Source organism: Thalassophryne amazonica, chromosome 15 (assembly GCF_902500255.1).
Source record: "Thalassophryne amazonica chromosome 15, fThaAma1.1, whole genome shotgun sequence".
Classification (NCBI taxonomy): domain Eukaryota; kingdom Metazoa; phylum Chordata; class Actinopteri; order Batrachoidiformes; family Batrachoididae; genus Thalassophryne; species Thalassophryne amazonica.
In genome coordinates, this window is record NC_047117.1 from 69,141,343 (window position 1) to 69,213,431 (window position 72,089).

General features: G+C 42.6%; 2 protein-coding genes across 2 annotated transcripts in view; one reads left to right on the forward strand and one right to left on the reverse strand.

Annotated features, from left to right (window-relative positions):
- Nucleotides 1–731: 731 nt before the first annotated feature.
- On the forward strand, nt 732–35,544 carry tyrp1b (tyrosinase-related protein 1b). The gene is made up of 9 exons (XM_034189141.1): nt 732–783; nt 2,591–2,949; nt 5,281–5,389; nt 22,820–23,033; nt 27,255–27,459; nt 31,285–31,452; nt 32,584–32,763; nt 35,032–35,178; nt 35,260–35,544. The coding sequence occupies exons 1-9, from the start codon at nt 761–763 to the stop codon at nt 35,463–35,465; spliced, it is 1,611 nt and encodes a 536-aa protein (XP_034045032.1). The 5' UTR covers nt 732–760; the 3' UTR covers nt 35,466–35,544.
- Nucleotides 35,545–51,400: 15,856 nt separating this feature from the next.
- The window catches only part of si:dkey-92j12.5 (multiple PDZ domain protein), a 103,892-nt gene continuing 83,203 nt past the window's right edge, over nt 51,401–72,089 (reverse strand). Inside the window, exons 33-45 of the mRNA XM_034188677.1 lie at nt 65,712–65,786; nt 65,295–65,630; nt 65,120–65,203; nt 63,205–63,398; nt 62,263–62,410; nt 62,098–62,169; nt 61,873–61,966; nt 61,680–61,726; nt 60,681–60,803; nt 60,373–60,474; nt 58,896–58,999; nt 53,707–53,830; nt 51,401–51,623 (exon numbers count right to left, since the gene is read on the reverse strand). Of these exons, the coding sequence (XP_034044568.1) occupies nt 51,477–51,623; nt 53,707–53,830; nt 58,896–58,999; nt 60,373–60,474; nt 60,681–60,803; nt 61,680–61,726; nt 61,873–61,966; nt 62,098–62,169; nt 62,263–62,410; nt 63,205–63,398; nt 65,120–65,203; nt 65,295–65,630; nt 65,712–65,786 (1,650 nt within the window). The 3' untranslated portion in view covers nt 51,401–51,476. The remainder of the gene's footprint in view (nt 51,624–53,706; nt 53,831–58,895; nt 59,000–60,372; nt 60,475–60,680; nt 60,804–61,679; nt 61,727–61,872; nt 61,967–62,097; nt 62,170–62,262; nt 62,411–63,204; nt 63,399–65,119; nt 65,204–65,294; nt 65,631–65,711; nt 65,787–72,089) is intronic.

Sequence of the window (72,089 nt, forward strand, 5' to 3'; positions counted from 1 at the left end):
TTTATGTACGCGTTTGCTGGGTGTTGTGCGTTTTGAAATGACATTAAATATTGTTAATGTGATTCCACGTGTTGTGTATCTCAGTAAGTGATAATAATGCAAATAACATGCAGTTGTCGTGCGGTATGCATTTTCTGAGTCCCTCCGTCCATGCCCACTCAGCCAAAATGACCGAGTGCATACCGCCCTCCAAAAGTATGTTATTGTATTATTACACAGCTGGTTTTTAGGCGCTACCCAACTCGTGCCATACTGAGGTTCAGTTGTATGGTTGAAACCCGCATTTGCTTTTGTACCAGGCTGTAAACATGTTTATTTCTGCTGTAACATGGGGATTTTAACATGGCAGTCTATGAGGATTGACACTCTTTTGGAGCCAAATGCAAGATTTGCCACTTACAAAATGGCTTCATTTGTCAGGAGTCCGAACCAAAGGTTGATGCTTGGATAACATTAGTTATCTAAAAATGACCAGAAGTAACTTTAATGTGACCTAAAATGCACAATCCACAACCGATTCTTTTATTTGGTAAGAGATCATGCTGATAGTCATCATTTGGAGTTTGATCACAAGGAGCATGAAAAAAAATATTCCGTAACACGAATGACGCTCATGTGTGTCTGTTAAACAGTGTGTGTCCTGTGATGGTGTTCTTTTGCTGCACACGGGCCTGGTCATGTGCTCCGTAGCTACAATACTTACACCAGCAGTATAACAGGCCTACCCCTGCTGGGGGGAATTTAGTTCTGCAGAGGAGAGATGACCAGCATGCATGGCCAGAGGTAGGACTGAAACAATATGTTCACACTTTAAAAAATAAAATGCAGTAATTTCCTCCATCACGGTTTGTAGTGTTACTGATTGCTGCATTATTTGTTAGTACTCTGCAGTATCAATGCACCAGTGCAACATAATTGAACTGGAAAACTCTTCTTGGATATTCATGTGCCTGTTTTGTTGCAAAATAGTTGCTTTTCACATATAATTAGTCATTCCTTTCATTCCTGATCAACAAGGTCTTTTTTTTTTTAAAAAAAACAAGCAAAACACAAAGGTTGAAGCAAATCAGACTCTTCTTGTAGAAAGCATTTCTGAACTTGAAAGCTAATGGCTCGGTAAATTATGAATAAGGACTCTTACTGTCTGCAGGGGCGTGTAAGACTGGAAATTTCAGAACAATGTTAACACGATTGGCTTTAACAAAAGACGAGCTGAGCAACTTGTTCTATTTAATGAAAATGTACTTTCAGTGCTTGAAATTTCTCTTCTTTCTGCAAATATGCTCCAGCACACACCCTGAACACAATCAGTGATGTTGAAAAAATACATGGACATAAAACTTTAATTCCAAATAGTTAAAGGAGTTGCACTTTTTTTTTAATCTACTTTACTATACTGAATGTGTATATGGATTTAGTTTATCTATCTTCAGACCAAACATCTGAAAGTGCTGTGAACTGTGTGGAGCATTTTGAATGTACATCCAGTCAAAACTGGGGTTTAACAAAAACAATAATAAACAGAGTCATTGTTAATGGAAATAAAGTCTCAAATTTAAAGGGGTCTTCATGTGCCAAATCAGTTTTTAATAGAGATATTACAGTGAAGTATAGTTTGGATTTCATATTAGCCATCTTCAAATTTTCCTTATTCTGAGTGTTCAGGTAGAAATTACCCCGCTAAAAGCAACATTTCTAAGTGAAACAGCTCATTTTACACTACTGTGACATATGTCACAAAAGCCCCTAAAGGGACTCCAGCTTTTATGGCAAAGCACGGAGGGACAGTGGGTGTGCCTAGCAGACATTTCCTTCAATTTAAAGATGCTGTATATGCAAAAAAAAAAAAAAAAAAAAAAAAAAGAATAAAAAAAATAAATAAATAAAGTGTTATCTTACAGACTTGGTCATCAATGTTTTTTGTTTGTTTTTAAGAATAGGTGGTACACCAGCATCCATGTTGCCGTTTGGCCTTGAATTTGATTGGTTCCTGTGTGGCAACATGGTGGCTTAGTGGTTAGCACTGTTGCCTCACAGCAAGAAGATCATAGGATCGAGTCCGACCTGTGTTTGCATTTGTGTTTGGAGTTTGCATGTTCTCCCTGTGTTTGTGTGGGTTTCCTCTGGGTGCTCTGGCTTCCTCCCACATACAAAAACATGAAGATTAGGTAGATTGTTTGTCAGTATGTGGCCCTGCGACAGATTGGCATCCTGTCCAGGGTGTATCCCGCCTCACGCCCTACGACTGCTGGGATAAGCTCCAGATCCCCCCCCCCACCCCACCCCCACCCCAATGACCCTAAGAAAAATGACATGCTAACAAGCTAAACTAGGATGGAAAAACATAGCTAGCTAATCTAGGAGAGCCCTTCGCCAAACAATGGCGTTTGAGACATTAGAGTGACAGAGTGAATATGGGAAACCTTTCAGCATCTCAGATTTTATAAAAGCATTCCTGAAAATGTACATAACCACATCAAACTGAGTGTTCTTATCCTTTGTTCTCTTTATCACACCTACAACTGTTACCCTCTTCAACCCTAAATTCTCTCTTTTCTTGCTTTGCTTTTCTTCCCTCTGGACTATTTAGAATTTTGAGTGTTGGCCTCCTGGTGGTGACCTTATGTGCCGCCCTGACATTGGCCCAGTTTCCTCGAGAATGCGTCACCACTGAGGTTCTGCGCAGTGGCCAGTGCTGCCCTTCTCCTACCAGCACTGTGGGAGATGAATGTGGCGCCAGCACAGGGCGAGGACGGTGTGTGGCCATTGTTGCTGACAACCGACGTCACGGACCCCAGTACCCATACGCCGGCCGTGATGACAGAGAGAGGTGGCCGCTAAGATTTTTCAATCGCACATGTCAATGCAACGGGAATTTCAGCGGTTACAACTGTGGCCGATGCCGACACGGGCTGATGGGAGTAAACTGTGATCAGAGGATCTCTGTGGGTGAGGATGTTGTCTGAACAGAGTATTTTTATGCCAACCTAAACACTGAGGGCCTGATTTACAAAGATTCCAGATAACGAGTGCTAAATTGCATGACCAGTCCAAACTTTTGCCTGTTGGGGTGGAGACAGATTTGTGGGTAAGACAGCAGTTTTTAAATGAGGATTTTACATGTGTTAATGGCCATAAGCGTAAACTGAAATGAAATCAGCCACTTAAGTCACTGGATGTAGGTGCAAGACACCTCTTTATCCAGTTCTAATATTCATGCAAGACAGCTCAGTACTTGAATAGTCTCATATTTTATTGATTTTATGACACGCAGCGTGCACAGATATGTGTGAATTGTCCCACATAGACAGCTGTGCGTGCTGCTCGGAGGAAAGCACAGACAGCTCGCTGTGTGCCAGCGGAATGCACAACTGTGTGCGCTCTGTGCGTACAGTTGTGTTTTTCAGTCAAGCGCAATCGGTTAAACTACAACCCCTGGCAAAAAATTATGGAATCAACAGCCTCGGAGGATGTTCATTCAGTTGTTTAATTTTGTAGAAAAAAAGCAGATGACAGACATGACACAAAACTAAAGTCATTTCAAATGGCAACTTTCTGGCTTTAAGAAACACTATAAGAAATCAAGAAAAAAAGATTGTGGCAGTCAGTAACGGTTACTTTTTTAGACCAAGCAGAGGGAAAAAAATATGGACTCACTCAATTCTGAGGAATAAATTATGGAATCACCCTGTAAATTTTCATCCCCAAAACTAACACCTGCATCAAATCAGATCTGCTCATTAGTCTGCATCTAAAAGGAGTGATCACACCTTGGAGAGCTGTTGCACCAAGTGGACTGACATGAATCATGGCTCCAACATGAGAGATGTCAGTTGAAACAAAGGAGAGGATTATCAAACTCTTAAAAGAGGGTAAATCATCACGCAATGTTGCAAAAGATGTTGGTTGTTCACAGTCAGCTGTGTCTAAACTCTGGACCAAATACAAACAACATGGGAAGGTTGTTAAAGGCAAACATACTGGTAGACCAAGGAAGACATCAAAGCGTCAAAACACAAAACTTAAAGCAATATGTCTCAAAAATCGAAAATGCACAACAAAACAAATGAGGAACGAATGGGAGGAAACTGGAGTCAATGTCTGTGACCGAACTGTAAGAAACCGCCTAAAGGCAATGGGATTTACATACAGAAAAGCTAAACGAAAGCCATCATTAACAACTAAACAGAAAAAAACAAGGTTACAATGGGCTAAGGAAAAGCAACTGTGGATGACTGGATGAAAGTCATATTCAGTGATGAATCTCGAATCTGCATTGGGCAAGGTGATGATGCTGGAACTTTTGTTTGGTGCCGTTCCAATGAGATTTATAAAGATGACTGCCTGAAGAGAACATGTAAATTTCCACAGTCATTGATGATATGGGGTTGCATGTCAGGTAAAGACACTGGGGAAATGGCTGTCATTACATCATCATTAAATGCACAAGTTTACGTTGATATTTTGGACAATTGAAAGGATGTTTGGGGATGATGAAATCATTTTTCAAGATGATAATGCATCTTGCCATAGAGCAAAAACTGCAAAAACATTCCTTGCAAAAAGACACATAGGGTCAATGTCATGACATAGGGTCAATGTCAACGAGCAGATCTGATTTGATGCAGGTGTTAGTTTGGGGGATGAAAATTTACAGGGTGATTCCATAATTTTTTTCCTCAGAATTGAGTGATTCCATATTTTTTTCCTCTGCTTGGTCTAAAAAAAGTAACCGTTACTGACTGCCACAATCTTTTTTTCTTGATTTCTTATAGTGTTTCTTAAAGCCAGAAAGTTGCCATTTGAAATTACTTTAGTTTTGTGTCATGTCTGTGATCTGCTTTTTTTTCTACAAAATTAAACAACTGAATGAACATCCTCCGAGGCCAGTGATTCCATAATTTTTGCCAGGGGTTGTACAGAACCAAAATTTCCTTTTGAACTGCATATGCAAGCATCACCTATTTCCATGCTTTTGTGCTCTCGGGTGGACAAACCCCAAATTGCATATTTATGAATGCATATTTATGGACTGAACTAATAATCCACGCTATTTTGTGCATTTGACAGATGCAATCCTCATTGCACACCATTATTACCTCAGCATGCAGGTGTATTTGCAAGTGCAGTTCCGCTTTATGCACGTTTTTATAGACAAACTTTTAATAAATCAGGCCCTGAGTTTCCACCTCCTCTTCAAGTTTTCAGATTTCATTCCTCCTACGCTTCATTTTCTCTCTGCCTACCCTCCTGTCTACCTCCATTCAATTCTCTCTACAGTAAGAAGGAACATAATACAGATGAGCACCGCTCAGAAGCAAGCATTTGTAAATGCTTTGGACCAAGCTAAGAGGACGATCCATCCTGACCTGGTCATCTGCACAAGACGGTACATGAGCATGTCATATTATTCCGAGTACTGGGGCAACAGCAAATATCATTCAGACTGTTACACAAGCATCTGGCGTGCGCATAAGTTATTGGTCATCCATGTTTAGAATGAAAACCGTGCTACAACCCCAGTTCCAATGAAGTCGGGACATTGTGTGAAATGTAAATAAAAACAGAATACAATGATTTGCAAATCCCCTTCAACCTATATTCAGCTGAATACACCACATAGACAAGATATTTAATGTTCAAACTGATAGACTTTTTTGTTTTTGTGCAAATATTTGCTCATTTAGAAATGGATGCCTGCAACACATTTCAAAAAAGCTGGGACAGGGGCAACAAAAGACTGGGAAAGTTGAAGAATGCTCAAAGAACACCTGTTTGGAGCATTCCACAGGTAATCAGGTTAATTGGAAACAGGTTAGTGTCATGATTGGGTATAAAAGGAGCATCCCCAAAAGTCTCAGCTGTTCACAAGCAAAGGTGGGGAGAGGATCACCACTTTGTGAACAACTGCATGAAAAAAATAGTCCAACAGTTTAAGTACAATGTTTCTCAATGTTCACATTGCAAGGAATTTAGGGATTCCATCATCTACAGTCCCTAATATAATCAGAAGATTCAGAGAATCTGGAGAACTTTCTACATGTAAACGGCAAGGCCAAAAAACAACATTAAATGCCCGTGACCTTTGATCCCTCAGGTGGCACTGCATTAAAAACTGACATTGTGTAAAGGATCTTACCACTTGGGCTCAAGAACACTTCAAAAAACCATTGTCAGTTAACACAGTTCGTCGCTACATCTACAAGTGCAAGTTAAAACTCTACCATGCAAAGTGAAAGCCATACATCGACAACATCCAGAAACACCGCCGTCTTCTCTGGGCCCGAGCTCATTTGAAATGGACAGACGCAAAGTGGAGAAGTGTGTTGTGGTCTGAGGAGTCCACATTTCAAATTGTTCAAATCATGGACGTCGTGTTCTCCGGACAAACAAGGAAAAGGACCATCCAGATTGTTACCAGCAACTTCAAAAGCCAGCATCTGTGATGGTATGGGGGTGTGTTAGTGTCCATGGCATGGACAACTTACACATCTGTGATGGCACCATCAATGCTGAAAGGTACATCCAGATTTTGGAGCAACGCATGTTGCCATCCAAGCAATGTCTTTTTCGGAGATGTCCCTGCTTATTTCAGCAAGACAATGCCAAGCCACATTCTGCACGTGTTACAACAGCGTGGCTTCGTAGTAAAAGAGTGCGGGTACTAGACTGGCCTGCCTGTAGTCCAGACCTGTCGCCCATTGAAAATGTGTGGCGCATTATGAAGCGCAAAATACGACAACGGAGACCCCGGACTGTTGAACAACTGAAGTTGTACGTTAAGCAAGAATGGGAAAGAATTCCACCTTCAAAGCTTCAACAATTAGTGTCCTCAGTTCCCAAATGCTTATTGAGTGTTGTTAGAAGGAAAGGTGATGTAACACAGTGGTAACCATACCACTGTCCCAGCTTTTTTGAAACGTGTTGCAGGCGTCCATGTCAAAATGAGCAAATATTTGCACAAAAACAATAAAGTTTATCAGTTTGAACATTAAGTATATTGTCTTTGTGGTGTATTCAATTAAATATAGGTTGAAGAGGATTTTCAAATCATTGTATTCTGTTTTTAATTTACATTTTACACAACGTCCCTACTTCATTGAAATTGGGGTTGGAGAATTCAAAAGCCATCTGCAGAATAGGTGGTTTTGTGGTAGGAGATGGAGTTCCAGTGTATAGATCTGGGGTTGATTCCAGTGTGTGTGTGTGTGTGTGTGTGTGTGTGTCTCCTTGGTCAAGACCCTTCATTAGCATTGTCCCAGCCCACCCAGCTGTGAATAGGTACCTGCATTGACTGGGGGAGTAACCTGCAATGATGGATTGGTGTTGCTTCCAGGGAGAGCTGGAGACTCCCGTTCACTTCACACTATATTTTTATGGGAAATGAATTTCATCTATTTTGGAATAAGGCTGTAACATAACAAAATGTGGAAAAGTGAAGTCAATCAATCAATAAATTTTATTCATATAGCGCCAAATCACAACAAACAGTTGCCCCAAGGCACTTTATATTGTAAGGCAAGGCCATACAATAATTACGTAAAAACCCCAACGGTCAAAACGACCCCCTGTGAGCAAGCACTTGGCGACAGTGGTAAGGAAAAACTCCCTTTTAACAGGAAGAAACCTCCAGCAGAACCAGGCTCAGGAAGGGGCAGTCTTCTGCTGGGACTGGTTGGGGCTGAGGGAGAGAACCAGGAAAAAGACCTGCTGTGGAGGGGAGCAGAGATCAATCACTAATGATTAAATGCAGAGTGGTGCATACAGAGCAAAAAGAGAAAGAAACACTCAGTGCATCATGGGAACCCCCCAGCAGTCTAAGTCTATAGCAGCATAACTAAGGGATGGCTCAGGGTCACCTGATCCAGCCCTAACTATAAGCTTTAGCAAAAAGGAAAGTTTTAAGCCTAATCTTAAAAGTAGAGAGGGTGTCTGTCTCCCTAATCCGAACTGGGAGCTGGTTCCACAGGAGAGGAGCCTGAAAGCTGAAGGCTCTGCCTCCCATTCTACTCTTACAAAACCCTAGGAACTACAAGTAAGCCTGCAGTCTGAGAGCGAAGCGCTCTATTGGGGTGATATGGTACTATGAGGTCCCTAAGATAAGATGTGACCTGATTATTCAAAACCTTATAAGTAAGAAGAAGAATTTTAAATTCTATTCTAGAATTAACAGGAAGCCAATGAAGAGAGGCCAATATGGGTGAGATATGCTCTCTCCTTCTAGTCCCTGTCAGTACTCTAGCTGCAGCATTTTGAATTAACTGAAGGCTTTTCAGGGAACTTTTAGGACAACCTGATAATAATGAATTACAATAGTCCAGCCTAGAGGAAATAAATGCATGAATTAGTTTTCAGCATCACTCTGAGACAAGACCTTTCTAATTTTAGAGATATTGCATAAATGCAAAAAAGCAGTCCTACATATTTGTTTAATATGCGCATTGAATGACATATCCTGATCAAAAATGACTCCAAGATTTCTCACAGTATTACTAGAGGTCAGGGTAATGCCATCCAGAGTAAGGATCTGGTTAGACACCATGTTCTAAGATTTGTGGGGCCAAGTACAATAACTTTTTTTTAACAGTTTTATCTGAATTTAAAAGCAGGAAATTAGAGGTCATCCATGTCTTTATGTCTGTAAGACAATCCTGCAGTTTAGCTAATTGGTGTGTGTCCTCTGGCTTCATGGATAGATAAAGCTGGGTATCATCTGCATAACAATGAAAATTTAAGCAATGCCGTCTAATAATACTGCCTAAGTGTTAGTGTTGTGAATACTTTCCGTGTGCACTCTACAAATATCTGTCCCAATATAACATATGACCTGAACTGAGAACTTGGTTTTAACTAACCTTAATATGGTTTAGCGCTGTTTCTAACCAGGATTAGATGGTGTATATTATTTGTATGCTAGCTTTTCAACAGCACAACAGTAAACACAATAACACTATATTGTACATTGTCAAATGATCTTTTTGGAACTATCACCCCCCTGGTCTTGTGCCAACAGAAGGCAAAGGTCTGCCCAACATAATCCAAATTACAACGGCAGATAATGAGAGTGAGTCCAAGATGTAGTTTTGCATTATCATAAAACAGAAAAAAAAAAACCCACAAAATTAAATCTTAAAAATCAGTACAAATGGGTTATGCTGTGCCTGGGGTGACTTTCAGTTTCAGATGCTGCTGCTATAAGACTCAATTATCTTTGGCTGGAGTGAAGGGAATTAAAATATTCCAACTAACAGTACGTAAATATGTAATTAACAATCTTCCATGTCAACTGAGGACTACAGTAGATTAACTTTTGAAGTAATTCTCATCCGCAGGTGATAAAGCCTTTGTGTAGTCTTCACCAAACATGTGATGTTAAAACTAATAATAATAATAAGTTATACTCACCCTTTCCTTTTCACATTTTGAACACAAGCCCCATAGAAACATAAGCTTCTTAAAGGGGCCTTCTTGTAAAAAAATCTTTCTCTTTTTTTTCCCACGGTTGAATGTGACTGTTAAACAACATTAAAGTCTCACAATTCTCCATATTTGCATGTAGAAACTCAATTTAGGTCTCAAATGTTTTATTTTGGGATTCTGTACATGTTACAAAAGTTGAACTCAAAATGTTGCGATCTGGTTACTGCAACATACCAACACACAGGAGATTTGTCTTCAGCCATTATATTTTACCTCCCTTTTGGGGGCGAGCAGCAACTCCTTTCCACTTAAAGCAATAGGCACAGTCTTTTTTTAAGATGCATTATCTCAATAACTACAGGCTATTTTTGCAAAACATTCTGTATCTGTTTCGAAACACAATAGTTACTGATTAGTTCATTAATTAATGCTTCGATCTTAAATATGATCAATCTATCTTTATTAGTTGGCTATGTACCACAGGCTTTTAAGGTGGCAGTAATTAACACTGGGAGGTCCAAGCTTTTCTCTTCTACCTGTAAAGTCCACAAAGAGTGAAATGACCCCAAGATCCCCAGTGGAGAGCTACTTCTGTTATGTAAACAAGGAAGTCTCAGAACACCTCAGGGGAGGGGCTGACTTGGCTAGCCACATTCTTGTGTTTGCATGAGATGCGCAGTCGGAATGACAGACTCATTCAAGGTGGAGGTGGGATTACATCAAGGATCAGCTCTGAGTCCTTTCTTGTTTGCAGTGGTGATTGACAGGTTGACGGATGAGATCAGACAGGAGTCCCCATGGACTATGATGTTTGCAGATGACATTGTGATCTGTAGTGAGAGTAGAGAGCAAGTTGAGTCTAGTCTGGAGAAGTGGAGATATGCTTTGGAGAGAAGGGGAATGAAACTCAGTAGAAGCAAGACCAAGTACATGTGTGTGAATGAGAGGGAGCCCAGTGGAATAGTGCAGTTACAAGGAGTAGAAGTGGTGAAAGTAGATGAGTTTAAATATTTGGGGTCAACTGTTCAAAGTAATGGAGAGTGTGGTAGAGAGGTGAAGAAGAGAGTGCAGGCAGGGTGGAGTGGGTGGAGAAAGGTGGCAGGAGTGATTTGTGACTGAAGAATATCAGCAAGAGTGAAGGCGAAAGTTTACAAAACAGTAGTGAGACCAGCTATGTTGTACGGTTTAGAGACGGTGGCACTAACAAAAAGACAGGAGGCAGAGCTTGAGGTGGCAGAGCTGAAGATGTTGAGATTCTCTTTGGGAGTGACAAGAATGGACAAGATTAGGAATGAACATATCAGAGGGACAGCTCAGGTGGGACGGTTTGGAGACAAAGTCAGAGAGGCGAGATTGAGATGGTTTGGACATGTGCAGAGGAGGGACCCAGGGTATATAGGGAGAAGGATGCTGATGATGGATCCACCAGGCAGGAGGAGAAGAGGGAGGACAAAGAGGAGGTTTATGGATGTGCTGAGGGAGGACATGCAGGTGGTTGGTGTGACAGAGGAAGATACAGAGGACAGGGTGAAATGGAAATGATTGATCTGCTGTGGCGACCCCTAACGGGAATCCAGAAAACAAAGTTTTCTTTTGGTGTGTTTTTTAGTACATTTCAATACAATTCAGAAAACAAAAGTTTTCTTTTGGTGTGTTTTTTGGTACATTTCAATACAATTCAGAAAACAAAGTTTTCTTTTGGTGTAATTTTTGGTACATTTTGGTACATTTCAATAAAATCCAGAAAACAAAGTTTTATTTTGGTGTGCATTTTGGTACGTTTCAATACAATTCAGAAAACAAAATTTCATCTCTCCCCCTGGGTAAAGTTATTTATCCACATAAGCACAAATCAGCAGCCCTTTCAGACATTAAATATGCAAACACAAGAATGTGGCTAGCCAAGTCAGCCCCTCCCCTGAGGTGTTCTGAGACTTCCTTGTTTACATACAGAAGTAGCTCTCCACAGGGGATCTTGGTCATTGACCATCCTGTGGGCCTTTAGAGGTAGATTGGTCATTTGACCAGTCCTTGGTCTTCCAAGTGTTAAACCATTACTTAAAAAGCCATCACTGTGACCCAGCTATCTTAGCTAATTATAGGCCAATCTCCAACCTTCCTTTCTCTCAAAAATCCTTGAAAGGGTAGTTGTAAAACTGCAGAGGAATGGTCTATGTGAAGAGTTTCAGTCAGGTTTTAGAATTCATTATAGTACAGAAACAGCATTAGTGAAGGTTACAAATGATCTTCTTATGGCCTCAGACAGTGGACTCATCTCTGTGCTTGTCCTGTTAGACCTCAGTGCTGCTTTTGATACTGTTGACCATAACATTTTATTACAGAGATTAGAGCATGCCATAGGTATTAACGGCACTGCACTGCGGTGGTTTTGAATCATATTTATCTAATAGATTTACAATTTATTGATAGTAAATGGGGAGTCTTCTTCACAGACTAAGGTTAATTATGGAGTTCCACAAGGTTCTGTGCTAGGACCAATTTTAATCACTTTATACATGCTTCCCTTAGGCAGTATTATTAGAAAGCAGAATTAGAAACAATTTTCATTGTTACACAGATGATACCCAGCTTTATCTATCCATGAGGACACACACCAATTAGTTAAACTGCAGGAATGTCTTACAGACATAAAGACATGGATGACCTCTAATTTCCTGCTTTTAAATTAAGATAAAACTGTTAAAAAAAAGTTATTGTACTTGGCCCCACAAATCTTAGAAACATGGTGTCTAACCAGATCCTTACTCTGGATGGCATTACCCTGACCTCTAGTAATACTGTGATAAATCTTGGAGTCATTTTTGATCAGGATATGTCCGTCAATGCGCATATTAAGCAAATATGTAGGACTGCTTTTTTGCATTTGCGCAATATCTCAGAGTTATGCTGAAAAACTAATTCATGCATTTATTTCCTCTAGGCTGGACTATTGTAATTCATTATTATCAGGTTGTCCTAAAAGTTCCCTGAAAAGCCTTCAGTTAATTCAAATGCTGCAGCTAGAGTACTGATGGGGACTAGAAGGAGAGAGCATATCTCACCCATATTGGCCTCTCTTCATTGGCTTCCTGTTAATTCTAGAATAGAATTTAAAATTCTTCTTCTTACTTATAAGGTTTTGAATAATCAGGTCCCATCTTATCTTAGGGACCTCATAGTACCATATCACCCCAATAAAGCGCTTCGCTCTCAGACTGCAGGCTTACTTGTAGTTCCTAGGGTTTGTAAGAGTAGAATGGGAGGCAGAGCCTTCAGCTTTCAGGCTCCTCTCCTGTGGAACCAGCTCCAAATTCGGATCAGGGAGACAGACACCCTCTCTACTTTTAAGATTAGGCTTAAAACTTTCCTTTTTGCTAAAGCTTATAGTTAGGGCTGGATCAGGTGACCCTGAACCATCTCTTAGTTATGCTGCTATAAACTTAGACTGCTGGGGGGTTCCCATGATGCACTGAGTGTTTCTTTCTCTTTTTGCTCTGTATGCACCACTCTGCATTTAATCATTAGTGATTAATCTCTGCTATCTTCCACAGCATGTCTTTTTCCTGATTCTCTCCCCTCAGCCCCAACCAGTCCCAGCAGAAGACTGCCCCTCCCTGAGCCTGGTTCTGCTAGAGGTTTCTTCCTGTTAAAAGGGAGTTTTTCCTTCCCACTGTCGCCAAGTGCTTGCTCACAGGGGGTCGTTTTGACATGGGGTTTTCTGTAATTATTGTATGGCTTTTTCCTTACAATATAAAGCGCCTTGGGGCAACTGTTTATTGTGATTTGGCACTATATAAATAAAATTGATTTGATTTGATTTGATTTCATTGAAAAACCTGGAAAATATGTACCTTTCGTGGAATATACTGTTCCTGCAACAGCTACTAATTTATTTCAAAACAGTATTACATTCTTTCACTCACTTCAAAGTTGAGTTTTTAGACTGATTCTGCATTGAAATTCACCAGACATGCACAGTTGGGAACAACGTATTTTGACTGACATAAATTTTGCCATATTTGCCTCTGTGCACCACCATAAAGGAAATGAATGACAGCAGTCAAGATATGAGTCTACTTTCAGCAAGGATTCAAAGGGTTTAACACAAATATTTTTATAAAGTTTTAGAATTACAGGTGTTTTTACAGTTGTCCCCAAACCCTACATTTCCTACGTTTGACATGCTTTACCAGGCCTTTACTTCAGTTGGTATTTATTTATTTATTTATTTTTTGGGATTGTGCTGCCCCCTGTTTTGTCTTCAGAAAGTTAGAAGTTCTAATGGGCTGAGGTCAGATGACGAACTTGGCTATTGAAGAGTATTCCGTTTTTTTGCCTTGAGAAGCTCTTGGGTTGCTTTGTCAGGATGTTTTGTCTGCACTGTGAAGCTCCTTACTATCACTATGGCAGTATTTGGCTGAACCTGAGTAAGTAGTACAGCCTGATATTGTCCCGAATTCATTGTGCTGCTTCCATCAGTAGTCACATCAATAAACGTCATTGATCCCCTGGTCCAATGGCAGTCATGCATGCGCACATCATAACAATGCCTCCACTGTGCTTGACACAGTGTGGTGTAATTCAGATCATGAACTGTTCCTCACCTTCTTTAGATTCTTGTCTTCCCATCTTTATTCTACAAACTCATCATGGTCAACATATGGACATTTTTTTTTTTTTTTTTTACAAACTTTTTGCTTATGTCTAATTTGGTTTTTCCTCTTATTGAGTGTTATCAGTGGGTTTGCACCTTATGGTAAAGTGTTTGCATTTTGTCAGTGATTTCACGAAAAAAAAAAAAAAAAAAAAAAAAACGGTAACCACACCGTTGGAATCAGCACACCAAGGTGGTGGTTTTAGGCTGTTAATTCTAGAATAGAATTTAAAATTCTTCTTCTTACTTATAAGGTTTTGAATAATCAGGTCCCATCTTATCTTAGGGACCTCATAGTACCATATCACCCCAATAGAGCGCTTCGCTCTCAGACTGCAGGCTTACTTGTAGTTCCTAGGGTTTGTAAGAGTAGAAATGGGAGGCAGAGCCTTCAGCTTTCAGGCTCCTCTCCTGTGGAACCAGCTCCCAATTCAGATCAGGGAGACAGACACCCTCTCTACTTTAAGATTAGGCTTAAAACTTTCCTTTTTGCTAAAGCTTATAGTTAGGGCTGGATCAGGTGACCCTGAACCATCCCTTAGTTATGCTGCTATAGACTTAGACTGCTGGGGGGTTCCATGATGCACTGAGTGTTTCTTTCTCTTTTTGCTCTTATGCACCACTCTGCATTTAATCATTAGTGATTGATCTCCTGCTCCCCTCCACAGCATGTCTTTTTCCTGGTTCTCTCCCCTCAGCCCCAACCAGTCCCAGCAGAAGACTGCCCCTCCCTGAGCCTGGTTCTGCTGGAGGTTTCTTCCTGTAAAAAGGGAGTTTTTCCTTCCCACTGTTGCCAGTGCTTGCTCACAGGGGGTCGTTTTGACCGTTGGGGTTTTTCCGTAATTATTGTATGGCCTTGCCTTACAATATAAGGCACCTTGGCGGCAACTGTTTGTTGGGATTTGGCGCTATATAATAAAATTGATTTGATTTGATTTATAAATAATCTACAGCACTCAAAGATTACTCTTGTCAGTCTCATTCTAAGTCTTTTAAAAGTGCACTATCATTGTGCTCAAACTAAATTTTATTTTTCATATTCTGTATTGTATTGACATGAAATTTGTTGTGGTTAGAGGTCCGGATGGGATCGGTCCAGTTCAGGCGATGGACTCAAATGCTGGGAGCAAGGACGAGACAGAAGTGAACAAAAGGAGATTTATTTACAATAATGGATGAACAAAGGCTTTACGTAATAGTGTTGAAGCTGGAGCATGCAGAGTCGAAACAGGGCCTGCTTATAGCGGTGGAAAGCCGGGAGCTGCAGTGCACACACAGCCAGGCTTGAGAGTTAGTGAGTGGGAATGAATCTCAGGAGTGTGGTACAGAAACTGGAGCCAGGTGGGATGCTCAGAGCCAAGAAGGGAGGAAAGTTCTGAGAAACAAGGAGAACAAAGGTGAGTGATTGCAGCCTTTAACAACAGAATCTTCACAGGAAGGCTTAATGCAGGAATGTTAACAGTTCAGGAAAAAACAATTAAAACAATTTCTTTATTAAGTTGGTCTGACATTCTATTTTTTTTCATTGTATGTAACTGTGCTCTTGGTCTCCGGTGAGGGCGGTCGCATCTCCTCCTCTCTTCTCTTTCTTCCTCTATCTCTGCTCCAACCTTCAAAGTCCCTACTTCACTGGACTGTGAATTCTTCAAACTATATTGGATTAACAATGGAATTGATCAGCTGGTCTCTGAACGCTATTGACACCATTTTTTTCAACAAGGAAATCAGGGCTGGGGGACCCTGCATGCCCAGATAGAACCTACCCTGCTGGCTATGTTCTCGATGCCTGGGAGAAATGGCGTGTTGCATGCTTGGTACCACTCTCTGTGGAGGACGTCAAAGATTTATTTATATTTGGTTTTATCATGGAATGGCTGGCACTTATTGGTTTATGTGCTGCCCTGACCTACCAGAGAATTGGCAAAACGGCTGCTACCAGAACCACAACCCCTCCCCTGTCCATCATGAGTAATGAGTTGGGCAAAGTGATACATTCTCAGACTGCGTGAACCCTTGAACTCAGACGTAAGTTGGATAACATCTTGGAGCAAATGTATGCCTTGCAAAGGAAGATGACGGAGATCAGGGAATACTCATAATGTTGTGTGGGCCGCTGAAGAGGAGGTACTGCTGGCCCACCACCACCAGTCGGCGCCCTGCTGGAGTGCGGGCTTCAAGCATGAAGGGCGCCGAGACAGAGAGTGACAGCTGTCACTCGTTTACACCAGCTGTCACCAATCACCACCATCTCTACAAAAGCCGGATCATTACTCCACCTCCTCGCCGAGAAATCAACTACCGTCGAAGGTAATTCTCTGCATTTCATACTTTCTGAAGACTAATTATTGTTCTGTGTGCAGCCGTATTCCTGAAGTCTGTAATTGGATTGGCGTGCAGTGAGAGTCTGCGACGTCTTCGCCTCTCACTCCATCCAAGGAGCAACTGTCAGGAGCTGCACAGGTGATTCTGTATTGGAGGTGGAGGTTTCCCTCCGCGAAGACCTGTAGAAGAAGGATTACTGGTGTGTGGATACACACTCACCATAACTGTTTTGTCATCTTCTGCCAGCAGTACCAGGGTGTGCAACAGAAGACGGTGACCACCTGGGGACTCAGGACTTGGCGGCTCCGGTGTTCTTCAGGCCGTTGGGTGGTGGAAGCTGTGTGGGTCCCGGCTCTCCGATCGCCAGAGGTCTCCTATCTTCGAGCCTGCCCGCACGTCACCTTGTGTACAATTGGCATTATCTGTGTCTGTATTTAGTTGTGCGTTTCACAACATTAAATTGTTACTCTTTGTCTTATCCATTGTCCGTCATTTGCGCCCCCTGTTGCGGGTCGTGTTACGACCCTTTCCCAACAGGATTTCTCGGCCATTCGTCATGGATCCCGAGGGGCGTCAACCACAGCTTGAACAGCCAATGGGAGACAAGGAGCGCAGGCGTCAGCAGGAGGCGTGGTAAGTGATCTGCAGCAAATCCTTACCGCTTTCACCGCTCAGTTAAATCTGGTAACCGAGCAGAATGCAGTCCTCAATCGAGGGTGGAGGCTCTCACCGCCAGAGTGGAAGCGCGTGACTCGAGTGCTGCTGGCAGTGACTCCTCCTGCTGGCTCTGGGCCACAGATAGACGTTCCACTGGCCATTCAACAAACCCCCCACCGTCCCCTGAAGCTTACATAAGCCCTCCAGAAACCGTACGGAGGCTGTGTCGAAATGTGCGCAGACTTCTAATGCAGTGTTCGCTCGTTTTTTCACAGCGCCAGTTATGTACGCATCAGATGCCAGCCGGGTGGCTTATGTGATTATTTGCTTGAGGTGAGGCACGCGCTTGGGCTACAGCGCTTGGGAACAGAATTCGTGGCTCCTGACGTCATACGCTGGTTTGTACAGGAATTCAAACAGGTGTTTGATCATCCCAACAGAGGCGAGACCGCCTCGAGCGTGCTGCTGTCAATGAGACAGGGGCGCCGAGCGCAGCTGATTAGTGCAGTCGACTTCTGCAATCGCGGCTGCGAGGTCCGCTGGAATAATGGTTGCGCTCCCACGCCGCCTTCATAAACGGACTGTCTCCAGTTTCTGAAGGGCATTTACTGGCTAAGGACGAACCGCAAGACTTCGATGGGCTTGTCAGTGTGGTTATACGTTTAGACAACCGGTTGAATGAACACCGTCGGGGCGCAGCCCGGGGGCGTGGTCGGGCACAAGCCGGTCCCTCCTCCTCCGGGTCCGAAAGGGTGTCGTCTTCCCCCACGTTCCACTGCCAGAGTGGCTCCGTGTGGCAACAGCTCCCCCTGCTGACGAAGCTATGGACACGAGCAGAGCCCAATTAAAATCAAATATCAGACAAGGAGGCTGGCCCGCGGGGAGTGTTTTTTCGTGGCTCTTGTGAGCACATGTTAAAAGACTGCCCAACGATCAAACTCCAACGCCCATCCTTAGGAACTGGGTTAAGGGTGGGCCATAATATGTACACAGGGAAAACCCATAAATCAGCACGAATCCCAGTAACAATCCTAAGTGGGGATTTAACCCTTCACGCCCCAGCACTGGTAGACACGGGGTCAGAAGGGAATCTGGTGGACAGCAGATGGGCCAGGGAAGTAGGGCTTCCTCTGGTAGCCCTGCCTTCACCATTGAAGGTACGAGCACTAGATGGCACTTTACTCCCGTTAATTACACATCAGAGACAGCAAGTAACCTTGGTTGTGTCTGGGAATCACAGGGAGGAGATCGTGTTTTTTGTGACACCTTCTACCTCCCGAGTGATTCTGGGATTTCCATGGATGGTGAAGCACAATCCCCGGATTGATTGGCCGTCTAGGGTGGTGACACAGTGGAGCGAAACCTGCCACCGGGAGTGTCTTGGATCCTCGGTTCCACCGGAATTACAGCTAAAGAGGAGGTCATAGTCCCCCCCAATCTGACGGCGGTGCCCGAGGTGTACCACGATCTTGCTGACAGTCTTCAGCAAAGATCTGGCACTCACTCTTCCCCCGCACCGACCATACGATTGTGCCATCGATTTGATTCCGGGCGCTGAGTACCCGTCCAGTAGATTGTACAACCTCTCACGTCCGGAACGCGAATCGATGGAGACCTACATCCGGGACTCCTTAGCCGCCGGGGTTGATTCAGAACTCCACCTCCCCGATGGGTGCGGTGTTTTCTTTTTTGTGGGTAAAAAAGACGGCGGACTCCGTCCATGCATTGACTACAGAGGGCTGAACGAGATTACGGTTCGCAATCGATACCCGTTGCCCCTGTTAGATTCGGTGTTCACGCCCCTGCATGGAGCCAAAATGTTCACCAAAGTTGATCTTAGGAATGCGTACCACCTGGTTCGGATCCGGAAGGGAGACGAATGGAAGACGGCATTTAACACCCCGGTTAGGTCATTTTGGAGTACCTGGTCATGCCGTTCGGCCCTCACTAATGCCCCCGTGACGTTCCAAGCATTGGTTAATGACGTCTTGCGGGACATCCTGCACCGGTTTGTCTTCGTACATCTGGATGATATACTCATCTTTTCTCCGGACCCTGAGTCTCATGTCCAGCATGTACGTCAGGTCCTGCAGCGGTTACTAGAAAACCGGTTGTTGTGAAGGGCAAGAAGTGTGAGTTCCACTGCACCTCTTTGTCCTTCCTGGGGTTCATCATCTCCTCCAACTCTGTCGCCCCGGATCCGGCCAAGGTTGCGGCGGTGAGAGATTGGCCCAACCAACAAGCCGTAGGAAGCTGCAAACAGTTCCTCGGCTTTGCAAATTTCTAACGGAGGTTCATTAAAGGTTACAGTCAGGTTGTTAGCCCCCTGACTGCCCTGACCTCCACTAAAGTCCCCTTCACTTGGTCGGATCGGTGCGAAGCCGCGTTTAGGGAGTTGAAACGCCGGTTTTCGTCTGCACCAGTTTGGTGCAGCCTGATCCTACTCGCAGTTCATAGTGGAGGTGGACGCCTCTGACTCAGGGATAGGAGCAGTTCTGTCCCAGAGCGGGGAGTCCAACAAGGTTCTCCATCCATGTGCCTACTTTTCCCGCAGGTTGACCCCCCGCTGAACGCAACTATGACGTGGGCAATCGGAACTCCTCGCGGTTAAGGATGCTCTTGAAGAGTGGAGACACTGTTGGAGGGAGCTACGGTGCCTTTCACGGTTTTCACGGACCATCGGAACCTGGAGTACATCCGGACCGCCAAGCGGCTGAACCCCAGGCAAGCCCGCTGGTCCCTGTTCTTCGGACGCTTTGACTTCCGGATCACCTACCGTCCCAGGACTAGGAACCAACGATCCGACGCACTGTCCCGGGTGCACGAAGAGGAAGCCAAGGCCGAGTTGTCAGACCCCATCGAGACCATCGTTCCCGAGTCCACTGTCGTGGCCACCCTCACATGGGATGTGGAGAAGACCATCCGGGAGGCCCTGACCAGGAACCTGGACCCGGGGAACGGTCCGAAGAACAGACTTTACATCCCACCAGAGGCCAGAGCTGCCGTCTTGGACTTCTGCCACGGATCCAAGCTCTCCTGTCATCCCAGAGTGCGTAGGACCGTGGCAGTAGTCCAGCAGCGCTTCTGGTGGGCATCACTGGAAGCTGACGTCCGGGACTATGTCCAGGCCTGCACCACCTGTGCCAGGGGCAAGGCGGATCATCACAAGATCAGGGACCTCCTCCAGCCCCTGCCTGTGCCTCATCGCCCCTGGTCTCACATCGGCCTGGACTTCATCACGGGCCTCCCGCCGTCCCAGGGTAACACCGTCATCCTCACGATAGTGGACCGGTTCTCCAAGGCGGCCCACTTCGTGGCCCTCCCGAAGCTCCCGACGGCCCAGGAGACAGCAGACCTCCTGGTCCACCTCGTCGTGCGTTTGCATGGGATACCATCGGACATTGTTTCGGATCGTGGTCCCCAGTTCTCCTCACAGGTCTGGAGGAGTTTTTGTAAGGAACTGGGGGCCACCGTGAGTTTCTCGTCCGGGTATCACCCACAGACGAATGGCCAGGCAGAGCGGGCGAACCAGGAGTTGGAACAGGCTCTCCGCTGCATAACCTCCGCGCATCCGGCGGCTTGGAGTGACCATCTGGCCTGGATCGAGTATGCCCACAATAGCCAGGTCTCATCTGCTACCGGCCTCTCCCCTTTCGAGGCGTGTTTGGGGTATCAGCCCCCATTGTTTCCACTTGTGGAGGGAGAGGTCGGGGTCCCCTCGGTCCAGGCCCACCTGCGGAGGTGCCGCCGGGTGTGGCGGACCGCCCGTTCTGCCCTGTTGCAGGCCCGGACGAGGGCTAAGGCCCATGCAGATTGCCGGCGTTCCCCGGCCCCTGCATACCAGCCTGGGCAGGAGGTGTGGTTATCAACCAAGGACATCCCACTGCAGGTTGAATTGCAAAAGCTCAAAGACCGGTTCATTGGACCATTCTCAATACTCAAGATCCTCAGTCCGGCCGCAGTGAAGCTGAAACTCCCAGCTTCACTGCGGATTCACCCAGTGTTGTCATGGTCTCAAGGATAAACCATACCACGCCTCACCACTCTGCACTCCTGGACCCCGTACCACCTCCTGCCCGTATCATCGACGGGGAGCCGGCATGGACTGTTCGTCGGCTCCGGACGTCCGTCGGAAGGCCGGGGTTTTCAATATCTGGTGGACTGGGAGGGGTACGGACCCGAAGAACGCTCCTGGGTGAAGAGGAGCTTCATCCTGGACCCGGCCCTCCTGGCCGATTTCTACCGCCGACACCCGGACAAGCCTGGTCGGGCGCCAGGAGGCGCCCGTTGAGGGGGGGTCCTGTTGTGTGGGCTGCTGAAGAGGAGGTACTGCTGGCCCACCACCACCAGTCTGCGCCCGCTTGGAGTGCGGGCTTCAAGCATGAGAGGGCGCCGAGACAGAGAGTGACAGCTGTCACGCGTTTACACACAGCTGTCACCAATCACCACCATCTCTACAAAAGCCGGATCAATACTCCACCTCCTCGCCGAGAATCAACTACCGTCGAAAGGTAATTCTCTGCATTTCATACTTTCTGAAGACTAATTATTGTTCTGTGTGCAGCCGTATTCCTGAAGTCTGTAATTGGATTGGCGTGCAGTGAGAGTCTGCGACGTCTTCGCCTCTCACTCCATCCAAGGAGCACCTGTCAGGAGCTGCACGGGTGATTCTGTATCGGAGGTGGAGGTTTTCCCTCCGCGAAGACCTGTAGAAGAAGGATTACTGGGTGTGTGGATACACACTCACCATAACTGTTTTGTCATCTTCTGCCAGCAGTACCAGGGTCTGCAACAGAAGACGGTGACCACCTGGGGACTCAGGACTTGGCGGCTCTGGTGTTCTTCAGGCCGTTGGTGGTGGAAGCTGTGTGGGTCCCGGCTCTCCGATCGCCAGAGGTCTCCTATCTTCGAGCCTGCCCGCACGTCACCTTGTGTACAATTGGCATTATCTGTGTCTGTATTTAGTTGTGCGTTTCACAACATTAAATTGTTACTCTTTGTCTTATCCATTGTCCGTTCATTTGCGCCCCCTGTTGCGGGTCCGTATTACGACCCTTTCCCAACACATAAATTGGATTTGGTTGGTTAGAGGAGCTGCAAATGTGCTTTCTCTGCTCAACTCTAAACATGGTAGGCTATCAGCCTATGAAGGTCAAAACGCCCTGCTGTTTTCCTCCAGAAGAATTTCTACGGCATTGGTGCACCATTCGGCTGCCCTCTTATCTTCTGCCCTCCCCGACAGTCAGTCTGATGTTCTTAAGGCAACTCCAGACATTATGTACACACTGACAGAAACTGATACAAACTCATTTGACTGATAAGAACTCATCTCATCTGCACTCATGACACATGCCCCATCTCCCCTCCTCACCTCTACCATCACCCCCCCCCCCCCCGCCTCCACCCTCCTGCTCCCCCCGAGCTTGCGGCTGCGTGGGACACTGCTGCAACCCCATCCCCCCACATTCACATTGCCTCAATTTGTATGACGGACTGTCTTAAAGTTTAGCGTACATAAACAATCAAATGTATATGCATAGGTGTTCTAATTCTGGTGTGTGCCATTATTACATTCAACTTGTAATAACTGTGGATTAATTGTATTTTTGTCTGAGGTGATGGGTGGGAAGAAATTTCGTTGCACTTGTTGCAATGACAGTAAATGTATCTATCTATCTGATATTAGCCGGTGCCATGAAATGTTTAGAAACTTCAAAAAACTGAAACCACACTGATGTACACTCACACTGCTTTCTCCCATGTTAGATACCAGGAGGTGTTTGGACCTGATGACAACACCACCCAGTTTGAGAACATCACTATTTACAACTACTTTGTTTGGAGCCACTACTACTCAGTCAGTAAGACCTATCTGGGGCCCGGGCAGAGCAGCTTTGGAGGGGTGGATTTCTCCCATGAGGGCCCCGGATTTGTCACCTGGCACCGATTTCATCTGCTGCAACTAGAAAGAGACATGCAGGTGAGTTGAGGGTAGGATATTCCAACATTTGACTTATAAAACAAAAAACACTAGTACTGGACATGGGCCAAGAAAGAACCTATCAAAGCTTGTTGCAGATCCTGATCAAATGGTAGATCCTAATACTCTGATACAAATTTGGTATTGTTGCTTTGATCCTGTAATTAGGAACAAATATCATTAGTGGGGATCAAAGTGAACTTTGAGTACAACTGTCTTAAATGAGATTCCTCCCATCGAGTGTCCGGGTTTACACTCAGGGACAGAGTGAAAATCTCAACTGTCCAGGAGGGACTTGGAGCTTGTAGTTAAGACTCTACTTCTTCACACTGAAAGGAGCCAGTTAAGGTGGTTCAGGCACCGATGCCCCCTGGTCCTCATCCTAGAGAGGTCTTCAAGCTACGTCCAACTGGGATGAGGCCCTGTGGAAGACCCAGGACAGGCTGGAGGGATTAGATTGCCCAGGTGTTTTGGGAGTTGTTGGGGATCCCCCAGGAAGGATTACGGCTTGAACACACTGCACATATTGGACATGCACATCATGTGCAACAATCACGCTTGTGTGCAATTACACCAGGCAATGTTTTCAGCTGTGTTCATGGTGCATCAATGCTCAGTCTGCCCACATTATTTGTCTTAAAAATGAATCCATTTCAGTTTTACAGTGCACATTCACTTTGGACTTGTGTACATGTGTTTGCACAGTTTTGTTTTTTAATTATTATGAAAAAAACACCAATGTTTCAACTCAAGTGTGGGATTAGCTGTTTGGCCTGTTGGCACTGTGAACTGCACCCATCAGAGTGACAGAAAATGAATGAATGAATGAATGAATGAATGAATGAATGAACAATCCAACTACTTGAAGCAGTGGGCAGCCACAGTCTGATGACGAAGACAATGATTGGTCAAGATCAGTAAAAGAAGCAAGAGTGTAATGAGTGTTGTTTTTTTTTTTCTTGTTGGTGGATTGGAACTTGGAGAAATGAATCCCGGACCTTGTTACTGTGAGGCAAGAGTGCTAACCTCTATTCCACCCTGCTGCCCAGTGATCTCGATCAAATTCAGGATTGTGCCCCAAAGATCAAAAATAATCATGAGGATAATGCCTTTCTAGAGGAGTGGAGATTAATCAATACGAATCGGTATCTAGATACAAACGTGTGCGATCCGAGTGCATCGATTCATTCAGTGTGCATCGATTCATTTGACAGGTTGAATTGTGTTGCATCGCTCGCTGCCCGCTTGCTTCGATTTCTTTTTTTCCGATGCACATTGAATGCACCATGGATGGAAGTCACAAAGCTTAACAATTTCCTTATCGGCCCTTCATTTCGGGGCACCGGAGCAGCCGTGTTTTTGAGGGTGTTTATCAGGAAAATGAATATTTCTCTACATTAATTGCAGACTGTGGCGGGTCTGCTTAAAGCTTGAAGCAATGAAGCAGCACTTCAACCCACTGTTCTCTGCTTCCCTTCCAGTGGCAGGTCTGCAATGTCTTCATTAACCCCTCTCAAAGCCATTTAAAATGTCTTCCATTTTTTATGAATTACATCCTGACGTGCAGCGCAGCTGGCTGAAGAGCTCAGCTCAGAGTCTATGGAGTCTATGGTTACATTTGTGTCATTAATATCTGAAAGGAAATGCTTTTGACAAAAACTACAGCTTTTGTTTATTTCTATTTCTGTCCAGAGATCAAGGATTCATCATGTACATCAAAGATCCAGTCACCATGTACAGATTTGATTGATTTTTATTTACGAGGTCTGTCAATAAAGTATCGGACCTTTTTATTTTTTTCAAAAACTATATGGATTTGAATCACGTGTGATTACATCAGACAAGCTTGAACCCTCGTGGGCATGCATGCGTTTTTTCACGCCTGTCGGTTACGTCATTCGCCTGTGGGCTGGCTTTGAGTGAAGAGTGGTCCACCCCTCCCATCACAATCTCTTTGTCTGAGAACTTCCTGAGAGACTGGCGCTTTGCTTGATCAAATTTTTTTCAAAAACTGTGAGGCACATCGAAGTGGACACCATTCGAGAAATTCAACTGGTTTTCGGTCAAAATTTTAACGGTTGATGACAGATTATGGCGTGATGCTGTCGCTTTAAGGACTGCCCACGGAGCGGGACGTGCGGACGGGTCCACGCGTCGGCACCCAGCTGGCGCAGCGCGGCGGCACAGGAAAAAACCTCCGTTGGAAGACTTAAGGACAAGTTTGAACATGCCCAGCTGTTAAATAGTTTCTCGGATACTCACTCGACTAAAAACCATCGAAAGCCGCCTGAATTTTACGAATGGTTATCAACACGGAGGTGCCTGCCGATGCGCAAATCCGTCCGCACGTCTTTCATTACAAAATCTCCTTTAACAGTGGAATGTCCGGATAAACTGCTGATCCCAACCTCTCCTGAAAGTTGTCTGTTCTCTCACAACATCCTGGGTCAACAGAGGCTTAAATTTGGAAGTTTTCAGCTCGAAACAGGCTGACGACGGCGGCTCAGAGCGCGTCGCGACGTCCCGCTCCGTGGGCACTCCTTAAAGCGACAGCATCACGCCATAATCTCTCATCAGCCGTTAAAATTTTCAGCGAAAACCAGTTGAATTTCTCAAATGGTGTCCACTTCGATGTGCCTCTCAGTTTTTGAAAAAAGTTTGATCAAGCAAAGTGCCAGTCTCTCAAGAAGTTCTCAGACAAAGAGATTGCGATGGGAGGGGTGGACCACTCCTCACTCAAAGCCAGCCCACAGGCAAATGACGTAACCGACAGGCGTGAAAAAACTCACGCATGCGCATGAGGGTTCAAGGTTGGCTGATGTAATCGCACGTGATTCAAATCCATATGGTTTTTGAAAAAAATAAAAAGGTACGTTACTTTATTGACAGACCTTGTATGTCCAGAGATCAAGGATCCAGTGACCAATTTCATATTTATTTACTTTAAGACTCCATAAAATGTTAACATAAAAAAAAACTTGTAAAGCCTACTTTTATTACACAGAAAATTCACAAGAGATATTGATAAGGGAATCGATAATGAATCGGATTGGTAAGCGGAATCGATAATGGCTTTGATATCGATAAAATCTTATCAATACCCATCATTAATCATATTGCATCATATCACATTGTGAGGAATTGAATCACCATCAAATACATATCAAATTGCATCGCATCATATCATTAGTATTGTCATGTATTGCTATATGTTTCGTATCCCTGGTAGTGTATCGAGATGCGTATTGAATCAATGTCAGTGATGAGATTTGCACTCACCCACATGGCAATCATACATGGTGTCATCCAACTATACATGGTGTCATCCAACTATGCAGCTGCAAACGGACAAGCACATCCTACCTTTGATTCAACATTCTTTTTGTGTGTGAAGCATCTGCAGCCACATTGTCCTACAGATCTGCAGGAACTAGAAGGGCAATCTATCACAGAAGTGCTGTAATTGTACAAGCAGTGCTCAGAAGATGGTACTGAGCTAAAACAATAATAAAATGAGAAAGGCAGAAAGTTTGGCAGTCATAATGCAGCTCTACAGTAACAGATCCATCATCTCATCTTCAACTACTCATCCGGGATCGGGTTGCGGGGGCAACAGCTCCAGCAGGGGAACCAAACTTTCCTTTCCCAAGCCACATTAACCACTTCTGTCTGGTGGATACCGAGGTGTTCCCAAGCCAGTGTGGAGATTTAATCTCTCCACCTAGTCCTGGGTCTTCCCCAGGGTCTCCTCCCAGATGGATGTGCATAGAACACCTCCTTAGGGAGGCACCCGGGGGCATCCTTACCAGATGCCTGAATCACCTCATCTGACTCCTTTCAACGCGAAGGAGCAGCGGCTCTACTCTGAGCTCCTCACGTATGACTGAGCTTCTCACCTTAAGGGAGACACCAGCCACCCTCCTGAGGATGCCCATTTTGGACGCTTGTGTCTGCAATCTAGTTCTTTCGGTCATGACCCAACTCTCATGAGCGTAGGTGAGAGTAGGAACGAAGACTGACCAGTCGATCAAGAGCTTCGTATTTTGGCTCACCTCCCTTTTCATCACAACAGTAAAGGAACCGTGAGATTTAAACGTGAATGTTCAAGCAAATTCGTGCACAATCAGAAACAAAAATCTGAGGGCTCAACGTGAGATACAAAGGAAGACGTCATATTGCACATGTCCATTTTTAACCTCATGCCTTACTTCATCTTTATAGGACATGTTGGGTGACCCCACCTTCGCCCTTCCTTATTGGAATTTCGCCATCGGAGGCAGCGATTGTGACATTTGCACCGACGACTTGATGGGAGCACGAAGCAACTTTGATATAAACTCCATCAGCTCCAACTCTGTGTTCTCCCAGTGGAGGGTCATCTGTGAAAGTGTGGATGACTATGACAGTTTGGGCACCATCTGCAACAGTAAGGACGGGCCCAGAAATACACTGAATGTGCAAGAGAAGAAAGCCATGTTGATATACAGCACAGTCTCAGCTGCACCAGAAAAGAGAGCAAAGAGCTCATAAAGAGAGCAAGCAGAACATAAGCTGCTATAAATAAAGACTCACAGCTGTTGTGCTGACTTTGATATTTCTTGAAATTGCTACAATTTGTTACAAACTACTGTAGCAGTTAGCCATGAACTTCTGAGCATCTGAGCCTTCAAAGTACTACATTAAAATACAGTACAATCCATTTTAAAGTACAAAAATGTCAAGTTTTTTATTTTTTATTTAAAGCATAACTGTCTGTGGAATTTTGCAGTAGATGTTTGTCATCACAGTACTTTCGTCGCTACACCCCTCAGCAAACATTTAAGGTCTCAACAAGATCACAGCATCAGGATTTGTATTAAAATTTAAACCAGTCCAAAGTTGTCCAATTAAGCCCTTCTGAAACCTTGATTGGCATGCACCCATTGTTGTTCCAGAAAATGATTCAAACCCTAAATGAAATAACTGCTTGATATATTGATTCAGTGACCTTGAAACTTGAAATGAAACTTTTAATTGAAAGAATTTGAAACATTTCCTGAAGAAAATGGTTCATAACTTTGACATGCACAAAAGACAAAATGAAATAGGTACTTTAGAAAATTAATATCTATCTTTAAATACAGGAAACAAGAAATTAAACTATTGTGTCAAATATTCAATTTTGAATCACAAAATGAAACATTTGCTTCAGAAAATTATTCACAGCTTTGACATGCACAAAGTTTGGAATGAAAAACCTGACTGAGAAAATAAATCACTTCCTTGGAATGCTGGAAATAATAAATTCAACTTTCAATTCTGCCACTCTAAAATACATGAAACATTTGTGTCACAAAATATTGTATTGAAATGATTAATTTTGTGGATCAATATACATGATGTTTCTCAGTCAATGATTTCATTTTATGTTTCAAAACAGAATATTTTGTGACACAAATGTTTCATGTATTTTAAAATTATTCATGACTTTGACATGCACAAAAGACGAAATGAAACAGTTGCTTGAAAAAATGAATCACTTTGTCAAAATACTGGAAACAAGAAATGAAACACCTGTCAAGATATTCAGTTCTGAAAGACCAAATGAAACTTTTGCACCATGAAATATTCTATTTTGAAACATAAAATGAAACTGTTAAGGGTTTCTATATCTTGAACCATGAAACATTTGGTTTAGAAAATTACTGATAACTGACATGTACAAAAGATGAAATAAAACATCTATTTTCTCAAAACACAAAAGTAGGTGCTTGAGAAAATGAACAACAAGAAATTAATTGTTTGTGTCAAAATATTCACTTCAGACTAAATGAAACGACACTGAACAAAAATAAAAAAAACTTTGTTTTTGTTCCCATTTTTCATGAGCTGAACTCAATGTTTTTCTCTCTACACAAAAGACCTATTTCTCTCAGATACTGTTCACAAATCTGTCTAAATCTGTGTTAGTAACACTTCTCCTTCGCAGAGATAATTTATCCCACCTCACAGGTGTGGCATATCAAGATGCTGATTAGACAGCATGATTATTGCACAGGTGTGCCTTAGGCTGGCCACAATAACAGGCCACTCTGGAATGTGCTGTCATGCTTTATTAGGGAGGTTTGGGCGGTGTCAGAAAACCAGTCAGTATCTGGTGTGACCACCGCTTGCCTCATGCAGTGCAACATATCTCCTTCCCATCGAGTTGATCAGGTTGTTGATTGTGGCCTGTGGAATGTTGGTCCACTCCTCTTCAATGGCTGTGCGAAGTTGCTGGATATTGGCAGGATCTGGAACACGCTGTTGTATACTCTGATCCAGAGCATCCCAAACATGCTCAATGGGTGACATGTTGAGTGAGTATGCTGGCCATGCAAGAACTGGGATGTTTTCATGAGGTGATGGCTGTGGATGAGTGGCACAACAATGGGCCTCAGGGTCTCCTCACAGTATCTTTATGCATTCAAAATGCCACCAATAAAATGCACTTGTGTTTGTTGTCCATAACATACGCCTGCCCATACCATAACTCCACTGCCACTTGTTCCACATCGTTGACAGTAAACCTCTCACCCACACGACGCATCACACACTGTCTGCCATCTGCCCTGTACAGTGAAAACCGGGATTAATCCATGAAGAGAACACCTCTCCAATGTGCCGAATGCCATCAAATGTGAGCATTTGCCCACTCGAGTTGGTTACGGCAATGAACTGCAGTCAGGTTGAGACCCCGATGAGGATGATGAGCGTGCAGATGAAATTCCCTGAGATGGTTTCTGACCGTTTGTGCATAAATTCTTTGGTTCTGCAAACCGATTGTTGCAGCAGCTGTCTGGGTGGCTGGTCTCAGACAATCTTGTAGGAGAACATTCTGGATGTGGAGGTCCTGGGCTGGTGTGGTTACACGTGATCTGAAGTTGTGAGGTCGGTTGGATGTACTGCCAAATTCTCTGAAATGCATTTGGAGATGGCTTATGGTAGAGAAATGAACATTCAGTTCACAGGCAACAGCTCTGGTGGACATTCCTGCAGTCAACATGCCAATTGCACGCTTCCTCAAAACCTGCAACATCTGTGGCATTGTGCTGTGTGATAAAACTGAACATTTCAGAGTGGCCTTTTATTGTGGCCAGCCTAAGGCACACCTGTGAAATAATCATGCTGTCTAATCAGCATCTTAATTTGCCACACCTGTGAGGTGGGATGGATTATCTCAGCAGTCTGCATTTTTTTAAACAAAATGAAGTAGGAGTACTACAATACCTTGTTAATCACCCCATGGTGCTTTTGGGTTTTGCCACAACTGCTCAAGAGTATTGGAGGGCCATTTCATGGGAATATCTCCTACCTGTAGCCACTACCACTTGGGATGGATACAAATTTAGTACCTGCAACCATTCCCATAATGTATATGGTTGAAAGCCCTGTTGCTCCATGGTGAGAAAATGTCTTCTCGTGAGTGTTGCTCGAGTTAGATCAAGTAGGTTAGTCTGAAATTACTGGACTCTGTGTCACACTGCGAGAGTGGAGTTGATGGGATTTGCAGTGATTATGTAGCATTACACGCTGGCACCAGATTACAGATTATGCGGCATGGGGGGTTCCTGGTACTGGGGAATAGTAAAGACTATCAAACCTCTTTTACTACAATGTGCCACTCCAAGTCGTAACAATAAATGGGCTCCTTAAAGATCAAATGCAAACATAAGGAATGGCTGGAGGGAATTAGGCGGTAATAGGCTGAGCATGTGAGTGGCCAACAAGTGAGTGATCTCTCTCATTAATCCTCTTAAGGAGTCACGACAGCTGTGGTATTTCCTGTATTACCCAGCGATATCAGAAATAAGTGGGGAAGGGATGGGCGCCTCATTTGCACTTGTTGAAGACACAAATCTAGCACTCGACTGGTTCCTTTGATCGAACGGAATAATCTTCAGACAGACAGACAGGTCTGTTATGTAGCCCGCTGTTTGAGCATGTGTGGGAGCGGGAAAAAAAACACACACACACAAGGTACAAAGAGAGATCATGCACGAAAGAGGAAAATAGTTCCTCGTTCACAGAGCTCCCACTCACTACTGTTGACTTTTGGTGAATAATTCATTAAGTGCCATCTTGTCATGTTTACAGCCGATCAAACCAGGCAAGCCTCCCACGCCGTATCAGAATGTTCTTAACATTACACGATTTCTAATCAGCTTCCTTTAGCATCGTTTTCCAGCTCTGATCTTTTTTTGTCATTTTGGTGTAATTCGCTAATATTCAGGCACAGAGACCAGCTCCATCAGGAGGAACCCGGCAGGAAACGTAGCGCGGCCCATGGTGCAGCGGCTGCCCGAGCCAAAGGACGTGCTGGACTGTCTCGAGCTCAACACCTTCGACACGCCGCCTTATTACTCCACGTCTTCAGAAAGCTTCAGGAACACCATCGAAGGTGTGCAGCCGTGCATCGTGACCCGAAACAGAGACAGCAGTCAAACCTGAGTGGACGTTGAAACTTAGGTCCATAAGTATTTTGGATGTGACACAATTATTGTACCTTTTAGGAATTCCAGCTGTTGCTCTGTTTTCAGAGCCCATAATTATTTGGACACAGTAAATATATGGGATGTTTTAACACAAATCATCACTTTTACAGCTGGACAAGTCAGGGGACAAAAACATGAACATTTACAACCCTCTGTATGTGTCTTGGGCTTCATTCATATCAGTCATTGAGAAATATAAATAGCATGATACTCTGTAGTAAATGTGCCTGGAGTAGGCAGTGATCACGCAAGAAGACGAGTCGTGCGGGAAGCCATCAAGACACCCAGAAAACCCACCTCTTGTTTTTTTCAGAAAATCCTTTTCTGTGCTGATGCAATGGGCAAAAGTTGCAGGACGCACTATTTATCCAATCACAACCACAGAAGCTTATAACTATTCCAGAGTTGTCTGGGGGTCTTGGTGGCTTTCCTCACCATTTTCCTTGTGGAGTCATTTTTTAAAGAACTGTCTACTCCAGAAACTGGTTGCAAAAGTAATGATTTGTATTTAAAATAAATGCATTGTTTGTCCAATTACTTATGACCTCTAAAACTGGAGGCGTTATGTACGAAATAATAATTTCTAAAGGATTAATGTGATATTTTTGAAAAGCCCCTGAGTTAAAAGCTAAATGTCTCCAATTTAAGCTCTTTTTTGACTGTTTCATTTCAAATCTGCTGTGGTCATGTACACAAGCAAAATTACAAAACAAAAACCAAAACTAAACTAACAAACAAAAAATAGTCCTGTCCAAATACTTATGGGCCAGACTTCAGAGTTGTTTGGTTAAAACATTCATAAGAGACATGGTGAACACGCACCATCTGTAATGGCAGCGGTAATGTGGGAAGGGTTTACTTGCTTACATTTGATTGTTTGCTGTGAAATTTTGAAGGTGTCCCTTTAAGTACAAACACAGCCAGAAAGACTCAGTAATCCACCTACATGCACAGATGGCTAACTCCAAATTAGACCTCATCTTGGTAAAAAAAAAAACAAATGGTGCTTTCATTTTAAGGTTTTATGGTTATTCTAGGCTACAGCGCCCCCCAGGGAATGTATGACCCCGTGATCCGGAGCCTCCACAACTTAGCCCACCTCTTCCTAAATGGGACGGGCGGACAGACTCATGTCTCTCCCAATGATCCCATCTTCGTCCTCCTGCACACATTCACCGACGCAATCTTCGACGAGTGGCTCCGCCGGCACAGTCCAAGTACGTGCACACTGATCCCTGAACATGCATCAAGTTCTCACAGAGTGATTAATGTATTTTTGGGAATTGTGCTTCCGTCTGTGGAGCGTACCATTTACTTATAGCATACATTGTTATACTGACATTTGACTCGAAACTACAAATTGGTTTGTTTTAAACATGTCCTTCCTTCATGGTAAGCATTAGCATATGTAGACATGCTAGCAGTTAGCATGAGCATATGCAGTCTGACCCTTGATCTTGATTTTGAATACTTGGTGTTGAGTTTCAGTGGTTGGCACAGCTAACCAAAAAGTTAGCTTTGATAACCATTAATCCGATAACTGAAAAAGTTATCTTTTATGACACTAAACAGATAAACTGCTAAAAACATTATCTTCATTATAACCGATAACTATTAGTACTGATTTGGACGCAGCCATATCAGATTACACTGTCGGATTCTGATAAACCAGTTTCACTTTAAGCGCCGCAGGGGCTGCTGGGTAAATTCAAGGATCACAAACACATAAGAACGCACGAAAAATTAATGAATAAAGAAATAAAACCCCAAACAATGTCATCATCTTTCAAAAGTGGTAAAACACAGTATTAGAAATCACAATTTATCTCAGGATTAGATACACCATCATTTACAAACTAAAAAGCTGCTGCTTTTTTCACATGCTTTAAACCTTGCAGATTAAACAACTGAAATACATCCATTAATACTTTGATTGGCAGAGTAAAAGACACGTAGTAACTATAAATTCTTACCTGTTCGTTTCAGTGGGATTCATCTGAATAAATAATCCACATAAAGCGTCCTTTAAAAAAAAAAAAGAAAAAAATTAAAACAGTGTATAAATGTGAAGAAAAGTCCCTCTGTACACACAGCTGCGCTGTGAGAGCTCCTCTCCCCCACTGAGTCTTGGCAATTAAATTACAGCCAGAAAGAAATAAAATAAAATCATGTTAAAATTAGTCCGTTTTGTTTTTGCGTCGAGTGGACTCACTCACTGTAATGTCGAAAGTGAACCTGAACTACACTACCCACAATGCTCCCTACGTCGACTAGCCAATCATGTTTTGTACTTAATGATGACATCATCAGCAAGTGACAGGAAGCCAGTCTACTACAAACACACAACAGACGGACTAAAATGTTTGATTTTAGGGTTTACAAATGTTTTTGACCGTTAACATTTATTCACTGGTAAAGTGAGCAAAGTTTATCGGACTGAAAGTTATCGGAACTAAATTTATCGGAAGATAATTGGTCCGATAATGGTTTTAAAATTTATCTGAAATGCTAATCTGCTAGCAAAACCATTAGTTTTGAGTGTGTTATCGGATTAGCTGAACTGTGCCCACCACTGCTGAGTTTTGATCCTTTTCAGTGGGCTTTAATCCTCGTGGCCTGTGAGATTTATTCCTGATTGCTGAGCTTTGATCTTTGATGCTTTTAACTTGTTCCCCATGTTTGAACCTGAACTGTTTATCTTTGATATTGATTGCTAAATGTGATCCTAATCTTTTTCATGCATTACTGGGTCATATGCCATTGACAATGGCATTTCCGTTGGACAACCATGTGCAGTCCTGTGTCCGTGCTTTACATTTGCATATGTGGTTAACATGCTGCTACATTAAAACTTAGCATGCGTATATGTGAACATACTAGCACTTGGCATGAGCATATGCAGTCTGACCCTTGATCTTAATTGTGAATACTTGATGCTGGGTTTTGATCCTTTTCAGGGAGCTTTAATCCTCTTGGCTGGTCTGTGAGATTTGATCCTGATGGCTGATCCTTGATCCTGTCCATTGCTCGTAATTGCAAAAGGCTTGATGGTGGGCTTTGATCCAGACTGCTGAACTCTTGGTGATCCTGATTGTTGAGCTTTAATCTTTATTGCTTTAAAGATGTTCCTCGGTTGAACCTGTTTATCTTTGATCTTGATTGCTGAATGCAATCCTGACCTTTTTCATGCATCATCAGGTGGCACAATCACATGCTGTTGGCACTGGCATTTCCACTGGACAAGCATGCGCTGTCCTGTGTTCGTGCTTTAAGTTAGCATATGTAGTCAACATGCATATGCTACATTAAAGGTTAACATTAGCATATGCTGCTGATATACACAGAAGACAACTGCGCTATGTCAATATAGCGATGTTCTGATTAAAAATAGCAACATGTAGCAGTACAGCCAGAAATGTGGTCATTCTTGGAAACCATGTATCCCTGCTAATGCCTTGGTAAATATATTTTCTACCTGCCTACAGGTGAGGTTGTTTACCCTGAGGAGGATGCCCCTATCGGTCACAACCGCCGATTCAACATGGTTCCTTTTTGGCCTCCAGTCACCAATGCAGAGATGTTTGTCTCTGCTCCAGAAAACCTGGGATACTCCTACGAGGTCCAGTGGCCAGGTGAGCAGCACTGCAAACACTCAGACACACGGTCTACTCACCCCCCACTGACCTTTGCCCTCTTCTTCTTCTCTGCTGCAGCCCGTGCCTACACTCTGTCCGAGATCATCACCATAGCAATCGTAGCTGCGGTGCTGGTGGTGGTTGTTGTGGTGGGTGTGGTCTCCTGTGCCGTACGCGCTCGGTCCTACCGCTCAGCGGAGGCTCTGGAGCCGCTGCTCACGGAGACTTATCGGTATTACTCAGAGGATGACCGGAGGGCGGACCAATCGCCAGCCGCCATTTAGAGCAATCGAAGCACTTTCAAGCATGAGTACTGCTTTTGTATTTTTATGATGGTTCCAATAAAGTCGACCTGGTTTTGAAGCCGGCGTCTGTGGGGTTAAATGTCATTCCTGCGGGATTGTTTCAAAATGAAACAGCTAATTGTTCAAGCAAACTGCTTCACAAAACACCCTGTTTTATAATGCTAAAATGAAATGAAACAGTCTGTCAGATTCAGTGTTTCACAACTGAGACACTAAATGAAAGAACTGACATTATGATTCAGTTTCAAAACGCTTAAAACAGAAAATTAACTAATTTCTACCCAAATCAATTATTTGCAAGACACCTGAAGCAGAAAATGAAACAAATATTTTCAAATGATATTAACACTTTTGATTACAACGTTTCACAAATTCAAAAGGTTTGAAGCACGAATTTGAACTGCTTTAAACAGTAAATAAATACATTGGTTCACCAATAGATCCTTTCTTACAAAACTCTCAACAATAAATGATACAAATACTTCAAATAAAACTTGTTTGGAAACTATCTCAAAAAGTAAATGAACCACTTAAGAATATGATCTTTGTCTGAATAGATTAAGTAGAAAAGAAAGGCTTGAAGCATTAAATGGAGCATTTGTTTCAGACAATGGAGCGTTTGAAATGGCTGGAAATGGAAACTGAAACAACTACTTTAGAATGATTCCATTTTTTAAATGCTGTAAATACCAAAAGCTGCTTCAGAAAATAATTTATTTTAGAATTCCTTGAAGCACTAAATGAACTATTACTTGAGAAGATCATAGGGCTATCAAAAGCCTTGAAGGACTAAATGAACCACTCACGAAATCAAACTTATGTTTTTTAAAACTGTGGAAAAAATAATTTCAGCAAATGGTTGTTTTTTAAAATGCCTGGAGTACCAAATGGCACAATTGTATCAGAAGATGAATGTGTCTAGAAATACTAAAAACGCCAAGATGGCACCAGCCAGTGAACTACCCCCCATTCCCCAACCAACTGGATTTCTGGCTACGCCCCTGACGCCAAAACCCAAACACATGGTCCTGTCACAAAATAACATCTTGTCTTCAGTATTCCTTCTTCCGCTGGAACTACACGATGGTGATGACGATATGTCTCAGCAGAAGTACTTTTCTTCTGTCCCATCCACACATTCATTTTCTTGCAGTAATTGAGATTATTGATGTGTAAACGGCGTGAACGCCACAGACGAGACTAACGCTGCAGGCCTTTTGCTGCAAGCACACATTTACTGGTCTGAAGCCTGAGGCTAACAGCAAATCACACCACTTATGTAACATTGCGACTGTCTGAGTCAAATCAAACCCATGCAAATGGGTCTCGATAGCAGCGCACACATCGCCCTCATGTGGTTGTTTTGATTATTGCAACACAAGCAGAGGCTCTTCAAGTCATTTTGGGTGTTGCCACGATCAGTGTGCATACTGAGCTGCTAGTTTATTTATTATATCAAGAACATGATATAACAGAAGATGAGCACTCATTAGAGGACACACATACCTCTGCCAAGGTCCCATAGTCCCCTTTAATTTCAGCAACAAAAGAAATTCCAATCTTTATTCCAACCTTGTGGACATTCCCTGTCCAAAAATACATTGCTGTCCGCAAGGTCTGAGTCATTATTTGATCTAAACCAAATTATATCTATAGTTAGAGAATCATTGGATCCCGATCTCTCACCTGCGATCCTGATTTGACTGTTTTGTTCTTGTTCCTTATAGTGATGAAGATCAAAGCACAGCATCGTCTTCACAATCAGAATGAACCAACAGCCATCAGAAGCTGAGGATAAAGTCTACACACAGCTTTGATAATAAGGTTTAATCCTTATGGATGAGCTTTGATCCTAATTGTGAAGACCTGAAAATGAGCTTTGATGCAGATCACTGAGCTTTGATCCAAATCGCTGAGCTTTGATCCAGATTGTGGAGTCTCGATGCTGAGCTTTGATCTTTACTGCTAGCTGTTGATCCTGATTGTGAAGACTTGATGCTGAGCCTTGATCCTGATTGTTGACCTTGATCTTTGTTGCTGAACTTTGATCCTGACCTTTTATCCTGATTGCTGAGCTTTGTCACAGATGGGTGAACTTTGATTCTGATTGTGAAGACTGGTTATTGATCATTGATCCTGACTTTGACTCTTAACTTGATGACCTTTGATACCAAATTTGATGCTTTTCCACAGTTTGTCACTGTTAAAGTTTAATTACTTGCATGTATTTCATATTCAGCAAAATATTTTTTATGCAACTGCCATGTAATTAATTTGTCATTTTACTATTCTAATAATTTAAGGTGGTGATATTTTCACTGGAGTTTGTTCATTCTGAAGGATGACACAAAAACTGAGTAGATTTTCAATGAAAGTGGGTGGATGGATGTGGCATGGTCCAGGGAAGAAGTTGGGGGCAGATATGGATCAAGGATCAGGATTTTTTTTTCTTTTTTTTGGGGGGGGGGGGGGGGGGGGGTGCAATATTTCTCTAAAATTAATGCATCAATCTTTATGAGAAAAATCACATATACTTTCACCCTGATCCATATTACGTGCCAGATCTGGTGGAAGAGAGTATACTTTTGGACAAGGCTGATCTATAAGACTGGACTAAGGTTTGGAATTCTGGCTTTCAATCTAAGGGGGACTGTAGGGTTTTAATGGAATAACGGACTCTGCCGAGCGCTTTTCTTCATGCTTTTGTTATATTTTATGAACAACATTTTGACATTACTTTGACAGTAATAAAAATATTGAGTCTACAGTAGTGGGTACATACTGGGATATTTTTGTCTTTATTTAAGAAGAGGAAGGGTCCGAGAGTTTTTGGCATGAATTTCTTCACTGGCTTTGTTGGCATGCAAGCTGGGATCTTGAAAAAGAAATGAATGAGATAGATGGAGTAGGTTTTTTGTGTGTGTGTCACCTGCTCTCTGTGTAACATCAGAAAAACCTTCCTAAATATGACACACACACGTATATCGATTTTTTTTTTTTTGCCCGCTGCTACCATCCAGAGAGAGCTGATCGTTAGCAGATCTCATCAAAGTCACCTGATTCCCAATTGCACAAAGATGAATTGCTGCAGCAGGAATATGTCCAATGTGCACTGACTAAAACCCCTGCAGGGACAGTCCAGCCGCGTTGCCCCTGCTGGATAATTTTAAAGCTACACTGTGCAGAATTTAGAGTCATCTAGTGGAGAGGTTGCAGACTGCATTATGCGGTCGCCCATCACTATTTTGTTTCCATTCATGTTTTTGATTCTTTGGCGATGCTGTCTTGTCTTCACCTGTGAGCTTCTTTGGTCTTCAGTCATCTGGCTTTGCTGCAAAACACAGAGTGACTCTGTCCCTTTGAAGCTACTGTCTCAACATGGCGGCCTCCATGAGGGGGCCCACTCCCATCTAATCACGAAGGACTCATTTGAGACTCATGAAAATTTCAATTTCAATTCAATTTCAATTTATGTTCATTTATATAGCGCCAAATCACAACAGAGTTGCCTCAAAGTGCTTCACACAAGTAAGGTCTAACCTTACCAACCCCCAGAGCAACAGTGGTAAGGAAAAACTCCCTCTGAGGAAGAAACCTCAAGCAGACCAGACTCAGAGGGGTGACCCTCTGCTTGGGCCATGCTACAAACATAAATTACAGAACAATTCACAGACGAATATACAAGAAATGCTATTGGCGCTCAGGACAGGAGGATCTCCAACACAAATACAACTCCCATCTCTGGATGGAGCTGCACCTTAAACAGAGAGAAAAAACAGAATCAGGCATCAGAAAGACAAAAAAATACTGGATAATTTGACAGCATTAAACAACAAGAAAAACAGAGAAATACTAAGGTGATCACCGGCCACTAGCCCTAAACTTCACTAAAAGACCCAGAATTTAGGTAAAGTTGAGGCCGCAGCCCACTCCAATTACTAATAACATGAATTAAAAGAGTAAAAAGCGTAAAACAAAACTGTACCAGTATGCTAGCCATATGAAAGGGAAAAGAAGTGCGTCTTAAGTCTGGACTTGAAAGTCTCCACAGAATTTGACTTTTTTATTGACACAGGAAGATCATTCCACAGAACAGGGGCACAATAAGAGAAAGCTCTGTGACCCGCAGACTTCTTATTCACCTTAGGGACACAAAGTAGTCCTGCACCCTGAGAACGTAAAGCCCGGGCCGGTACGTAAGGTACATTAATTTGTCATTGCAGGTAATTATACACTTTGAAAACAGATGGTTATGAATGCTATATTCCATATCTGATGATAAACACCTAAATCCTCCATACTCAAGCTTTAAAAGTCTATTTATTTTTTCTTTGAGATTTGTTTTTAGCATAATTATGTAAACATCCATGTTCCAAAACTAAATGCACAAAGCTGGATGTTGGCATTCCTCCACGTTCAAAGCCTCTTCACGCCAGCCTTTGGGCAAAGCGATTGTTCATCTGGAGCAGGATAAAGCCGGCCATGATGGCTGAGCTTCAGTAACGCTCGCTTTGTGAACAGATGGCTTTGATTAATGTGGAGCCTCCAGACAGGATCTCCCAGGATGCCTCCGATTTCCTAAATGAGACGTTTATGTGTGTGTTTGTCAAGTTTGTCACCAGTAACTGTGGTAATTGACGTGAAAGGTTTTTTTTTTTTTTTTAAGCACAGGTTCACTTCCTCTTGGAGTTTCTCTGACTGAAGTTGAAAAGACATTTGTCCAAAATTTTCTCTCCATTCTTGGACTTTATTCTGTTTCTCCCTTTGACATCAGACATTTGAAATGGGGGCCGAAGACATGTGATGTCGAGAAGCAGACAAAAAGTGGAGGAAAAACAGTAGCGAAAGAGCATTTAATAAGATCACAGGTGTGCTGTGAGTCAGATGATACAGACAGAAACAAGAATTACAACGACAGACAGTGCAGTGGAGAGAAATTCATATAAAACACTCATGATTATGAATTTCATGAACACAATACACCGGCTTCTCGCCAGCTTACAGGTCATTAAACAATGAAATTATAATAATAATTATAGTAAATGAACATTACATACAAGGTCTGTCAATGAAGTAACGGTCCTTTTTATTTTTTTCAAAAACTATATGGATTTCATATTCAGGAGATTTTGTAATGAAAGACGTGAGGATGGATTTGCGCATCGGCAGGCAGCCGCTCATGGCGCGGTGCCACAGAGAAACACCTCCGTGTTGATAACCATTCGTAAAATTCAGGCGGCTTTCGATGGTTTTCAGTCGAGTGAGTATCCGAGAAACTATTTAACAGCTGGGCATGTTCAAACTTGTCCCGTAACGCTTCCAACGGAGGTGTTTCTCTGTGGCGCCGGGCCATGAGAGGCTGCCTGCCGACGCACAAATCCGTCCGCACGTCTTTCATTACAAAATCTCTTTTAACAGTGGAATGTCCGGATAAACTGCTGATCCCGACCTCTTCTGAAACTTCTCTGTTCTCTCACGACGTCCTGGGTCAACAGAAGCTTAAATTTGGAAGTTTTCAGCTCGAAACAGGCTGACGACGGCGGCTCGGAGTGCGGCGCGCCCTCCGGCTCCGTGGGTTGTCCTTAAAGCGACAGTAACACTCCATAATCTCTCATCAGCCCTTAAAATTTTCACCGAAAACCAGCTGAATTTCTTGAATGGTGTCGACTCGGATGTGCCTTACAGTTTCTGAAAAAATTTTGATCAAGCAAAGCGGCAGTCTCTGAGACATTCCTAAACAATGAAAAAATAGACGGGAGGGGTGGACCACTCCTCACTCAAAGCCTGCCCACAGGCGAATGACGCAACCGACAGGCGTGAAAAAACTCTTGCATGCCCACAAGGGCTCAAGCTTGTCTGATGTAATCGCACGTGATTCAAATCCATATATAGTTTTTGAAAAAATAATAAGGTCGGATACTTTTCTAATAGACCTCGTGTGTATATATATATATATATATATATATATATATATATATATATATATATATATATATATATATATATATATATATATATATATATATATATATATATATATATATATATGAACTCATCACAAAGAGCAGCTACGGATATCGATTCAGCAGTGGATTAACCATCAGCCACCTCCTGTACATGGATGACATCAAGCTGTATGCCAAGAGTGAGCGAGACATTGACTCACTGATCCACCTCACCAGGATCTACAGTGAGGATTTCGGGATGTCACTCAGATTGGATAAGTGTGGCCTAATGGTGGCAAAGAGAGGGAAGGTGACCTGGACTGAGGGGTTGGAGTTGCCAGAAGGTGGGATAGCAGACGTGCAAGCCAATGGGACCCATGATGAAGATGCAAGAAGGGCAGTGACAGTCAAATACCTCCAGAAGGTAAGACAGGTGCTGAGAAGCCATCTTAATTGTAGGAATAAGATCCAAGCCATCAATACATACTACGTACATGCGCCCTACCAGTCATATGTCACCAGCTGACATAATAAGTTGGCCACAGGAGGGGAGGGAAATTATATATATATATATATATATATATATATATATATATATATATATATATATATATATATATATATATATATATATATATATATATATATAATTTCTGTCTATATATAATATATAGACATTGTGAATAATTGTAAATATAAAACATCTACCGATTTAAATGAAATTGATATGGTGGTGGTAAAACAGGTCATTGAATGGATTGTAGAACCATTAACATACATCTGTGTATATATATATTGATATCGGTTTAGGTGTGTAGGAATCTATGTGTATATGTGGCAAAGGGTATTACTGGTTGTGGGGAAGAAGGGGTAGGGATAAATAAGCTGATGCTTCACCCTACCCCTTTTCGGACATGTTGGGTACACAGTAGGAACTTTTTTGTTGTTGTCTTTACTGATCTATCTTGTAATTGTTGTTGTATCAAATGTTCGAAATAAACAGTTTTCATTCATTCATTCATTCATTCATTCATTCATTCATTCATTCATATATATATATATATATATATATATATATATATATATATATATATATATATATATATATATATATGGACTGCTGCTGACTTTCTACTTTCTACTTTCTACCACTTTCTACTGGCGGTTGGCTCTCACTGCGGTATTGTATCACTTCCTGTTTCCGGAGCACAGCGGTGTTTTGCTGTATCTGTTAGCTGTTTAATCTGCGCAGTTAGATTGATCTAGCTAACTACATAACGATTTGTTTCACAGTGTAATCTTCACATGCCTTAACTAAAGCACTCCCTCTGCTGAATCGCCTCTAAATTATTTACACATTATTCACTTTGTGTGTTTTTAGGAATCCGCTAGCTTAGCGCAGCTACTAGCTCTTAGCCGATTTAGCATGGCGGCTTCTCCTGTCTCTCCTGCACTTTTCTGCTCTGGGTGTGAAATGTTTAGTTATTCCTCAGCCTCCTTTAGCAGTAATGGTACTTGTAATAAGTGTAGCTTATTTGTAGCTTTGGAGGCCAGGCTGGGCGAATTGGAGACGCGGCTCCGCACCGTGGAAAATTCTACAGCTAGCCAGGCCCCTGTAGTCGGTGCGGACCAAGGTAGCTTAGCCGCCGTTAGTTCCCTTCCAGCAGATCCCGAGCAGCCGGGAAAGCAGGCCGACTGGGTGACTGTGAGGAGGAAGCATAGCCCTAAACAGAAGCCCCGTGTACACCGCCAACCCGTTCACATTTCTAACCATTTTTCCCCACTTGGCGACACACCCACTGAGGATCAAACTCTGGTTATTGGCGACTCTGTTTTGAGAAATGTGAAGTTAGCGACACCAGCAACCATAGTCAATTGTCTTCCGGGGGCCAGAGCAGGCGACACTGAAGGAAATTTGAAACTGCTGGCTAAGGCTAAGTGTAAATTTGGTAAGATTGTAATTCACGTCGGCAGTAATGACACCCGGTTACGCCAATCGGAGGTCACTAAAATTAACATTGAATCGGTGTGTAACTTTGCAAAAACAATGTCGGACTCTGTAGTTTTCTCTGGGCCCCTCCCCAATCGGACCGGGAGTGACATGTTTAGCCGCATGTTCTCCTTGAATTGCTAGCTGTCTGAGTGGTGTCCAAAAAATGAGGTGGGCTTCATAGATAATTGGCAAAGCTTCTGGGGAAAACCTGGTCTTGTTAGGAGAGACGGCATCCATCCCACTTTGGATGGAGCAGCTCTCATTTCTAGAAATCTGGCCAATTTTCTTAAATCCTCCAAACTGTGACTATCCAGGGTTGGGACCAGGAAGCAGAGTTGTAGTCTTACACACCTCTCTGCAGCTTCTCTCCCCCTGCCATCCCCTCATTACCCCATCCCTGTAGAGACGGTGCCTGCTCCCAGACCACCAATAACCAGCAAAAATCTATTTAAGCATAAAAATTCAAAAAGAAAAAATAATATAGCACCTTCAACTGCACCACAGACTAAAACAGTTAAATGTGGTCTATTAAACATTAGGTCTCTCTCTTCTAAGTCCCTGTTAGTAAATGATATAATAATTGATCAACATATTGATTTATTCTGCCTTACAGAAACCTGGTTACAGCAGGATGAATATGTTAGTTTAAATGAGTCAACACCCCCGAGTCACACTAACTGCCAGAATGCTCGTAGCACGGGCCGAGGCGGAGGATTAGCAGCAATCTTCCATTCCAGCTTATTAATTAAGCAAAAACCCAGACAGAGCTTTAATTGATTTGAAAGCTTGACTCTTAGTCTTGTCCATCCAAATTGGAAGTCCCAAAACCAGTTTTATTTGTTATTATCTATCGTCCATCTGGTCGTTACTGTGAGTTTCTCTGTGAATTTTCAGACCTTTTGTCTGACTTAGTGCTTAGCTCAGATAAGATAATTATAGTGGGCGATTTAACATCCACACAGATGCTGAGAATGACAGCCTCAACACTGCATTTAATCTATTATTAGACTCAAGTGGCTTTGCTCAAAATGTAAATGAGTCCACCCACCACTTTAATCATATCTTAGATCTTGTTCTGACTTATGGTATGGAAATTGAAGACTTAACAGTATTCCCTGAAAACTCCCTTCTGTCTGATCATTTCTTAATAACATTTACATTTACTCTGATGGACTACCCAGCAGTGGGGAATAAGTTTCATTACACTAGAAGTCTTTCAGAAAGCGCTGTAACTAGGTTTAAGGATATGATTCCTTCTTTATGTTCTCTAATGCCATATACCAACACAGTGCAGAGTAGCTACCTAAACCCTGTACGTGAGATAGAGTAGAGTCAATAGTTTTACATCCTCATTGAAGACAACTTTGGATGCTGTAGCTCCTCTGAAAAAGAGAGCTTTAAATCAGAAGTGCCTGACTCCGTGGTATAACTCACAAACTCGCAGCTTAAAGCAGATAACCTGTAAGTTGGAGAGGAAATGGTGTCTCACTAATTTAGAAGATCTTCACTTAGCCTGGAAAAAGAGTTGCTCTATAAAAAAGCCCTCCGTAAAGCTAGGACATCTTACTACTCATCACTAATTTAAGAAAATAAGAACTACCCCAGGTTTCTTTTCAGCACTGTAGCCAGGCTGACAAAGAGTCAGAGCTCTATTGAGCCGAGTATTCCTTTAACTTTAACTAGTAATGACTTCATGACTTTCTTGCTAATAAAATTTTAACTATTAGAGAAAAAATTACTCATAACCATCCCAAAGACGTATCGTTATCTTTGGCTGCTTTCAGTGATGCCGGTATTTGGTTAGACTCTTTCTCTCCGATTGTTCTGTCCGAGTTATTTTCATTATTTACTTCCTTCAAACATCAACATGTCTATTAGACCCCATTCCTACCAGGCTGCTCAAGGAAGCCCTACCATTAATTAATGCTTCAATCTTAAATATGATCAATCTATCTTTATTAGTTGGCTATGTACCACAGGCTTTTAAGGTGGCAGTAATTAAACCATTACTTAAAAAGCCATCACTTGACCCAGCTATCTTAGCTAATTATAGGTCAATCTCCAACCTTCCTTTTCTCTCAAAAATTCTTGAAAGGGTAGTTGTAAAACAGCTAACTGATCATCTGCAGAGGAATGGTCTATTTGAAGAGTTTCAGGCAGGTTTTAGAATTCATCATAGTACAGAAACAGCATTAGTGAAGGTTACAAATGATCTTCTTATGGCCTCAGACAATGGACTCATCTCTGTGCTTGTTCTGTTAGACCTCAGTGCTGCTTTTGATAATGTTGACCATAAAATTTTATTACAGAGATTAGAGCATGCCATAGGTATTAAAGGCACTGCGCTGCGGTGGTTTGAATCATATTTATCTAATAGATTACAATTTGTTCATGTAAATGGGAAATCTTCTTCACAGACTAAGGTTAATTATGGAGTTCCACAAGGTTCTGTGCTAGGACCAATTTTATTCACTTTATACATGTTTCCCTTAGGCAGTATTATTAGACGGCATTGCTTAAATTTTCATTGTTACACAGATTATACGCAGCTTTATCTATCCATGAAGCCAGAGGACACACACCAATTAGCTAAACTGCAGGATTGTCTTACAGACATAAAGACATGGATGACCTCTAATTTCTTGCTTTAAACTCAGATAAACTGAAGTTATTGTACTTGGCCCCACAAATCTTAGAAACATGGTGTCTAACCAGATCCTTACTCTGGATGGCATTACCCTGACCTCTAGTAATACTGTGAGAAATCTTGGAGTCATTTTTGTCAGGATATGTCATTCAATGCGCATATTAAACAAATATGTAGGACTGCTTTTTTGCGCAATATCTCTAAAATCAGAAAGGTCTTGTCTCAGAGTGATGCTGAAAAACTAATTCATGCATTTATTTCCTCTAGGCTGGACTATTGTAATTCATTATTATCAGGTTGTCCTAAAAGTTCCCTGAAAAGCCTTCAGTTAATTCAAAATGCTGCAGCTAGAGTACTGACAGGGACTAGAAGGAGAGAGCATATCTCGCCCATATTGGCCTCTCTTCATTGGCTTCCTGTTAATTCTAGAATAGAATTTAAAATTCTTCTTCTTACTTATAAGGTTTTGAATAATCAGGTCCCATCTTATCTTAGGAACCTCATAGTACCATATCACCCCAATAGAGCGCTTCGCTCTCAGACTGCAGGCTTACTTGTAGTTCCTAGGGTTTGTAAGAGTAGAATGGGAGGCAGAGCCTTCAGCTTTCAGGCTCCTCTCCTGTGGAACCAGCTCCAAATTCAGATCAGGGAGACAGACACCCTCTCTACTTTTAAGATTAGGCTTAAAACTTTCCTTTTTGCTAAAGCTTATAGTTAGGGCTGGATCAGGTGACCCTGAACCATCCCTTAGTTATGCTGCTATAGACTTAGACTGCTGGGGGGGTTCCCATGATGCACTGAGTGTTTCTTTCTCTTTTTGCTCTGTATGCACCACTCTGCATTTAATCATTAGTGATTGATCTCTGCTCCCCTCCACAGCAGGTCTTTTTCCTGGTTCTCTCCCTCAGCCCCAACCAGTCCCAGCAGAAGACTGCCCCTCCCTGAGCCTGGTTCTGCTGGAGGTTTCTTCCTGTTAAAAGGGAGTTTTTCCTTCCCACTGTTGCCAAGTGCTTGCTCACAGGGGGTCGTTTTGACCGTTGGGGTTTTTCCGTAATTATTGTATGGCCTTGGCTTACAATATAAGGTGCCTTGGGGCAACTGTTTGTTGTGATTTGGTGCTATATAAATAAAATTGATTTGATTTGATATATATATATATATATATATATATATATATATATATATATATATATATATATATATATATATATATATATTATATGCAACCTTGTCTCATGGCAAGCCATGATTCAGCAGCACAAAATATACATTAATCTATTGGTTCATCATATTTTCATGAAAACTGTAAAATTTTCATCATGTGAGTACGAATTTATTCTAATTCATTCTGTGACGGACGTAATTAAAAGTGCAGCGATGGTTGAGGTTAGGCTTAGGAGTAGGAGTAGGGTTAGTAATCGTGAGTTAAACAAAAACTCAAAAACTCTGGAACGCTCTGCATCTCCACGTTCGAACAGCCCCCACAATGGAGTGTTTTAAGTCTCGTCTGAAGACCCACTTTTATTCTCTGGCTTTTAGCTCTGCATGAGTTGTATGGTCCTCTGTTGTCTTTGGCCTAGTGTTTTATTTATTTATTGTTTTTATGTTTATTTATTTATTAGTATCTGAGTGGGTTTATTGTTTTGTATAGTTGTATAATCATTTTTATGTGCAGCACTTTGGAAACTGTTCTGTTGTTTAAATGTGCTATATAAATAAAGTGGATTGGATTGGATTGGATTGGAAAAAACCTCTGTCACGAAAATTTGAATCATTTTATGATGGTAGGATGAAAAAAAAATGTGAGACTGGGCTGATATGTGTGTGTGTGTGTGTGTGTGTGCACTGTATTTTTGTATTGTATTCCATCCCAAAGAATGGGCTGCAGCCCCCTGGTAGGCCTTGAAGGCACTCCATGAATACTGTGAGAGGTCAGTGAAAATAAATCAAAACATTTTGGATTTTCAGGTTTTGAAACACATTTCAAAACCTGAAAATCCAACCTGAAACCTGAAAATCCCCCCCACCCACACACCCCTCAAAACGTTTGATAAAAATACACGGAATTAGATTCATTTATCTGACCTTGGCTAACACCTTAATAATAACCCCCCGCCACACACACACACACACACACACACACACACTGCATTGAATGAATTGGAATGACTCCTGACATAAAGTATCTTTTCGAAGATATAAATATTGTTGCATCTGTCAATGATGTCCAATTTTTTCAAATTACAATGGTGTCTGCTGACAAGCTGCCTAAAACCTCTGCATATCTCACTGAGATGTGTAATACTGTTTTTAAGTCAACACACTACATAAAACGTTGATGAAATGCATCTTGAGCATAACAACATATATAGTAAATGAAACTTAATTTTAATCACTACTTTGTGAAAACTAAAGCCATACAAAACACTGGCAGAAGCACTTGGCATGATGTGGGTCCGAAGAGAGAGCCAGACTTCAGATGTGGATCTAAAAGATGCCAGGCCTTCATATTTTACCATTTTCTTTATACAAGGCAAGACTACCAATGGGCAGCAAAACAATAAAGGTTATAGAAAATCTTATCCAAATGACCTTGACCTTCAACCAAATGATTGAACTCTTGGCTGAGTTTTCCAGGGAAATTGTGGAATCCACCTTACTGTGCTGCATTTGGTTCAAATCAGATTGGAAACTGAACTCCTTGACCTTTGCCAAAATTAATTCTTCGAAGGACATGACACAGAAATCATAACTTACATTTTGACTGTTAGTGACCATCCAATGACACACCAAGATTACTTTGTGCACTTCTGTGATCTGTCTCACAGTAGACGGCATTTGCAACAAACAGCTACAGAAACTGCCGATAACAGAGAGTAGTCGTGAGTACTGATTATTAGGAGAGTTTCCGACAGTGTTTATGTAGCTTTGAGGAAACGTCCCAGTGTGCTGTTGAATGGAATGTACTCGCTAATGTTAAAAATGGAGCTGCAGATTCATTGCAGTTGTACATAAGTGTGATGTCATATTTTTCTGTTTGTTTGATGCAGATACAGTAAAAGGAGCAGCTGCTCTCCACGATGAGAAGACGTTACAAAAAAGGTTAAAAACAGTCTCTGCTAGAGGTTCAGCTTTGCATGTTTATAAGTGCTGCTATCGATAAAACTGTGAAAAATCTAAGAAAGACAGTGCATTTGGAAAGTATTCACAGCACTTCACTTTTTCCGCATGTTATGTTACAGCCTTATTCCTAAATGGATGAAATTCAATTTTTCCCGCAAAATTCTCATCACAACGCCCTATAATGACAACGTGAAAAAGGTTTTTTGCATTTTTTTGCAAATTTTTTAAAATAAAAAAAAAAAACTAAGTCGTCTGTACATAAGTATTCACACCCTTTGCACAATACTTTGTTGTTACACCTTTGGCAGCAATTACAGCCTCAGGTCTTCTTGAGTATGATGCCACAAGCTTGGTGCACCTATCTTTGGGCAGTTTTGCCCATTCCTCTTTGCAGCACCTCTCAAGCTCCATCAGGTAGGATGGGCAGCATCAGTGCACAGCCATTTTCAGGTCTTTCCAGAGATGTTCAATGGGATTCAGGTCTGGGCTCTGGCTGGACCACTCAAGGACATTCACAGAGTTGTTCTGAAGCCACTCCTTTGGTATCTAGGCTGTGCTTTGTCATTATCCTGCTGAAAGATGAACCGTCACCCCAGTCTGAGGTCAAGAGCACTCTGGAGTAGGTTTTCTTCCAGGAAGTCTCTGTATATTGCTGCATTCATCTTTCCCTCAATTCTGAGTAGTCTCTTAGTTCCTGCTGCTGAAAAACATCCCTACAGCATGATGTTGCCACCACCATGCTTCATTGTAGGGATGGTGCCTGGTTTCCACCAAACATGATCCCTGGCATTCATGCCAAAGAGTTCAACCTTTGTCTCATCAGACCAGAAAATTTTGTTTCTCATGGTCTGAGAGTCCTTCAGGTGCCTTTCAGCAAATTTCAGGCACACTGCCCTGTGCCTTTTACAAAGGAGTTGCTTCCGTCTGGCCACTTACCATACAGGCCTGATTGGTGGATTGCTGCAGAGATGGTTGTCCTTCTGGAAGGTTCGCCTCACACCATCAAAGAGGTTGTCATGCATAGACCATGGGCAATTGCCAGATGGAGAATAATGTCCAGGTCCACTCCATCAAAGGGGTTCCGACTGGCACCGTTATGCATGGATGGCGTGCAATCATTAGGCGGAGAACAATGTCCAGGTCCACGCCATTAAAGAAGTTCCTGCTGACACCATCATGCAGAGATGGCACGTGATCACCAACCGGAGAATAATGTCCAGGTCCGTGCCATCAAAGAGGTCTCAACTGGCATGAATACGCATGGATGGCTCGCGATCTCCAGCCGGAGAGCCATATCCAGGTCCATGCCATCTTCCTGTAGACAGATGCTGTCCACGGTTTCGCTGTGTTTAATGCCACCTCTGTTCGCAGGGGCTAACCGCAGCCACCAGCATGAGATGTCTTCCCATTGTAGTCCTGATTTAGAAGAAGTAAGAAGAAGAAAAAGGATAGTTCCAGCTGGTGAGGACAGGTGTAGCCAACTCACTAACCATGAACCACGACTGCTGGACTGTCTCAGCCACTTCCAAAAGCATCTCTCTTTCCAATCATCTCCACTATTTTGGCATGCTCCCACGGCAGCTCCGCCATCAGGAATGAAAAGCCTGAATTGACCTTGACCATTTCCAGAACAAACCCTTGAAGGGCAATTCTGGGGTTGACTGCCATTGACAGGCTCTGGGAGGAGTAGAGGAACAAGCAGACAGATACACTAAAATGTTGACCTTTGTGACTTTGACCTTGGCCAAAGCAAACTCCTTAATGGCCATTCCGGGGTCAACCTACATGTGCACAGCAGATTTGGTGGAAACTGACCCCAAAAACCTTGAAGGAGAAGTGGAACAAATGCACACAGAGCAGACGTTTCTCAAATTATATTTTGATGCACGTGCAGAAGATTCAAAGGTTTGGGGATAGCTGTTTATTCACAGGCAACGGTACGTCACAATGCCAGCTGACCCTCTCTAAATTAATCAGAGTGAATAATTTCATTCTAAGTAAGATATATTGGGGCATAATGGGGTATTTGATTTTTTTTTTTTAATAGTTATGTATTTTGTTTTTAAAAGTACGCCATGAGCTTACAAATTAAATTCATAGTGTGTCTCCAGTAAGACCGCCACTGAACAGGCAGCGCCAACAAACAGACTGTAAAATAAATTTATACTCATATAGTATATTCTCCATATTTTTGAGCAATACAACATCACTGTAGTGGCAGTGATCTTACTTTTCCCACATCTGTGTGAAGCTGTACGACTGTAAATTTTAAGGGCCGTGTTTCAGGAGAGCACTGTCAGGATGACGGTCCCTTTGGTCCTCTTGAGGATATCCACTGCTTCGGCATGAGTCACGCCCTCCAGACAGTGGCCGTTCACAGCAATGATCTGATCGCCGCGTTTCAGACTGCCGTCCTCTACGGCTGCTCCCTGCAGAGTGGAAGAACAGTTTACAACCTGCTTCAACCTGAGATGGGAAAGTGAACATAATGCAACAGCTGGTCAGGATGAATGGTATTTTTCTCAATGGGCTGAAAGTTAGCAATCTTCATCCTTTGGTCGATCAGAACCAACTTCTACAGACCCACAGAACCATCTACTGGTCCTGCTGGTAAAACAAGCTGGATCCTCAGCCTGTAGTCACCTGGGAAATCAGTGGTTAACACCAACACAGGTGAAAGAAAGCCAGCAAAGGCCCACCAGGAAACCAGACCAGACTGCTCACTACACCTGATCCAGTGGACCCAGATACGTGAACCAGCCAAGTGTTCTGGTGGTCGTTGTTGTTATGTGAACCCAAAATTCACTGCTGACTTCCAATCAGGTTTGTTCTAATTAAATTTATATTTAGTGCCTTGTTCTAATCTGTTTCCTTACTTTTCATGTCTCATGATCAACAGATTGTCTCGAATAAAATTATGAATCATTATTCATATTATCACAGTCATGTGTGTTTGTACCTGTACATATGTAAATAAATGTGTAAGTATTACACCAGTTGTTTTTCTTGTATCCAGTTGAAGACAGATGTTTGATCAATCATATCTATAACTTATGAATGTCAGATTCAGAGTGATTAATATTGATAAAAATGAAGTTCCTGCACGTTTAAGCAGTTGATGCCCCTTCTGAGGTATTTAATTAATTTTCATATGTAATTGTCTACATAATATTCTGGTGTACCCATAGGCCATTCAATATTGATTTTATTTCAATACGCTATACATATTTTATGGTACGCCCTGGTGGTGTGACTTCAATTCATTACATGTACAACTGTGGTCAAAGGTTTACATACCCTGGTAGAATTTTTTTTTTTTTTGGCCAGTTTTCAGAAAATATGAATGATAAAAAAGTTTTTCACTCAAGGTTAGTGGTTAGTTATTGTAAAACAATAAATGGTTTCTCCATTAACCATTATTTTGTGTGTGTGTGTGTATATATATATATATATAGCAACTGTTGGTGATTTTATTTCTTGGTAATTTTATGAAAATATTAAGATTCAAGAAAACTCTCCCCAACTGAGGCAATTTAATGATATTATTCATGTTGTATGTAAATTGTTGCTTAAATACATTATATATATATATATATATATATATATATATATATATGAGTGTGTGTGTGTGTGTGTGTGTGTGTGTGTGTGTGTGTGTGTGTGTGTGTGTGTGTGTGTGTTATTATTATTATAATTGTCTCTCAACAGCCAGAATGATGTTTCAAAGTGTAAAAAAGATGTGGTCATTAATTAAAACTTCCCAAAGGGAGGATTTTAACATTGAATAGATATTAAAAACCATCATGGTGAAAATATGTGTTTAAAAATGAAAGTTTGTTCAACGTCTATTTATAGTCATTGAATAAAAAACTATATGCATTTAGACAAGTTTTGAATGGGGTTCTCATTGCTAGCTTTTAAATAATAATGTGGATGTCACTTGCTAGTTGGGCTTCAAAATGATTTGCTACAATTTATTCATTGTGCAGGTTGAAAAATACCACTATTCAAAATCACGCTTGAAAATGGTCTAAACCCAAATGTTGAGTAAATGTCTACAAATAGATGTTGAAAAATGTTCACATTTCCACCATGTTTGAATGTCTTTTCAATGAGAAAATAGCTCCCTGGGTACTTTTAATCAGTCTGACAATATGCATTTCTTATGCAACTTCCTGGTTGTATTTAATGGAATTCTCCAAATTTTTTTTTTTTTTTTTATGAAGCCACCACCATCATCAACTGATAATGTGCAAAATGTACCAGCCAACACCCCTACAATAAAAAAGAGATTTATATATACGGTTTGTAATGTGATAATTGTTTTGTCTTGAGGTCAAAATGTAAATAAATAAATCAGTCAAGTATCAAAGTATTGCAGTTCTTACTTGACTCATAAATTCTTGTGTTCATATTTGAAAAGGAACACAAACAGCAGCATAACTGGTGAGCATGCTGCAGTGGGAATACGTAAATTTATGAAAGCATTCTCTCCTGACTGCTTTCACTGACCCTGTTGAAGACAGTTTTGATGTAGATCGGTAGGTCTCCATGAGGGCTGCCAAACCCTCCTACGATGCTGAAGCCCAGGCCAGAGGAACCCCTCTCCAGAGTTATGGTCTTGTATGTACGAGTACTGTAAAGCCAAAATAGATATCTGTGAATGTGAGCGAGAGAGACGGAGACAGGGGTGTAAAACAAGCAATAGCACACAATCGGTTACAGTGCGTCATCTGGTTATACACAATGAATCTCAGTATGAAGTCCAACAAGTTTGTATCTGTAGACTAAGGACACACCCTAATTAAGGTATTACAGCTGCTTTATGACTAAAATAGAAAGTTAGGGTTGTGATTTAGATACCCAACGGTAACAATAAGCCAAAGATGGATATAGAAGAAATGGAAACTTGTCAGAAAGCGCAAAGAATTCCACTTGAAGTCATGCACTTTAAAACTGAAAAACTGACGCAAAGATGGACACTGAGGTTGGATATAGCATCATGGAAAACCCAAGGGAAGAAACATGTGAATCAAGAGATCTAACCATTGATTAGGAATGGCTGAATGGAAGGACATCACAGAGGGTCTGATTGTGGCACCAATCAACACTGTAACAATAAAAGTCCAGGGGTCTACTAAAAGAGACAGGTGTCAGGGTTTGGGTCTTTTTCTGGTTTTCTGTTTGAATATTTGGTCTGTTTTATTTTTTTTGTGTGTGTTTTGCTGTGTTTTGTTTTTTCTATGTTCTTTCTCTTGCTGGGTTTTTCTGCTTGGGTCTGTCGGTCTCTATTGCTCTTGTTTGTCTCTTGATTCTTGCTGATGGGTGTTTCCCTCTCTCTGGCTACACCCTTGTTCTGGTACTTTCCATGCACACATGTTCCTGATTTGCTGATTATCACCTGGGGATATATAAGCTCACTGGATGTGTTAGTTCCTCGCCAGATTGTCGTGCCTTGTGCCTTCATTTCAGCTCTGTACCTGCGTTCCATAGCCCTGCCTGCCTCTTTGTGTGTTCCTGACCTCCAGCCTGTTGCATCTGCCACGCCTTTTTGCCTGATGATTTTTCTACAGCTGGTTATCTTTGACTGCCTACTCATGTACCGACCTCTGCTATCCACATCAGTAAAGCCTTCTAAAAACCAGAACTGTTTGTTCGAGCCGTGCATTTGTGTCCAGCAATTCCTCACCATCCAGCCTGATAACAGGACCCAAGGTGCAGGTTGTGTTAAGAGACGATCCAAAGACAGTCAAGCACAAAGCAATAGAGTGGAAGAAGGAGCTGTGACCGCTAAAGAAGCTAGTCAATTTAGTTTTAGAAGAAGCTTCTTGAAAGTAAAGTTCTAGATAGCTCCTCGCTGGAAGATTGAGAAGCTGAGACATCATAGTTGCACACTGAAAGGTATAATAACCACATGGCTGGGATAGTGTGCTGGAATTCCCCAAGTCTAAACAGACATAGCAATGGTAAGAATGTCAGAGCTGACATCCAGAATGACAATGAAGTGCTGGCCCACCAAACAGATAATTCCACAAGGACCAAATGCAGGCGCTGGTGATGGATATATTAAGTCAAAGTGATAGCAACATTGGAAAGGAGGATCACAATGACATCAAAAAGTACCAGGGGCTGAAGGAAGAACTGGAAAGGCTGTGGAAGGTGAAGTCCTAAGTGTTTCCAGTGAGATAGAGGCTCCAGCAGATAACACAAACAACATTGTCTGTTCTTACAAAATTAATCTCACAAACCCTGTTTAAAAATGTTTTTAAATGTGCTTTGGGTGATGTGGTCACAAGGACATAGTACTAAATACGAGGTCTGTGAGAAAAGAAACGGACCTTTTTATTTTTTTAAAAAACTATATGGATTTGAATCACGTGCAATTACGTCAGCCAAGCTTGAACCCTCGTGCGCATGCGTGAGTTTTTTCACGCCTGTCGGTTGCGTCATTCACCTGTGGGCAGGCTTTGAGTGAGCACTGGTCCACCCCTCCTGTCGGAATTCCTTTGTCTGACAACTTGCTGAGAGACTGGTGCTTTCCTTTAACAAAACTTTTTCAGAACCTGTGAGGCAGATCCAAGTGGACACCATTCGAGAAATTCAGACGGTTTTCTGTGAAGATTTTAAGGGCTGATGAGAGATTATGGAGTGTTACTGTCGCTTTAAGGACTGCCCACGGAGCCGGATGGCGCGCCGTCGTCAGCCTGTTTCGAGCTGAAAACTTCCAAATTTAAGCCTCTGTTGACCCAGGACGTCGTGAGAGAACAGAGAAGTTTCAGAAGAGGTCGGGATCAGCAGTTTATCCGGACATTCCACTGTTAAAAGGAGATTTTGTAATGAAAGACGTGCGGACGGATTCGCGCGTCGGGACGCAGCCGCTCATCGCGCGGCGGCACAGAAAAACACCTCCGTGTTGGAAACCATTCGTAAGATTCAGGCGGCTTTCGATGGCTTTCAGTCGAGTGAGTATCTGAGAAATTGTTTAACAGCTGGGCATGTTCCAACTTGTCCCGTAAGGCTTCCAACGGAGTCCTTAAAATTTTCACCGAAAACCGTCTGAATTTCTCGAATGGTGTCCACTCGGATCTGCCTCACAGTTTCTGAAAAGATTTTGATAAAGCAAAGCGCCAGTCTCTCAGCAAGTTGTCAGACAAAGGAATTCCGATGGGAGGGGTGGACCAGTGCTCACTCAAAGCCTGCCCACAGGCGAATGACGCAACCGACAGGCGTGAAAAAACTCACGCATGCGCACAAGGGTTCAAGCTTGTCTGATGTAATCGCACGTGATTCAAATCCATATAGTTTTTGAAAAAAATAAAAAGGTCCATTTCTTTTCTCACAGACCTCGTATAAGCGGAAACGACCATCAAGAAGTTTTGTGGTCTGATCAACCAAACCACTGACTAAGATAAGGAGTATCACTTGCATTGTGAGGGAAAGTCAGCTTCAACAATTTGGCCACATGGCCCGTTTCTCTGTGCGTGATCCTGCATGCAGGTGCCTGAGAGCTGAGGACCCAGGTAGCTGGAGGAGGCCAATGGGATGCTTCACCTGGCTGCAGCAGATAGATGGTTATTTTAGAGACGTGGGAATGGACTGGTTGTCTGCCAGGGTGGTTGCCAACCAGGACTCAGGGCAGTTCATGGTGTCGTGGATGCAGTTGAAGCACAGCACCAGTGCATGGATGGATGGATGGATGGATGAGATTTATTGCCATTGTCATTACAAGTGCAACATCAATGAGATTACATCCACACTCAAATTACCACAGACAAGATACAGCAATTAATCCACAATTATTACTTGTTTACCGTAATAATGGCACACATCAGAATTAAGACAACACATATGCATTTGACATTGTTTATGTGCACTAAGCATGAAACAGTCTGTTTTCCGAATTGAGGCAATGTGAGTGTGTGGTAGCCGCAGCAACTTCTTGTCGCGCCACCGCCAGCTAAGGGGGACTGGGGACCTAACACAGCCAAAACTGCGCAGCCCCCGGAGGGGGAAAGGAGAACATAGCCCGCACTGTAGGTTCCATCTGGGCACGTAGGGTCCCCCGGCCCTGATCTTCTTGTTGAAAAAATGGTGTCAATAGCATTCAGAGACCAGCTGATCAATTCCATGGTTAATCCAATATAATCTGAAGAATTCACAGTCTGGTGAAGTAGGGGACTTGAAGGTTGGAGCAGAGATAGAGGAGAGATGAGGAGATGCGACCGCCCTCACCGGAGTCCCAAGCTGTATGCTCCCAGACTTGACTTGCTGCAAACATTTAAAAAAGACATTGGAGAGAATGACCTGCAAATCTCAACAATTAGATCATGTCATGTTTCGGCCCCTAGAGGGGGATGGTCCTCATATTTCCCCTCTCCACAGTATGATTTTTGAGTTATTAGTTTCGTTCTGAGTTCATCATTTATTTTCTGTTCAGTATTCTGTAGTCTCTGGTTTTGTTTCCTGTGTATTTTGTATTTTCTGTTTTTCATACTTTAGTCATGTGGTTTATTCAGTTGTAGTCTCTGTCCAATTATTGTTTTTTCCATTGTATTATGCTTTTGTTTCTGGTTTAATTTTCTGCTTCTTATTATGTAGTCTTTCATTGTTTCATTCCTTTTTTGTGCTATACTTTATACGGTTGTGTTGGGTTTTGTTTTCTGTTATGCAATTATGTTATTTATCTATAGGTTACTTTATGTTTATTATCTTTTAGACTTCAGCCATGTGTTTAATTTGTTACCTTAGTAGTCACTGATTTTGTTCTCCGTTTGTATGTCCTTCACTTACAGTCTTGCACCTGACTGTTTCATCTTTGTCTCTGTTTCCCTCATGTGTTCACTTACACTCTTGCACCTGCCTGTTTCATCTTTGTCTGTCTGCCTTGATCACTCCCTCTTTCTCTTGCATCTCTGCCCTCCTCTTGGATTCAACTGACCATGCCTCCCTTCTAGAACATTCTTCCACACATGCACCTTGTTACCCTGATTACAGCACCTGTGTATTTAAGCCCGTCACTTTCTCCACTCCCCTGCCAGTTCGTTGCAATCTTTGTATCCACGTTCCAACCTTTGCTTCTGTCTTGTTTTTGCCTCAGTGTGTTACGGCCTTGCTTTGTTTACCGGACCTAGTTTTGCTTCAGCCTATGATATAGTATCTCACAGTGTTTTGGAACCCAGCCTGTCTCTCGACCACGTTTTTGCCAAGCACTTATCTGAACCTCTGCTTCGCTGCCTGCTTTCCCGTGTACTGTACCCCTGCTTGTGAAAACAATAGAGATTATTTTCTACTTATAACACCTTGTCCTTGAGTCTGCATTTTGTGCCCTCCAACATTCTGTGCCATGCATCCTCGAGCCCTGACAGATCAGCACAGACATGATTTGTAATTCTTCAAGCATTTTTTTGTTTTCTTGGCTAGCCCATGTGAAAGCAATCTCTGGTGATAGGCTGTCATAATAACTGTGGCAGGGCCCTTGGACCTTCTTGTGAAAGTGACGTTCAGAAACCTTGGAGATGAACGATGATACAGTTGTGATCAGTGACGAGTCGCAGCGGTCCACTTGTGATCCATCCAACTGAGACGCATTTTAAAACCAAGTGTTTCACTTTGCAATTCCGGCCCACAGTGTGTTTGATTCAGTGAATAAAATGAGAGTGGAAAATGTTGATCATTAAGTGCGGCGACAAATTCATTCCTACCAGAGATTGTTGTGAAAACACGGCAGGTTGCTGGGTGGGAGTGATGACTGGGCATACACTTCACAGTGATTCTGTGTGCTGCATCCTCCAGCACCTGCTGTCACCTAGACACACACATACACACACAATTTCCATCTGAGTCTCCTCAAACCAGCTGGACAATAACTGCTGTGCCAGTCCAAATGCTAATGCATGGGAGTCATAGTTTTAAAATATATTCTGTTTCATGCATACCAAGCAAAAGTATCAGCACAACAGTAAAAATGTGCCAAGATAGTGTTTAAGGCATACGATACACTGATTTTGAATTAAGATTCTTTGATATCTTTGGAACACTAAAGTGCTTTTCTTTTTCTACCAGGAGATTTTGCAAAGTGTACAATTCACTGGTTTGCTTGTATTTTTCTATTTTAGAATAAGATCAATTTTATTTATCCAGAAGGAAACTATTTTGCCAGCGTACCAAAACAGTAACAGTAAACAGTGTTTTTGTAAGACATTTGCACAAGATGTTCAACAATATTGCACATAACTCTGAGTAACTGCATAACTCTGTTATTCTGTTGAAGCTTGGTCATCCGTGGGGAACTCGGAGTACAGCCGCTACTCCTTTGTGTTGAAAGGAGTCAGCTGAGGTAGTTTAGGCATCGGGTAATGATGCCTCCCGGGCGTCTCCCTAGTGAGGTGTTCCAGGCACGTTCATCTGGGAGGAGACCCCAGGGAAGATCCAGCACTAGGTTAAGAGATTATATCTCCACACTGGCCTGGGAACATGTCGGGTCCCCCACTCAGAGGTGGTCAATGTGGCACGGGAAAGGGAAGTCTGTTGTCCCCGCGACCTGATCCCAGATAAGTGGCTGAAGATGAGTGATGAACTCTGTTCAATTATGTATTCATCCTATATAAGGGGAGGAATTATACAGCCTGATTGCCACAAGTACAAAAGATCTCCCATGGCATTTTGTGGTGCACCACGGTGTTCTCAGTCTAAGGCTGAAGGTGCTCTGACAAGATGTCAATGTGGCATGCAGAGGGTGGGAGGTGTTGCCCTGGATGCTGAGCAGTTTCCTCAACATCCTCCTCTCTGACACCTTTGCCACAGACTCTGGCTTTATCATAATAAATACCATGCAAGCTGATATGTTCTAAGCAAAATTGGATATTGAGCCCTATGGAATTTTGCCCAGGACAGACATTTTGCAAAAGGGATGCAATTCTCTATCAGAAATCTGGAAGATGCATCATTATCTCTATTTGTTTTAAAAAGGCAAGTCATTTGCTCCAAACCATTGGGTGAGAATTGAAAACAGATGTCATTTTGACTCAAACCATCAATATGATCGCCATTCCAATTTTCCATCAGTGTGAGATCTGCAGAGGGACGACCTATAATCTATCTTTCAAGGTATTAAGAGCAATTGTTTGAAAAATGTTGTCTTGCAGATCGACAACTGTGCGTCTCACTGTGACACTCTACCTGCAGACTGATTGTTCCGTTTTTTTTCAGCAGCGCTTCGGCATGGGGCTGAGTCATCCCCTCTGTGGACACATCATTGATACTCACAATCCTGTCTCCAATCTGACACACACACACACACACACACACACACGCACGCACGCACGCACGCACACAGTCATCCTGTTAAAGGTGTGAGGATATTATTGATTTTATAACCACACATCCAGCATCTTGCAGTGCATTTCTTTCTATACATTTCCTGTGGAATCAGTCCACAGCACCCACGCACAGTGGCTTTGGTGCATGTGCACGATGATGTTCGTTACCTGTAACTGCTTTGATTGGGCAGCCAGTCCTCTGGTATCCATGGCAGTAATAAAAACAGGTGTGCTGCCATGTGGACTGCCCACTCCTCCTGCCACGCTGATGCCCAGGGAATCAGATGGACCCTATGGTGATAACACACACACACACACACACACACACACACACACACACACTGATAATTCTGCATCTGACATGCACATGATAGCAAATAATGATTCAAATTCAGAAAGCTGTATAGAGCTTCATAAAGAGCCACCTAGTATTGAAATCCATCCATCTATTCTATGCGAGCTTTGACACAAGCGATGTGCACACAAGTGCACGTGCAGACCCTGTGCTGACTGTAATCTTTAAATATGAAATTCATAACTGCTATGGATGAAACGACCAGCAGATGCCAGTGTTCAGCTGGTGACAACACAGAATTTAATGTGTTCATTTTCTCATGGACTCGACAATAATGTACCGAAACACTCATGTTTCAGAAGTTATGAAACATTTCAAAGCAGTGATTGATGTTTGCCAAGCATAATTTGTAGTACAGTAAAAAAAAAAAAATACATCTTGGTATAATCTCTATTAACACATGAGAGCCATCATCTAATTCCAATTTACCTTCCATGTTCTGTTGTATATTTTGTCCCTATTTGGACATTAATGGGCATCACCTTTCTCCCCAAGATCGCTACTTTAAATTATTTGCTCGCATGACAAGAAGCACAACATCCCCCAGTTGGCATACACATCCCTGGGATATTACAAAGGCAAATAAGAGTTGCTTTCCAATTGATAAAACACATCAAAGTTTGTGAGATTTTAATAAGTTCATCCTCATTACATGTCCTTTTACGTTGGAGACAATCAAAATAACAGCATTTATTGTTTTTGAGTTACTGCTTACACAATCTGACAGGGGCAGAGAAACCCATCCACTCACTCACTCACCCACACATCTACATTTTTGCTGTACGAGCCTGAAGATTACATTCGTGCCTCACCTTCTGCATGATTACTTTTCTGGCATCCGGTTGCACTTGACATACAGCTGCATGGAAACGAGATGTATATTTACTCAAAGATATTAATGTTGTTCTTCAGAAAGGTACAATGCTGAACTTGTGTAATAAATATGATTCCCATTGCAAAGTGGTGACAGTCTTGACAGAAATCACATTCACATCAGCTACTCACTGCAGCTCCCAGCTTTCTCTGTCTCCCTCTGGCGTTCGAGGGAAGCATCACACCCACTGGAGGGGGTCAGCGTGGAACAATCGGAGTCATCGCTCTGGATAAAACAGAACTTAAAGTACTCCTAAGTTCATAAAGTACTGCTGTTAAAAAAGTGCGTGAAGGTAACAGTTCAATAACAGACAGCATGTTTAACCGGCTCAGTTTTGATTGTCCATCAGAGACTACCTGGCTCCGCTGTGGGTACTGCAGGCCCGCTTTGAAACGAGCGACCTCGAGGTGGACCGCTCCGGCGAAGCTCTGACAGGTGACAAATGGCGCAGCAAATAATTATGAAATAACACATTTATTACTGAGTTCTGACAGCTTGATTTTGGCCAAATGGTTTCAGACCTGCAGCAGCTTCTCGGCATGTTCCTGTGATGCAGCACGCACATCATTCCCATTGATTGACAGAATCTGGTCACCTAGCAACAACCTCCCATCGGAATCTGCAGCACCTCCTTTGATGATATCTGACACGAAGATGCCCGTGTCATTACTGATGGGGGTAAAAAAAGTAAAGGTCAGATATCTGTGACTTTTAGATGAATTATATTATGTGGCCTGTAAGTCTGGTATTTTGTAAAATCAAATGTACCCACAAGAAAATCTGCACTTAAATACTTTCCAGCAATGTGTAACTTTCTTTTCAGCTCTGCAATGAATAGTGCATGCTGTAACTACCTGGGATTTTAGTCTGTGTCAATCAAATTATTTTGACAGTTATGCTTTTTTTTTTTGGCAAGACCTTATGTACAAAATAGCAAAGGACCCTGAATACTTCTTTTCCGACTCCTAAATTGCAGTACAAATTTAATATGCACAATTTACCTGACAAAAATTATATATATATTTTAAAAACAACGGTAATCATCTCTGCAGATGCTTCTTCTGAAACGCTCAACTTTAAATGGTTGTAAAAACAAATTGCCATCATGCCACATGCTTTAATGTTAACATAATTAAACTTCAAAAATGTATTCAAGTAAATTAATTTTCATAGATTTTGGCTTTTTTTTCCCCTGTCAACACAGGGTCAAGTTGTGAAAAGGGTTTTTCTTTTCCCCAGACTTGAATATGCCTGGAATTTCATGGGAGACCTACTCAAAGTCCCATAGTTCTTTGACTCTGCATGTAGAAACTGAGTCATTGTAAGATCTAATACAAATATCAGTTTTGATATTAACCAAAATAAATAAAAATCTAAGATTAGTGATGTCTTGTAAGTGGCCCTTTAAGGTCGCTGTCCAAGTGTGTGTAGTTTGAAATGCAAGTCACTGTGTAATGTAACACCTCTTTCCCACAGTGGTAAACCCCAGCTCCTGTTTGGGACGAGGCTTCAGCTCCACGCTGAAGACGTCCCACAAGTCCTCCTCCCGGTACGCCTCCTTGTGCCGAAACACACAGAGACGAACACGCTGGGTGGTGAGCCGCAGCACTGCGATGGCCTCGTCATGCGTGGCCTGTCGCATGTCGATACCATTTACCTGCAGGTCAGTGAAAGACAGCAGATGGATATAATGTTCAAACAATGATAATCTTGACTTAACTCACGCATTTGGTGACTCTGATACCTTTTGTAGGAGAATGAAGGTTCAAGTTTTTAGGGTCCTGGGGCCTCATGTACAAAGACTTGCATGGATTTCCTACTGAAACATGGTGTACGCCAAAACCCAGGAAGTGCACAAAAATATCCAGATGTATCAAAGTGTACGCATGGTTCCAAGCACATTCTGTTTGTACATCCCAATCATGGTGGAATTGAGCACACATGCAGAAATACCAAACTCCTCCCTTTTACACGCCCCTATTTAAATATGCAAATACATGTAAATACGCCCTTGGAGCTGGGATTCCCCCTCCGTAATTTCAGTCAACATGAACACAGAAAATAAATTATAGAGTGTGAGCTACAGATGACTGGACAGAATGTGGATACATGTAGGGATAGTTTATTTGGTACCCTGACAAATGGAATAAACATCAAAAAGAAAAAAGTTAGAGTGTGTGAGGCCATAAATGCTGTAGTCTCAGAGAGCACACACACTCTGAAGTAAGAAAAAAATGAGGTGCGCCGCGGCTGATAGTTTGACATTCACAATTTTACACAGGCGTTTATTGACAAATACTGAACACAGGAAGACAATCGGGGGCATGTTAAGAAGCTCTGCAGCTCTAGTTTCACCATCAAGAAACAACAACAACATAACAACATATTTGAATGCGCACATGCCCAAATTTGCCCATGCTGGTTTCAATCGGAAAAACTCAACAAATAAATTATTTACTCACTAAGCAGCCATCCTTCGCGAACTGTGCCAGCGTCTAGCCCTTTCCCAGCTCAACCCAATGCATTTGCACATCACATATGATTTGAACATTGATGGAATGAAAATGTTTCCTTTTAAAAAAAACAAAATCATCATGTGATTGCGTCAATAGCTCCGATCACATTAGGGAAACCGGCTCTCGCTGCAAATTGTACTTTAATGTTGGAATGTGATGTACCTAGATGACATTTGGATGACTGCATTCCACACAGCTGGCATGTGTGCAAGGTTGACAGGCGCACTCTTGACCGATTGGCCAGTTTACCCTGGAATGCTCCTGTTGCCCTGACGCCTGCCTAGCTCCTCACCGTATTGCGCTCTGCGATGGCCGCAGTTCTGCGCACAACTCCAGTCACACTGGCCTTGGTAAATGAAATCAGCTTATGAGCCAGTTATCATCATTTGCAAGTAAATCCTTGCGTTCCATAAATGCACGCTCATGTCAGACTGCACCATTTGCAAGGTCCTCTCACCACGCTATCACAGCCATTGTTAGTACCATTTTACACATCCCTTTGCGCATAGTTTTATATCCACCCTATAACCTTCTTGCTGTGAGGCAATAGTGCCACTAATCCACCGTGCTGCCACGTTTAACTGTGTCCAATTTAAATTAAATAAATCTTTACATACATGATTTATCATTTAATTTATGGTACTGAAATATTTGAGGACACGAAATAAAAAAGAAATTTTGTGCTCTAAGTGACGAATGTAAGACAGGCGAAATGATAAAATGAATCAAATCACTTAATTATTTATCACTCCTTTTTTCAATTTCACATCCATTTTTACTGCTCCAATTTTGAATCCCCATGCATTTTTATAATTTTTGTTACTTCCACCCTTCACAGTATAATAGTGTGCATCCATTGTACCTCTAATATCTGGTCTCCAGCCTGCAGCCTTCCATCTCTCTGAGCGGCTCCTCCATAATTCACTTCATGGATTATTACTGCCCCCTAGTGGTCAAATAAATAAACAATACAAGTCACAAAACATAACTAAAGTCTCCTCACTTTTTTTTAATTTTTTATAATTGTTTTCCCTCACCAGCAGAGTGTCGCATCCTCCCACGATGCTGAGGCCCAGGCCAAGGTTTCCTTTAAAAATCTCGATGGTGCTTTCTGCGCCGGCCACCACTGGGCAGCTTAACGGGTCCGAAGCAGCAGACAGGAACCCAAGCAAATCAGACCGTCTGGCAGGAGAAGTATCCACGGTGCTGAGGGATGATGATGATGAAGGGGAGCAGATGGGTCGAGGTAGCGTGGAAGCAGGAGAGAGAGAGCAGGAAGAAGAAGAAGAGGTAGGAATACTCTGCGAGGAAGAGGAGGAGCGGCTAATGGAGAGCTTGACAGTCACTCTGTGTTTGAGGAACAAATCGGACACCTAAAAATGGAGATGGTTAATAAATTAATCAGCCATTCATTAGATCGGCAAACCCTTGATGAAATCGTTTTGTGTTTGGACCTTTTCCACCGACAGCCCAGCCACAGCTTCATCACCGACTGCTACAATCCTGTCCCCGACCTTTATCCTGTCATCCTGTAGATTCAAAACAAGAGTGGAACCACTCAGACCTGACCAGAAACAGCACAAATAATATGACACTTACAAAAGAAATGATAAAACAAGCTGATTTTCTAAAGAAATGATCTCAAGTGAAACATAATACTATAAAAAACAAGTCATTACATCAATCTACACACAAGCTATTGTTAAATTAGCCAGATAATTTAAAAACAGAGCAGCCTCGGGGATACGTGCTGCTTTTGAACTCGCTCAGTTGTCTAAATGACAAATCTCTAATAAGCAAAGGGAAACTCCAAGCTGCCTTTTTCAAGATTGCCACCAAATTTCTTGACAAAATTTTATTTTCCACACCTCTGAGCCAACTGATGGATTTGAATGCTGTGTCAACTTTAGATAAAAATTCCAAACCTGATTTTTGCCATTAATTATCCCTCAAAAGACCTTGTTGTGTCTCTAAAATTATTATAATGTGTAAGTATTCATATGGCATAAGCACCTTTTTTTTAACATAAATAAAAATAAAATTTTCTGTATCAGGACAGGTACAAAAACATTTTATGTGCAGTAACAAACTATATTAATAATTGGCATTACAACTAGAGAAAAAAATACAAAAGATCCATTTTCATTCTAACTTAAGATGTATTCTTCATTCACTATTATGATATAAAATATAAGAAATTTAGTGGAGGGAAAACTTATGTGTTAAGCCAGAAATGCTGATTTATTCATCTTTCACTTTTTAATATCAAAAAACATTACACAAATTTGTTATGCTTTTTGATGGGCTCATCAACTAATTTTGAAGAGTACCCCAATATTCACGTTCCTGCCAAGTTTTACGCTTGTCTCATTACTTGAACGATTCTTCTCAAAACGAGCAGTTAGATCAGGGGTGGGCAACGAGGGCCGAGACACTGCAGGTTTTCCTTGCAACCAATCACCTCAGCAGGTGGGTTGCTGATGAGCCTCTCCCTTGAACATAAACACCTGGTTATCAATGAAATCACCTGCTGAGACACCTGAACATTAATGAAATCACCTGCTGAGGTGATTGGTAGGAAGGGAAACCTGCAGTGCTTCGGCCCTTCATGCCCACCCCTGAGTTAGATGCTCGACATTGAGTCCCACTGGTGCCGGTGTCGCAGAACAAATGGTCCGCCTTTAAAACTGGTCCGCCCTGCTTCCACTGCGCATTTTCGGAGCTTATCAGCTTGTTTTAGACAGAGTTTCTTCACCCAAAGTGATCAAAGGGATTAATGGGATTATTAACCATCAGATGACAAAGTAAAACCTCTTAAAGTCAGTTTTAAGCAGAAATGAGGCAAAACTTGGTGACGCTTTGAAATGGCTGACGTGCAGTGAACGCATCAGCTAGCAGCTCGTGTAGCCACAGTGCTCTGATCGCTTCCCCCGTCTTTTATGATGAAATAAGGCTGAATTTATGTGGAAATGATTGTTGTACAAAAGCATCAGATATCTGTCACTGAGACAGATGATGACTGGTGTGTAGTTTGAAGCAGAAACGATGTGATAATCCGTGAACCGCGGCTAATGAAGCATGGCCAGTGAAGGCAGGGTGGACCGATTTTTAGGGGGGATCGTTCGGTTGGCCATCATCTGATGGTTAATAATCCCATTAAGCCATTTGATCACTTTGGGTGAAAAGACTCAGTCTCAGACATGCTTCTGTGGTCCAAAATGACGCAAGCGCAGATGCAAAAGGTGGACCGATTTTTAGGGGTGGGCTGTTCGGTCTGTGACACTGGAACTGAATCCAGGTCTGCATACTGGTAGCCCAGCTCCTTACCCCATTGAGCTACCTGCTCCCCATTTAAATGATGGCAAAAAAGAGGTTGTTAAACATTTTCTTAGACATGCTCTGGAGCTCAATGAAGCAAATGTCAGCCAGAGCTGGGGTCTCAGTCTGATTTTAGATCCTGACAAATAACTTTGTCCAGTTGTTTCCTGTCTTGAACAGTGCTCTCACTGGACTACACAACTATGGAACAAAATTTAAATGCTTTCACCAGCATGCCTTCACCCAACATCAAATGCCTTAAGCTGCATTATAAAGGAAATTCTTTGTCTGGCTGTTTTGAGAACTGCAGTGGTACTGTCTCCAAGAACTATGCAGATATCTATGTGCAGCAGCCAGGTGAAATGTGAACATTCCGTACTCAAGCCTGACCCAACTGTGTACTGGATCCTTCCCACGGAACAGCACCACATGTTCAAAACTTCATTATGAGACAATTCCACAGAACACCCTTCCTTCCTGTTTAATCCGTTTAATGACGTATCAGTGTAAATCAAATCAAATTTATTAATTTATATACCAACAATTCATGATGAAATCGTCTCAAGGCACTTCACACAACATAACAAAAATAAAAATAAAAATTTAAAACACAATAAAAAGACGACCATAAAAGAAAGACAACCATAAAAGAATACAAGAATAAAAACACATCATAACACTAATGATAAAACAGGGAAAACAAATGAGTCTTTAAACGTGACTTAAAAGTCCCCACAGTATCCGACTGCTGAATGTGTGCCGGGAGATCGTTCCACAGAGCTGGGGCACGGTAGGAGAAAGCTCTGTGATCGGCAGACTTTTTACTCACCCTGGGAACACACAGAAGTCCTGCACCCTGAGAACGCAGGGCCTGAGCTGGTACATAGGGGCTTACCAGGTCAGCCAGATAGGGGGGTGCAAGTCCATGAACAATTTTATAAACTAATAACAGTACTTTAAAATCCGATCTTGCAGGAACAGGAAGCCAGTGCAGGGATGCCAAAATGGGTGTAATGTGTTCAAACTTTCTGCTTTGTGTCAAAAGTCTGGCAGCAGCATTTTGAACCAGTTGAAGACCCATAATCCTGGACTGCGGTAAACCAGAAAATAGAGCATTACAATAGTCCAGTCTAGAAGAGACAAATGCATGAATCAAAGTCTCAGCATCAGCCATAGACAGGATGGAACGAATCTTTGCTATATTTCGCAAATGGAAAAAAGCAGTCCTCGTAATGTCTCTAATGTGGAGATCAAAGGACAACGTAGGATCAAAAATTACTCCAAGGTTCCTCACATTATCCGTATGATGTATATCACACGAACCTAAGCTAAGTGCTAGCTGATCAAATTGATGCCGATACCTCGCTGGACCAAGAACCATAACTTCAGTCTTATCAGAATTTAAAAGTAGGACGTTACTAGACATCCAACTTCTTACTGATGCAAGGCAATCTTCCAAAGATTTTATGTGAATGAGATTACCAGCAGTTATTGGCATGTACAATTGAGTGTCATCAGCATAGCAATGAAAGGGAATCCCAAAGCACCGCAATATATTCCCAAGGGGTGCTACATAAAGGGAAAAAAGCAGGGGGCCTAAAACGGATCCCTGTGGAACCCCAAACTTCATGTCCCTACGATCAGAGGAGGTGCCATTGCACAATACACAGTAACAACGACTGGACAGGTATGATGTCAACCATGCAAGAGCAGTTCCAGTAATCCCAAAGTGATTCTCCAGCCTATTGAGTAAAATATGATGATCCACAGTATCAAACGCAGCACTAAGATCCAGCAGCACCAAGACTGTAGTGGTATCTGAGTCCATTACTCGCAAAAGGTCATTCACTACTTTAGGAGTGATATTTTCTAAAAGCAGACTGCAGAGGCTCAAAAAGATTATTCTCAGTGAGGTAGTCCACGAGCTATCGCGAAACCACTTTTTTCAGGATTTTGGAACAAAATGAGAGATTTGATATCGGCCTATAATTCTTCAATACACTAGGGTCGAGACTGGATTTCTTAAGTAATGATTTAATCACTGCAGACTTGAAACATTTAGGAACAGATCCAGAAGTTAATGAGAGATTTATAATTTCCAGCACAGTTGGTTCAAGAATGGGCCACAGGTCCTTAAACAGTTTTGTTGGTATAGGATCAAGTAAACAGGTTGTGCTTTTAGTAGACGTCATGAGCTTCGTCAGCGCGCCTAGCGAGATACCATCAAAATCTGTAAATCTGGGTAACACCTCAGTGGGCGCATCCACCTCCATAGCAGTATGCAGTGGTTGGACCAAAGCTTGCTGAGATATGCTCAACCTAATATCCTCAATTTTCTTCTCAAAATAGTCCAAGAAGTCCTGTGCTGAAAAGGGAAAGTGAATAACAGGTGGCTGTCCATGAATGAGAAATGCTACAGTTTCAAACAAAAACTTTGAGTTATGCTTGTTTTTATTGATCAAATCAGAATAATAGGCATGCTTTGTAGCCAGTAGTGCCTGCTTATAATCTAAGACAGCATCACGCCATGCAAGGTGGAACACCTCTAATTTAGAACTACGTCATTTCCGTTCCAAACCTCGAGCCTTCTGCCTAAGGTCACGCAAGTAACCATTGAACCAAGGCGATTGTGCCATGGGAAGGCGTGGCCTTAAAAGAGGAGGCACAACCTTATCCAGTGTAGCCTTGAGCACTGAATTCAAGCCATCCGCAAGACTATCCACTGATTGAATATTCTCCAACCCTGAAGCCAAAATTTCAGGCAGTCTGGCTTCAAGTTCAGTAATAGTTGAGGGATTAATGCGTCGCCGCAGAGATAGACAAGGCTTTTGGTCCACTAAACGCGGCAACATAAATGCACACCTAATAAATGAGTGGTCAGAGACCACCGAGGCAAGAGGCAAAATGTCAATGTTCGTGACAGCAAGGTCACGTGTTAGAACCAAATCAAGGGTATATCCACTAATGTGCGTTGAATCCTGAATGCATTGCTGGAATCCCAACGCATCCACAAGTTCCATAAATGACTTGCAAAGAGGATCAGAGTGTTGTGTGGGCCGCTGAAGAGGTGGTACTGCTGGCCCACCACCACCAGAGGGCACCCTGCCTGGAGTGCGGGCTCCAGGCACCAGAGGGCGCTGCCGCCTAACAGGAGTAGCCGGGGTGACAGCTGACACTCATCACCTATGACAGCTGTCACCACTCATCTGATCAGCATCAGTATATCAGCAAGACGTCATCTCCACCTCTTTGCCGAGATATCGCTTTACCAGGAAGGTAACGTTCTCAGCTGGCTGTGAGATTTTTTCGACAGTAACCTTTTGTGATTTTTTTGTGTATCGTATAACTGACTCTTTTTCCAACAAGAGGTGGAGTTGGTTTTCCTGCCGTGTGAATTGCTGGGTGCATACGTGCCCACAGTTAATTGTTTTTTGTTCCTCGCCAGCAGTACCAGGTCCGACACGCGGAGGCAGCGGCCACCTGGGAGTTCGGGACTTGGCGGCTCCAGTATTCCCGGGGTCTGGTGGCGGAGGAAATCGTGTGGTTCCGGTTCTACTTTGGACAGACGTCTTCTATCTTCGAGCCTGCCCACACGACACCTTTTGTGATTTGACCTTTTGTCCATTGTTGAATCTGTTGTGTTTGTTGTGCCCTTTCACAACAGTAAAGTGTTGTATTTGACTTCCTCCATTGTCCGTTCATTTGCGCCCCCTGTTGTGTGTCCGTGTACCTACACTTTCCCAACACAGAGGGCTTATTTATATGAATGTTAAAGTCACCAATAATTAAAATGTTGTCTGCACTAGCTGACAGGCTAGAGATGAACGCACCAAATTCATCTAAGAATTCAGAGTATGGGCCAGGAGGCCTATAAACAGTGACAAAATAACATGACTGATTTCCATACTTCTGACCCTGACAATATGTAGCATCATGAGCAGAGCGGAGAGTCAGATGCTCAAACAAATTATATTTATGACCCCCAACAGTCAAGAAGGTAAACCTGGATTTATAAATAAAAGCAACACCCCCGCCTTGCTTTGCACCACGAGACATGTGACCAAATGTGTACCCTGGTGGGCAGGCCTCATTCAGAGGAAGAACAGCTGTGGGTTTGAGCCTCATGTCCAAGTGATGATCCATAATTAGATCGTTGATCAACAGGGATTTTTAGGACAGTGATCTGATGTTAATGAGTCCCAAACTGAAGACTTCTGTCGGTTTGACAGACTGACATCTTTGAATAGGCCTGAGTAGCTTAAAATCCACTCCACGTTTTCCATCCAGCGCCCGGAGAGTGTCAGAAACCGCTGTCGTCACATCAGGACTACAAGTCCCAGAAGCTGCAGCACTCTGATGACGTGGGCGCCGAGTGCCAATGCGCTCAGCTTACCAGATGACCAGCACAGACAACCCAGTCCGATGGAATACAAACTTTCTCCGGGAGCCTCTGTGGACGCAGCGAGGCCGGCGGAGCAAACCAAGCTCTCTGATAGCGAGAATGTCCCGAGGGA

What these genes read in the sequence shown, in the direction of transcription:
- tyrp1b (XM_034189141.1), top strand. Translation starts at nt 761, where the DNA reads ATGACCAGCATGCATGGCCAGAG. An exon ending in GCTCCGCCGGCACAGTCCAA is followed by an intron (nt 32,764 to 35,031) that starts GTACGTGCACAC and finishes ACCTGCCTACAG; the next exon opens with GTGAGGTTGTTTACCCTGAG. An exon ending in CTACGAGGTCCAGTGGCCAG is followed by an intron (nt 35,179 to 35,259) that starts GTGAGCAGCACT and finishes TCTCTGCTGCAG; the next exon opens with CCCGTGCCTACACTCTGTCC.